Below are 72,089 nucleotides of genomic sequence, written 5' to 3' on the forward strand. Positions count from 1 at the left end.
GCATAGGACAGCCCTCTTCTCAGTCCCATTCTTATGCTGCAGTTGCCATGAAGTGTTACTAGAGGGCAGCAGTATGAACAAAAGAGCACACTGAGGCTTTTCTTCTGCTTGCTGACATGATTCTTGTTCATGGTGGTCTTGCAGGGCCTAAAGAGTGAAGGACTGCGTTGACTGAGGGGATGAGGAATGGCAGGCCTGTATTTGTGGTGAAGGGGGAATAATTAGAAGGTAAACAGCAATATGAAAACGTCAAAGCATATATGTTTGCTGAGTGATTGAGTCTGTGTGTCGCGTGTCTCTTTGAAGGGAGATGTGAGAAAGGAATAGCAGCACCGTAGACTTCAGATGGGAGAGAGCAAGCAAGGATGAATATTACCCTCAAATCCAAATACTTACAGTACCTCAAAGATGACAAGTGCAATATGATGTTCTGCAATTGTAAGGATTTGCCATGTGTGGTACATAAATATGCATGGTTAGTGAGGTTTTTCCCAGAATGTGAGTATCGTTAGGCTGGCAAATGTCAGGCACTCCTTTGGGAGTATGAGGCCAAGAAAAAATTTGGGAAGTTTGCTACAGTCATCTGTAGGATCGAAAGACACTGGGGAATCCTTACAGAGGGAGCCAGGCTGCACAAAATGTGATAACAGTTGGACAGAAATCTTTAGCAGGGACTTTTGTCTACCCCCAATGTGGGACCAGGACCGCAGTACCTCTGTGTCTCTGAAACATATGTTGACCTCTGCACACCACCATCTCAATACCCCTCAAATGTTCCCTCCTGGTACCCCAGCTTTGGTAGTGCATCAACCAGGTTTCAATCATTTGAGTGACCACAAGCACCCTTCCTATGTGCCTTCCATTTACATTCAGTCAGTAACCCAGCTGCTTCGTTCGCTGTTCAATCTCAAGTGACAGTTGGATGCATATCGCAGGGGTATACAGACATTTACCGTACTGTACAGCCCCTCTCAGTACAGCCAGACTACACTTCTTAAAATCATGAAACATGTTTTGCCCAACAGTAAGGCCAGGCCTTTCCCCTGTAGTTCATAGCCAACGTAAGGAGGAAAAAATCAACTGAAGAGCATGCCAAAATTCTCTACAGACACTGCCAATCCTCACACTTCTGCCTATTTGCATGCCGAGGTTATTCACTATCGCCCACCAAACCAATTGCCAACAGTAGCCTCTCCCTGCCTCATTCGTATGCTCCGATGCCACCTTTATTTAGCAAGTGTTAGTGCTCTCGGATTTTGTAGTGCGATTCGCTATAGCCTCTGTTTTCAACAGAAATGTCCTAAAGGTACCTATACCAATCTGCCGGGTGGGGAGGAAGGGGGCTGCTGCTGCTGCCAGTAACATTTTGGGGCACCCGACCTGCAAAAATACAGCCACATGCTCCTTGTTTTACCTTTCAATACCATAACTGCAGAAGAATCGTATGGTGACCCCTGTTGGTAATAGAAACTGTCAAACAGCATCTTGCCTCCCCCCCCATTGCCCCTAACCATTTGGGGTACACCCCATGAGGGAGGATCAGAGCAATAAAAACTAATGGTAGCCCCCCCAAAAAGTACCTGGAAGCCATGCCATTCTGTGCACCTCATCGCCTTCACGTTGCGCCCAAGCACCTTTTAATACTGAACCCCCCATTTTTGACTGCCCCCTCCCAACAGAAATCAGAGAGTATAGGGGGGTGCAGTAAAAAAGTATTTGCACTTTCCCACAATAAGTCAGGATCCTACTCCACCTATTCCTCTGCTCTCTGACCCCACCCATATACCCATCCTCTCTGACCCCACCCACTCTGACTAGGCTGCTCCTGAACCCCTCCTCTCTGACCCCACCCACTCTGACTAGGCTCCTCCTATACCCCTCCTCTCCGACCGAGCTCCTCCTATACCCCTCCTATCTGACCCAGCTCCTCCTATACCCCTCCTCTCTGACCCAGCTCCTCCTACACCCCTCCTCTCTGACCCCACCCACTCTGACTAGGCTGCTCCTGAACCCCTCCTCTCTGACCCCACCCACTCTGACTAGGCTCCTCCTATACCCCTCCTCTCTGACCCAGCTCCTCCTACACCCCTCCTCTCTGACCCCACCCACTCTGACTAGGCTGCTCCTGAACCCCTCCTCTCTGACCCCACCCACTCTGACTAGGCTCCTCCTATACCCCTCCTCTCTGACCCAGCTCCTCCTACACCCCTCCTCTCTGACCCCACCCACTCTGACTAGGCTGCTCCTGAACCCCTCCTCTCTGACCCCACCCACTCTGACTAGGCTCCTCCTATACCCCTCCCCTCTGACCCCACCCACTCACTACTTACCAACCAACCTGCAATCCCTCATTCACTAGGCATGATTCCACTCTTACACAACACACAGACACATTTTACTTACCAATTGGCCCTTTAGGCCCACCTCCAACTTACCTCTGCTCTGCCACCATCAGTCACCTGGTGCCGAACCCAGGATTTGAACCCTGGTTGCCTGGATGGAAGGCAGGCACTTACCCGCTGGACCACACTGGTTTCCATGTAAGTAGCCTATCAAATTGTCCTTATGTCATGGTCATCCTTTTCATGTGCAATGGATGCCGCAGGGAAGGACACCAAGGCCTGTATGTTGCTTATAGTTACTACTGCAATCCTCTAGACCACCAAGGAGCTATAGCTCAAAGGTAAGTCTTGTACCTTTGGTGGGGACAGCACTCACAGGCCAGGGTTCGAATCCTGCCAATGCTGTAGAAGTATCCCAAGGTGGAAATTTTCAAAAAGTGAATATTTTTTTTTTTTTGCAAATTTTTTTTTTTACTTGGTAACAGAGGAGAAAAGTGGACACTCTTTTTGGCATGTGTGTCCCGAAATTTCAATGTTTTCCCTCATGACCTTCTACCAACCGCCCTATCTCTCAAGTAGGTGCAATAGGGACAAGGCCTTATCTTCCTTTATCAATGTCTTCATTCTTTGTCCTTTAAGTTTGGTGAATTGCAGAGTGCAATTGTGGTATTGGGGGTTATAACTGAGCACAAGAATAAGAGGAAGGGGCTACACTTGTTGTAAAATAGGGTGGATGATGGTGATTTTTTATTTTGGTATGAGCCACTTGCTCAAATCAGGGGTTTTGTGTCAGTGAGCTTGGATAGAAATAAAGGTCAAGTATGAGCTCTGGCTAATGAAATGATGGGTCAAGTTTGAGGCAAGCTAGAGTCCATTTATTAGGTGCAATAAGAAGCTACAAAGATTGTTTCCTTTAAGAGACAGACAAGGGCAGAGTCAAGCCTTTGCTCTAATAGGTCTGCATCATGCCTGCTGCAGGATGTGAAGGAATGGACCTCCACAGCAGTGCGCTGTGCCGGGCTGGGCTGTGCAGGGCTGAGCTGGGCTGGGCTGGGCTGGGCTGGGCTGGGCTGGGCTGGGCTGGGCTGGGCTGGGCTGGGCTGGGCCTGCCCTGGCACTGTGAATTTAATCACCCACCTCCTTCCTTTGAGGAACGCTCACGAACGCCCACGAACGCCCTTGTTCTGTATACAGGCTGACAGCAGGCAATTTAGGACCCTGCTAAATGAGGGTGATGTCCCCATGTGCTTCCTTTGAGTGGCAAAATCCTTCGTCTAAGGCAGGTGGGCTTTTTTAAAATTTGGTTGAAGACCATATGTTGGAGGTGGTATCACGGCACAAGCCGCCGACCGTCTCAGAAGAAAGTGTGCATGGGAGGATATTATTTGCATAGGACAGCCCTCTTCTCAGTCCCATTCTTATGCTGCAGTTGCCATGAAGTGTTACTAGAGGGCAGCAGTATGAACAAAAGCGCACACTGAGGCTTTTCTTCTGCTTGCTGACATGATTCTTGTTCATGGTGGTCTTGCAGGGCCTAAAGAGTGAAGGACTGCGTTGACTGAGGGGATGAGGAATGGCAGGCCTGTATTTGTGGTGAAGGGGGAATAATTAGAAGGTAAACAGCAATATGAAAACGTCAAAGCATATATGTTTGCTGAGTGATTGAGTCTGTGTGTCGCGTGTCTCTTTGAAGGGAGATGTGAGAAAGGAATAGCAGCACCGTAGACTTCAGATGGGAGAGAGCAAGCAAGGATGAATATTACCCTCAAATCCAAATACTTACAGTACCTCAAAGATGACAAGTGCAATATGATGTTCTGCAATTGTAAGGATTTGCCATGTGTGGTACATAAATATGCATGGTTAGTGAGGTTTTTCCCAGAATGTGAGTATCGTTAGGCTGGCAAATGTCAGGCACTCCTTTGGGAGTATGAGGCCAAGAAAAAATTTGGGAAGTTTGCTACAGTCATCTGTAGGATCGAAAGACACTGGGGAATCCTTACAGAGGGAGCCAGGCTGCACAAAATGTGATAACAGTTGGACAGAAATCTTTAGCAGGGACTTTTGTCTACCCCCAATGTGGGACCAGGACCGCAGTACCTCTGTGTCTCTGAAACATATGTTGACCTCTGCACACCACCATCTCAATACCCCTCAAATGTTCCCTCCTGGTACCCCAGCTTTGGTAGTGCATCAACCAGGTTTCAATCATTTGAGTGACCACAAGCACCCTTCCTATGTGCCTTCCATTTACATTCAGTCAGTAACCCAGCTGCTTCGTTCGCTGTTCAATCTCAAGTGACAGTTGGATGCACATCGCAGGGGTATACAGACATTTACCGTACTGTACAGCCCCTCTCAGTACAGCCAGACTACACTTCTTAAAATCATGAAACATGTTTTGCCCAACAGTAAGGCCAGGCGTTTCCCCTGTAGTTCATAGCCAACGTAAGGAGGAAAAAATCAACTGAAGAGCATGCCAAAATTCTCTACAGACACTGCCAATCCTCACACTTCTGCCTATTTGCATGCCGAGGTTATTCACTATCGCCCACCAAACCAATTGCCAACAGTAGCCTCTCCCTGCCTCATTCGTATGCTCCGATGCCACCTTTATTTAGCAAGTGTCAGTGCTCTCGGATTTTGTAGTGCGATTCGCTATAGCCTCTGTTTTCAACAGAAATGTCCTAAAGGTACCTATACCAATCTGCCGGGTGGGGAGGAAGGGGGCTGCTGCTGCTGGCAGTAACATTTTGGGGCACCCGACCTGCAAAAATACAGCCACATGCTCCTTGTTTTACCTTTCAATACCATAACTGCAGAAGAATCGTATGGTGACCCCTGTTGGTAATAGAAACTGTCAAACAGCATCTTGCCTCCCCCCCCATTGCCCCTAACCATTTGGGGTACACCCCATGAGGGAGGATCAGAGCAATAAAAACTAATGGTAGCCCCCCCAAAAAGTACCTGGAAGCCATGCCATTCTGTGCACCTCATCGCCTTCACGTTGCGCCCAAGCACCTTTTAATACTGAACCCCCCATATTTGACTGCCCCCTCCCAACAGAAATCAGAGAGTATAGGGGGGTGCAGTAAAAAAGTATTTGCACTTTCCCACAATAAGTCAGGATCCTACTCCACCTATTCCTCTGCTCTCTGACCCCACCCATATACCCCTCCTCTCTGACCCCACCCACTCTGACTAGGCTGCTCCTGAACCCCTCCTCTCTGACCCCACCCACTCTGACTTGGCTCCTCCTATACCCCTCTCTCAAGCTCCTCCTATACCCCTCCTCTCTCACCCAGCTCCTCCTATACCCCTCCTCTCTGACCCCACCACTCTGACTAGGCTCCTCCTATACCCCTCCTATCCGACGAGCTCCTCCTATACCCCTCCTCTCTGACCCAGCTCCTCCTACACCCCTCCTCTCTGACCCCACCCACTCTGACTAGGCTGCTCCTGAACACCTCCTCTCTGACCCCACCCACTCTGACTAGGCTCCTCCTATTCCCCTCCTCTCCGACCGAGCTCCTCCTATACCCCTCCTCTCTCACCCAGCTCCTCCTATACCCCTCCCCTCTGACCCCACCCACTCACTACTTACCAACCAACCTGCAATCCCTCATTCACTAGGCATGATTCCACTCTTACACAACACACAGACACATTTTACTTACCAATTGGCCCTTTAGGCCCACCTCCAACTTACCTCTGCTCTGCCACCATCAGTCACCTGGTGCCGAACCCGGGATTTGAACCCTGGTTGCCTGGATGGAAGGCAGGCACTTACCCACTGGACCACACTGGTTTCCATGTAAGTAGCCTATCAAATTGTCCTTATGTCATGGTCATCCTTTTCATGTGCAATGGATGCCGCAGGGAAGGACACCAAGGCCTGTATGTTGCTTATAATTACTACTGCAATTCTCTAGACCACCAAGGAGCTATAGCTCAAAGGTAAGTCTTGTACCTTTGGTGGGGACAGCCCTCACAGGCCAGGGTTCGAATCCTGCCAATGCTGTAGAAGTATCCCAAGGTGGAAATTTTCAAAAAGTGAATAGTTTTTTTTTTTGCAAATTTTTTTTTTACTTGGTAACAGAGGAGAAAAGTGGACACTCTTTTTGGCATGTGTGTCCCGAAATTTCAAATGTTTTCCCTCATGACCTTCTACCAACCGCCCTATCTCTCAAGTAGGTGCAATAGGGACAAGGCCTTATCTTCCTTTATCAATGTCTTCATTCTTTGTCCTTTAAGTTTGGTGAATTGCAGAGTGCAATTGTGGTATTGGGGGTTATAACTGAGCACAAGAATAAGAGGAAGGGGCTACACTTGTTGTAAAATAGGTTGGATGATGGTGATTTTTTATTTTGGTGTGAGCCACTTGCTCAAATCAGGGGTTTTGTGTCAGTGAGCTTGGATAGAAATAAAGGTCAAGTATGAGCTCTGGCTAATGAAATGATGGGTCAAGTTTGAGGCAAGCTAGAGTCCATTTATTAGGTGCAATAAGAAGCTACAAAGATTGTTTCCTTTAAGAGACAGACAAGGGCAGAGTCAAGCCTTTGCTCTAATAGGTCTGCATCATGCCTGCTGCAGGATGTGAAGGAATGGACCTCCACAGCAGTGCGCTGTGCCGGGCTGGGCTGTGCAGGGCTGAGCTGGGCTGGGCTGGGCTGGGCTGGGCTGGGCTGGGCTGGGCTGGGCCTGCCCTGGCACTGTGAATTTAATCACCCACCTCCTTCCTTTGAGGAACGCTCACGAACGCCCACGAACGCCCTTGTTCTGTATACAGGCTGACAGCAGGCAATTTAGGACCCTGCTAAATGAGGGTGATGTCCCCATGTGCTTCCTTTGAGTGGCAAAATCCTTCGTCTAAGGCAGGTGGGCTTTTTTAAAATTTGGTTGAAGACCATATGTTGGAGGTGGTATCACGGCACAAGCCGCCGACCGTCTCAGAAGAAAGTGTGCATGGGAGGATATTATTTGCATAGGACAGCCCTCTTCTCAGTCCCATTCTTATGCTGCAGTTGCCATGAAGTGTTACTAGAGGGCAGCAGTATGAACAAAAGAGCACACTGAGGCTTTTCTTCTGCTTGCTGACATGATTCTTGTTCATGGTGGTCTTGCAGGGTCTAAAGAGTGAAGGACTGCGTTGACTGAGGGGATGAGGAATGGCAGGCCTGTATTTGTGGTGAAGGGGGAATAATTAGAAGGTAAACAGCAATATGAAAACGTCAAAGCATATATGTTTGCTGAGTGATTGAGTCTGTGTGTCGCGTGTCTCTTTGAAGGGAGATGTGAGAAAGGAATAGCAGCACCGTAGACTTCAGATGGGAGAGAGCAAGCAAGGATGAATATTACCCTCAAATCCAAATACTTACAGTACCTCAAAGATGACAAGTGCAATATGATGTTCTGCAATTGTAAGGATTTGCCATGTGTGGTACATAAATATGCATGGTTAGTGAGGTTTTTCCCAGAATGTGAGTATCGTTAGGCTGGCAAATGTCAGGCACTCCTTTGGGAGTATGGGGCCAAGAAAAAATTTGGGAAGTTTGCTACAGTCATCTGTAGGATCGAAAGACACTGGGGAATCCTTACAGAGGGAGCCAGGCTGCACAAAATGTGATAACAGTTGGACAGAAATCTTTAGCAGGGACTTTTGTCTACCCCCAATGTGGGACCAGGACCGCAGTACCTCTGTGTCTCTGAAACATATGTTGACCTCTGCACACCACCATCTCAATACCCCTCAAATGTTCCCTCCTGGTACCCCAGCTTTGGTAGTGCATCAACCAGGTTTCAATCATTTGAGTGACCACAAGCACCCTTCCTATGTGCCTTCCATTTACATTCAGTCAGTAACCCAGCTGCTTCGTTCGCTGTTCAATCTCAAGTGACAGTTGGATGCATATCGCAGGGGTATACAGACATTTACCGTACTGTACAGCCCCTCTCAGTACAGCCAGACTACACTTCTTAAAATCATGAAACATGTTTTGCCCAACAGTAAGGCCAGGCCTTTCCCCTGTAGTTCATAGCCAACGTAAGGAGGAAAAAATCAACTGAAGAGCATGCCAAAATTCTCTACAGACACTGCCAATCCTCACACTTCTGCCTATTTGCATGCCGAGGTTATTCACTATCGCCCACCAAACCAATTGCCAACAGTAGCCTCTCCCTGCCTCATTCGTATGCTCCGATGCCACCTTTATTTAGCAAGTGTTAGTGCTCTCGGATTTTGTAGTGCGATTCGCTATAGCCTCTGTTTTCAACAGAAATGTCCTAAAGGTACCTATACCAATCTGCCGGGTGGGGAGGAAGGGGGCTGCTGCTGCTGCCAGTAACATTTTGGGGCACCCGACCTGCAAAAATACAGCCACATGCTCCTTGTTTTACCTTTCAATACCATAACTGCAGAAGAATCGTATGGTGACCCCTGTTGGTAATAGAAACTGTCAAACAGCATCTTGCCTCCCCCCCCATTGCCCCTAACCATTTGGGGTACACCCCATGAGGGAGGATCAGAGCAATAAAAACTAATGGTAGCCCCCCCAAAAAGTACCTGGAAGCCATGCCATTCTGTGCACCTCATCGCCTTCACGTTGCGCCCAAGCACCTTTTAATACTGAACCCCCCATTTTTGACTGCCCCCTCCCAACAGAAATCAGAGAGTATAGGGGGGTGCAGTAAAAAAGTATTTGCACTTTCCCACAATAAGTCAGGATCCTACTCCACCTATTCCTCTGCTCTCTGACCCCACCCATATACCCCTCCTCTCTGACCCCACCCACTCTGACTAGGCTGCTCCTGAACCCCTCCTCTCTGACCGAGCTCCTCCTATACCCCTCCTCTCTCACCCAGCTCCTCCCATACCCCTCCTCTCTGACCCCAGCTACTCTGACTAGGCTCCTCCTATACCCCTCCTATCTGACCCAGCTCCTCCTACACCCCTCCTCTCTGACCCCACCCACTCTGACTAGGCTGCTCCTGAACCCCTCCTCTCTGACCCCACCCACTCTGACTAGGCTCCTCCTATACCCCTCCTCTCTGACCCAGCTCCTCCTACACCCCTCCTCTCTGACCCCACCCACTCTGACTAGGCTCCTCCTATACCCCTCCCCTCTGACCCCACCCACTCACTACTTACCAACCAACCTGCAATCCCTCATTCACTAGGCATGATTCCACTCTTACACAACACACAGACACATTTTACTTACCAATTGGCCCTTTAGGCCCACCTCCAACTTACCTCTGCTCTGCCACCATCAGTCACCTGGTGCCGAACCCAGGATTTGAACCCTGGTTGCCTGGATGGAAGGCAGGCACTTACCCGCTGGACCACACTGGTTTCCATGTAAGTAGCCTATCAAATTGTCCTTATGTCATGGTCATCCTTTTCATGTGCAATGGATGCCGCAGGGAAGGACACCAAGGCCTGTATGTTGCTTATAGTTACTACTGCAATCCTCTAGACCACCAAGGAGCTATAGCTCAAAGGTAAGTCTTGTACCTTTGGTGGGGACAGCCCTCACAGGCCAGGGTTCGAATCCTGCCAATGCTGTAGAAGTATCCCAAGGTGGAAATTTTCAAAAAGTGAATATTTTTTTTTTTTTGCAAATTTTTTTTTTTACTTGGTAACAGAGGAGAAAAGTGGACACTCTTTTTGGCATGTGTGTCCCGAAATTTCAATGTTTTCCCTCATGACCTTCTACCAACCGCCCTATCTCTCAAGTAGGTGCAATAGGGACAAGGCCTTATCTTCCTTTATCAATGTCTTCATTCTTTGTCCTTTAAGTTTGGTGAATTGCAGAGTGCAATTGTGGTAATGGGGGTTATAACTGAGCACAAGAATAAGAGGAAGGGGCTACACTTGTTGTAAAATAGGTTGGATGATGGTGATTTTTTATTTTGGTATGAGCCACTTGCTCAAATCAGGGGTTTTGTGTCAGTGAGCTTGGATAGAAATAAAGGTCAAGTATGAGCTCTGGCTAATGAAATGATGGGTCAAGTTTGAGGCAAGCTAGAGTCCATTTATTAGGTGCAATAAGAAGCTACAAAGATTGTTTCCTTTAAGAGACAGACAAGGGCAGAGTCAAGCCTTTGCTCTAATAGGTCTGCATCATGCCTGCTGCAGGATGTGAAGGAATGGACCTCCACAGCAGTGCGCTGTGCCGGGCTGGGCTGTGCAGGGCTGAGCTGGGCTGGGCTGGGCTGGGCTGGGCCTGCCCTGGCACTGTGAATTTAATCACCCACCTCCTTCCTTTGAGGAACGCTCACGAACGCCCACGAACGCCCTTGTTCTGTATACAGGCTGACAGCAGGCAATTTAGGACCCTGCTAAATGAGGGTGATGTCCCCATGTGCTTCCTTTGAGTGGCAAAATCCTTCGTCTAAGGCAGGTGGGCTTTTTTAAAATTTGGTTGAAGACCATATGTTGGAGGTGGTATCACGGCACAAGCCGCCGACCGTCTCAGAAGAAAGTGTGCATGGGAGGATATTATTTGCATAGGACAGCCCTCTTCTCAGTCCCATTCTTATGCTGCAGTTGCCATGAAGTGTTACTAGAGGGCAGCAGTATGAACAAAAGAGCACACTGAGGCTTTTCTTCTGCTTGCTGACATGATTCTTGATCATGGTGGTCTTGCAGGGCCTAAAGAGTGAAGGACTGCGTTGACTGAGGGGATGAGGAATGGCAGGCCTGTATTTGTGGTGAAGGGGGAATAATTAGAAGGTAAACAGCAATATGAAAACGTCAAAGCATATATGTTTGCTGAGTGATTGAGTCTGTGTGTCGCGTGTCTCTTTGAAGGGAGATGTGAGAAAGGAATAGCAGCACCGTAGACTTCAGATAGGAGAGAGCAAGCAAGGATGAATATTACCCTCAAATCCAAATACTTACAGTACCTCAAAGATGACAAGTGCGATATGATGTTCTGCAATTGTAAGGATTTGCCATGTGTGGTACATAAATATGCATGGTTAGTGAGGTTTTTCCCAGAATGTGAGTATCGTTAGGCTGGCAAATGTCAGGCACTCCTTTGGGAGTATGAGGCCAAGAAAAAATTTGGGAAGTTTGCTACAGTCATCTGTAGGATCGAAAGACACTGGGGAATCCTTACAGAGGGAGCCAGGCTGCACAAAATGTGATAACAGTTGGACAGAAATCTTTAGCAGGGACTTTTGTCTACCCCCAATGTGGGACCAGGACCGCAGTACCTCTGTGTCTCTGAAACATATGTTGAACTCTGCACACCACCATCTCAATACCCCTCAAATGTTCCCTCCTGGTACCCCAGCTTTGGTAGTGCATCAACCAGGTTTCAATCATTTGAGTGACCACAAGCACCCTTCCTATGTGCCTTCCATTTACATTCAGTCAGTAACCCAGCTGCTTCGTTCGCTGTTCAATCTCAAGTGACAGTTGGATGCACATCGCAGGGTTATACAGACATTTACCGTACTGTACAGCCCCTCTCAGTACAGCCAGACTACACTTCTTAAAATCATGAAACATGTTTTGCCCAACAGTAAGGCCAGGCCTTTCCCCTGTAGTTCATAGCCAACGTAAGGAGGAAAAAATCAACAGAAGAGCATGCCAAAATTCTCTACAGACACTGCCAATCCTCACACTTCTGCCTATTTGCATGCCGAGGTTATTCACTATGACCCACCAAACCAATTGCCAACAGTAGCCTCTCCCTGCCTCATTCGTATGCTCCGATGCCACCTTTATTTAGCAAGTGTTAGTGCTCTCGGATTTTGTAGTGCGATTCGCTATAGCCTCTGTTTTCAACAGAAATGTCCTAAACGTACCTATACCAATCTGCCGGGTGGGGAGGAAGGGGGCTGCTGCTGCTGGCAGTAACATTTTGGGGCACTCGACCTGCAAAAATACAGCCACATGCTCCTTGTTTTACCTTTCAATACCATAACTGCAGAAGAATCGTATGGTGACCCCTGTTGGTAATAGAAACTGTCAAACAGCATCTTGCCTCCCCCCCGTTGCCCCTAACCATTTGGGGTACACCCCATGAGGGAGGATCAGAGCAATAAAAACTAATGGTAGCCCCCCCAAAAAGTACCTGGAAGCCATGCCATTCTGTGCACCTCATCGCCTTCACGTTGCGCCCAAGCACCTTTTAATACTGAACCCCCCATTTTTGACTGCCCCCTCCCAACAGAAATCAGAGAGTATAGGGGGGTGCAGTAAAAAAGTATTTGCACTTTCCCACAATAAGTCAGGATCCTACTCCACCTATTCCTCTGCTCTCTGACCCCACCCATATACCCCTCCTCTCTGACCCCACCCACTCTGACTAGGCTGCTCCTGAACCCCTCCTCTCTGACCCCACCCACTCTGACTTGGCTCCTCCTATACCCCTCTCTCGAGCTCCTCCTATACCCCTCCTCTCTCACCCAGCTCCTCCTATACCCCTCCTCTCTGACCCCACCACTCTGACTAGGCTCCTCCTATACCCCTCCTATCTGACGAGCTCCTCCTATACCCCTCCTCTCTGACCCAGCTCCTCCTACACCCCTCCTCTCTGACCCCACCCACTCTGACTAGGCTGCTCCTGAACCCCTCCTCTCTGACCCCACCCACTCTGACTTGGCTCCTCCTATACCCCTCTCTCGAGCTCCTCCTATACCCCTCCTCTCTCACCCAGCTCCTCCTATACCCCTCCTCTCTGACCCCACCACTCTGACTAGGCTCCTCCTATACCCCTCCTATCCGACGAGCTCCTCCTATACCCCTCCTCTCTGACCCAGCTCCTCCTACACCCCTCCCCTCTGACCCCACCCACTCACTACTTACCAACCAACCTGCAATCCCTCATTCACTAGGCATGATTCCACTCTTACACAACACACAGACACATTTTACTTACCAATTGGCCCTTTAGGCCCACCTCCAACTTACCTCTGCTCTGCCACCATCAGTCACCTGGTGCCGAACCCGGGATTTGAACCCTGGTTGCCTGGATGGAAGGCAGGCACTTACCCACTGGACCACACTGGTTTCCATGTAAGTAGCCTATCAAATTGTCCTTATGTCATGGTCATCCTTTTCATGTGCAATGGATGCCGCAGGGAAGGACACCAAGGCCTGTATGTTGCTTATAATTACTACTGCAATCCTCTAGACCACCAAGGAGCTATAGCTCAAAGGTAAGTCTTGTACCTTTGGTGGGGACAGCCCTCACAGGCCAGGGTTCGAATCCTGCCAATGCTGTAGAAGTATCCCAAGGTGGAAATTTTCAAAAAGTGAATAGTTTTTTTTTTTGCAAATTTTTTTTTTACTTGGTAACAGAGGAGAAAAGTGGACACTCTTTTTGGCATGTGTGTCCCGAAATTTCAAATGTTTTCCCTCATGACCTTCTACCAACCGCCCTATCTCTCAAGTAGGTGCAATAGGGACAAGGCCTTATCTTCCTTTATCAATGTCTTCATTCTTTGTCCTTTAAGTTTGGTGAATTGCAGAGTGCAATTGTGGTATTGGGGGTTATAACTGAGCACAAGAATAAGAGGAAGGGGCTACACTTGTTGTAAAATAGGTTGGATGATGGTGATTTTTTATTTTGGTGTGAGCCACTTGCTCAAATCAGGGGTTTTGTGTCAGTGAGCTTGGATAGAAATAAAGGTCAAGTATGAGCTCTGGCTAATGAAATGATGGGTCAAGTTTGAGGCAAGCTAGAGTCCATTTATTAGGTGCAATAAGAAGCTACAAAGATTGTTTCCTTTAAGAGACAGACAAGGGCAGAGTCAAGCCTTTGCTCTAATAGGTCTGCATCATGCCTGCTGCAGGATGTGAAGGAATGGACCTCCACAGCAGTGCGCTGTGCCGGGCTGGGCTGTGCAGGGCTGAGCTGGGCTGGGCTGGGCTGGGCTGGGCCTGCCCTGGCACTGTGAATTTAATCACCCACCTCCTTCCTTTGAGGAACGCTCACGAACGCCCACGAACGCCCTTGTTCTGTATACAGGCTGACAGCAGGCAATTTAGGACCCTGCTAAATGAGGGTGATGTCCCCATGTGCTTCCTTTGAGTGGCAAAATCCTTCGTCTAAGGCAGGTGGGCTTTTTTAAAATTTGGTTGAAGACCATATGTTGGAGGTGGTATCCGTACACAAGCCGCCGACCGTCTCAGAAGAAAGTGTGCATGGGAGGATATTATTTGCATAGGACAGCCCTCTTCTCAGTCCCATTCTTATGCTGCAGTTGCCATGAAGTGTTACTAGAGGGCAGCAGTATGAACAAAAGAGCACACTGAGGCTTTTCTTCTGCTTGCTGACATGATTCTTGTTCATGGTGGTCTTGCAGGGCCTAAAGAGTGAAGGACTGCGTTGACTGAGGGGATGAGGAATGGCAGGCCTGTATTTGTGGTGAAGGGGGAATAATTAGAAGGTAAACAGCAATATGAAAACGTCAAAGCATATATGTTTGCTGAGTGATTGAGTCTGTGTGTCGCGTGTCTCTTTGAAGGGAGATGTGAGAAAGGAATAGCAGCACCGTAGACTTCAGATGGGAGAGAGCAAGCAAGGATGAATATTACCCTCAAATCCAAATACTTACAGTACCTCAAAGATGACAAGTGCGATATGATGTTCTGCAATTGTAAGGATTTGCCATGTGTGGTACATAAATATGCATGGTTAGTGAGGTTTTTCCCAGAATGTGAGTATCGTTAGGCTGGCAAATGTCAGGCACTCCTTTGGGAGTATGAGGCCAAGAAAAAATTTGGGAAGTTTGCTACAGTCATCTGTAGGATCGAAAGACACTGGGGAATCCTTACAGAGGGAGCCAGGCTGCACAAAATGTGATAACAGTTGGACAGAAATCTTTAGCAGGGACTTTTGTCTACCCCCAATGTGGGACCAGGACCGCAGTACCTCTGTGTCTCTGAAACATATGTTGACCTCTGCACACCACCATCTCAATACCCCTCAAATGTTCCCTCCTGGTACCCCAGCTTTGGTAGTGCATCAACCAGGTTTCAATCATTTGAGTGACCACAAGCACCCTTCCTATGTGCCTTCCATTTACATTCAGTCAGTAACCCAGCTGCTTCGTTCGCTGTTCAATCTCAAGTGACAGTTGGATGCACATCGCAGGGTTATACAGACATTTACCGTACTGTACAGCCCCTCTCAGTACAGCCAGACTACACTTCTTAAAATCATGAAACATGTTTTGCCCAACAGTAAGGCCAGGCCTTTCCCCTGTAGTTCATAGCCAACGTAAGGAGGAAAAAATCAACAGAAGAGCATGCCAAAATTCTCTACAGACACTGCCAATCCTCACACTTCTGCCTATTTGCATGCCGAGGTTATTCACTATGACCCACCAAACCAATTGCCAACAGTAGCCTCTCCCTGCCTCATTCGTATGCTCCGATGCCACCTTTATTTAGCAAGTGTTAGTGCTCTCGGATTTTGTAGTGCGATTCGCTATAGCCTCTGTTTTCAACAGAAATGTCCTAAACGTACCTATACCAATCTGCCGGGTGGGGAGGAAGGGGGCTGCTGCTGCTGGCAGTAACATTTTGGGGCACTCGACCTGCAAAAATACAGCCACATGCTCCTTGTTTTACCTTTCAATACCATAACTGCAGAAGAATCGTATGGTGACCCCTGTTGGTAATAGAAACTGTCAAACAGCATCTTGCCTCCCCCCCGTTGCCCCTAACCATTTGGGGTACACCCCATGAGGGAGGATCAGAGCAATAAAAACTAATGGTAGCCCCCCCAAAAAGTACCTGGAAGCCATGCCATTCTGTGCACCTCATCGCCTTCACGTTGCGCCCAAGCACCTTTTAATACTGAACCCCCCATTTTTGACTGCCCCCTCCCAACAGAAATCAGAGAGTATAGGGGGGTGCAGTAAAAAAGTATTTGCACTTTCCCACAATAAGTCAGGATCCTACTCCACCTATTCCTCTGCTCTCTGACCCCACCCATATACCCCTCCTCTCTGACCCCACCCACTCTGACTAGGCTGCTCCTGAACCCCTCCTCTCTGACCCCACCCACTCTGACTTGGCTCCTCCTATACCCCTCTCTCGAGCTCCTCCTATACCCCTCCTCTCTGACCCCACCACTCTGACTAGGCTCCTCCTATACCCCTCCTATCCGACGAGCTCCTCCTATACCCCTCCTCTCTGACCCAGCTCCTCCTACACCCCTCCTCTCTGACCCCACCCACTCTGACTAGGCTCCTCCTATTCCCCTCCTCTCCGACCGAGCTCCTCCTATACCCCTCCCCTCTGACCCCACCCACTCACTACTTACCAACCAACCTGCAATCCCTCATTCACTAGGCATGATTCCACTCTTACACAACACACAGACACATTTTACTTACCAATTGGCCCTTTAGGCCCACCTCCAACTTACCTCTGCTCTGCCACCATCAGTCACCTGGTGCCGAACCCGGGATTTGAACCCTGGTTGCCTGGATGGAAGGCAGGCACTTACCCACTGGACCACACTGGTTTCCATGTAAGTAGCCTATCAAATTGTCCTTATGTCATGGTCATCCTTTTCATGTGCAATGGATGCCGCAGGGAAGGACACCAAGGCCTGTATGTTGCTTATAATTACTACTGCAATCCTCTAGACCACCAAGGAGCTATAGCTCAAAGGTAAGTCTTGTACCTTTGGTGGGGACAGCCCTCACAGGCCAGGGTTCGAATCCTGCCAATGCTGTAGAAGTATCCCAAGGTGGAAATTTTCAAAAAGTGAATAGTTTTTTTTTTTGCAAATTTTTTTTTTACTTGGTAACAGAGGAGAAAAGTGGACACTCTTTTTGGCATGTGTGTCCCGAAATTTCAAATGTTTTCCCTCATGACCTTCTACCAACCGCCCTATCTCTCAAGTAGGTGCAATAGGGACAAGGCCTTATCTTCCTTTATCAATGTCTTCATTCTTTGTCCTTTAAGTTTGGTGAATTGCAGAGTGCAATTGTGGTATTGGGGGTTATAACTGAGCACAAGAATAAGAGGAAGGGGCTACACTTGTTGTAAAATAGGTTGGATGATGGTGATTTTTTATTTTGGTGTGAGCCACTTGCTCAAATCAGGGGTTTTGTGTCAGTGAGCTTGGATAGAAATAAAGGTCAAGTATGAGCTCTGGCTAATGAAATGATGGGTCAAGTTTGAGGCAAGCTAGAGTCCATTTATTAGGTGCAATAAGAAGCTACAAAGATTGTTTCCTTTAAGAGACAGACAAGGGCAGAGTCAAGCCTTTGCTCTAATAGGTCTGCATCATGCCTGCTGCAGGATGTGAAGGAATGGACCTCCACAGCAGTGCGCTGTGCCGGGCTGGGCTGTGCAGGGCTGAGCTGGGCTGGGCTGGGCTGGGCTGGGCTGGGCTGGGCCTGCCCTGGCACTGTGAATTTAATCACCCACCTCCTTCCTTTGAGGAACGCTCACGAACGCCCACGAACGCCCTTGTTCTGTATACAGGCTGACAGCAGGCAATTTAGGACCCTGCTAAATGAGGGTGATGTCCCCATGTGCTTCCTTTGAGTGGCAAAATCCTTCGTCTAAGGCAGGTGGGCTTTTTTAAAATTTGGTTGAAGACCATATGTTGGAGGTGGTATCACGGCACAAGCCGCCGACCGTCTCAGAAGAAAGTGTGCATGGGAGGATATTATTTGCATAGGACAGCCCTCTTCTCAGTCCCATTCTTATGCTGCAGTTTCCATGAAGTGTTACTAGAGGGCAGCAGTATGAACAAAAGCGCACACTGAGGCTTTTCTTCTGCTTGCTGACATGATTCTTGTTCATGGTGGTCTTGCAGGGCCTAAAGAGTGAAGGACTGCGTTGACTGAGGGGATGAGGAATGGCAGGCCTGTATTTGTGGTGAAGGGGGAATAATTAGAAGGTAAACAGCAATATGAAAACGTCAAAGCATATATGTTTGCTGAGTGATTGAGTCTGTGTGTCGCGTGTCTCTTTGAAGGGAGATGTGAGAAAGGAATAGCAGCACCGTAGACTTCAGATGGGAGAGAGCAAGCAAGGATGAATATTACCCTCAAATCCAAATACTTACAGTACCTCAAAGATGACAAGTGCAATATGATGTTCTGCAATTGTAAGGATTTGCCATGTGTGGTACATAAATATGCATGGTTAGTGAGGTTTTTCCCAGAATGTGAGTATCGTTAGGCTGGCAAATGTCAGGCACTCCTTTGGGAGTATGAGGCCAAGAAAAAATTTGGGAAGTTTGCTACAGTCATCTGTAGGATCGAAAGACACTGGGGAATCCTTACAGAGGGAGCCAGGCTGCACAAAATGTGATAACAGTTGGACAGAAATCTTTAGCAGGGACTTTTGTCTACCCCCAATGTGGGACCAGGACCGCAGTACCTCTGTGTCTCTGAAACATATGTTGACCTCTGCACACCACCATCTCAATACCCCTCAAATGTTCCCTCCTGGTACCCCAGCTTTGGTAGTGCATCAACCAGGTTTCAATCATTTGAGTGACCACAAGCACCCTTCCTATGTGCCTTCCATTTACATTCAGTCAGTAACCCAGCTGCTTCGTTCGCTGTTCAATCTCAAGTGACAGTTGGATGCACATCGCAGGGGTATACAGACATTTACCGTACTGTACAGCCCCTCTCAGTACAGCCAGACTACACTTCTTAAAATCATGAAACATGTTTTGCCCAACAGTAAGGCCAGGCGTTTCCCCTGTAGTTCATAGCCAACGTAAGGAGGAAAAAATCAACTGAAGAGCATGCCAAAATTCTCTACAGACACTGCCAATCCTCACACTTCTGCCTATTTGCATGCCGAGGTTATTCACTATCGCCCACCAAACCAATTGCCAACAGTAGCCTCTCCCTGCCTCATTCGTATGCTCCGATGCCACCTTTATTTAGCAAGTGTTAGTGCTCTCGGATTTTGTAGTGCGATTCGCTATAGCCTCTGTTTTCAACAGAAATGTCCTAAAGGTACCTATACCAATCTGCCGGGTGGGGAGGAAGGGGGCTGCTGCTGCTGGCAGTAACATTTTGGGGCACCCGACCTGCAAAAATACAGCCACATGCTCCTTGTTTTACCTTTCAATACCATAACTGCAGAAGAATCGTATGGTGACCCCTGTTGGTAATAGAAACTGTCAAACAGCATCTTGCCTCCCCCCCCATTGCCCCTAACCATTTGGGGTACACCCCATGAGGGAGGATCAGAGCAATAAAAACTAATGGTAGCCCCCCCAAAAAGTACCTGGAAGCCATGCCATTCTGTGCACCTCATCGCCTTCACGTTGCGCCCAAGCACCTTTTAATACTGAACCCCCCATTTTTGACTGCCCCCTCCCAACAGAAATCAGAGAGTATAGGGGGGTGCAGTAAAAAAGTATTTGCACTTTCCCACAATAAGTCAGGATCCTACTCCACCTATTCCTCTGCTCTCTGACCCCACCCATATACCCCTCCTCTCTGACCCCACCCACTCTGACTAGGCTGCTCCTGAACCCCTCCTCTCTGACCCCACCCACTCTGACTTGGCTCCTCCTATACCCCTCCTCTCCGACCGAGCTCCTCCTATACCCCTCCTATCTGACCCAGCTCCTCCTATACCCCTCCTCTCTGACCCAGCTCCTCCTACACCCCTCCTCTCTGACCCCACCCACTCTGACTAGGCTGCTCCTGAACCCCTCCTCTCTGACCCCACCTACTCTGACTAGGCTCCTCCTATACCCCTCCTCTCTGACCCCACCCACTCACTACTTACCAACCAACCTGCAATCCCTCATTCACTAGGCATGATTCCACTCTTACACAACACACAGACACATTTTACTTACCAATTGGCCCTTTAGGCCCACCTCCAACTTACCTCTGCTCTGCCACCATCAGTCACCTGGTGCCGAACCCAGGATTTGAACCCTGGTTGCCTGGATGGAAGGCAGGCACTTACCCGCTGGACCACACTGGTTTCCATGTAAGTAGCCTATCAAATTGTCCTTATGTCATGGTCATCCTTTTCATGTGCAATGGATGCCGCAGGGAAGGACACCAAGGCCTGTATGTTGCTTATAGTTACTACTGCAATCCTCTAGACCACCAAGGAGCTATAGCTCAAAGGTAAGTCTTGTACCTTTGGTGGGGACAGCCCTCACAGGCCAGGGTTCGAATCCTGCCAATGCTGTAGAAGTATCCCAAGGTGGAAATTTTCAAAAAGTGAATATTTTTTTTTTTTGCAAATTTTTTTTTTACTTGGTAACAGAGGAGAAAAGTGGACACTCTTTTTGGCATGTGTGTCCCGAAATTTCAATGTTTTCCCTCATGACCTTCTACCAACCGCCCTATCTCTCAAGTAGGTGCAATAGGGACAAGGCCTTATCTTCCTTTATCAATGTCTTCATTCTTTGTCCTTTAAGTTTGGTGAATTGCAGAGTGCAATTGTGGTATTGGGGGTCATAACTGAGCACAAGAATAAGAGGAAGGGGCTACACTTGTTGTAGAATAGGTTGGATGATGGTGATTTTTTATTTTGGTGTGAGCCACTTGCTCAAATCAGGGGTTTTGTGTCAGTGAGCTTGGATAGAAATAAAGGTCAAGTATGAGCTCTGGCTAATGAAATGATGGGTCAAGTTTGAGGCAAGCTAGAGTCCATTTATTAGGTGCAATAAGAAGCTACAAAGATTGTTTCCTTTAAGAGACAGACAAGGGCAGAGTCAAGCCTTTGCTCTAATAGGTCTGCATCATGCCTGCTGCAGGATGTGAAGGAATGGACCTCTACAGCAGTGCGCTGTGCCGGGCTGGGCTGTGCAGGGCTGAGCTGGGCTGGGCTGGGCTGGGCTGGGCTGGGCTGGGCTGGGCTGGGCTGGGCCTGCCCTGGCACTGTGAATTTAATCACCCACCTCCTTCCTTTGAGGAACGCTCACGAACGCCCACGAACGCCCTTGTTCTGTATACAGGCTGACAGCAGGCAATTTAGGACCCTGCTAAATGAGGGTGATGTCCCCATGTGCTTCCTTTGAGTGGCAAAATCCTTCGTCTAAGGCAGGTGGGCTTTTTTAAAATTTGGTTGAAGACCATATGTTGGAGGTGGTATCACGGCACAAGCCGCCGACCGTCTCAGAAGAAAGTGTGCATGGGAGGATATTATTTGCATAGGACAGCCCTCTTCTCAGTCCCATTCTTATGCTGCAGTTGCCATGAAGTGTTACTAGAGGGCAGCAGTATGAACAAAAGCGCACACTGAGGCTTTTCTTCTGCTTGCTGACATGATTCTTGTTCATGGTGGTCTTGGAGGGCCTAAAGAGTGAAGGACTGCGTTGACTGAGGGGATGAGGAATGGCAGGCCTGTATTTGTGGTGAAGGGGGAATAATTAGAAGGTAAACAGCAATATGAAAACGTCAAAGCATATATGTTTGCTGAGTGATTGAGTCTGTGTGTCGCGTGTCTCTTTGAAGGGAGATGTGAGAAAGGAATAGCAGCACCGTAGACTTCAGATGGGAGAGAGCAAGCAAGGATGAATATTACCCTCAAATCCAAATACTTACAGTACCTCAAAGATGACAAGTGCAATATGATGTTCTGCAATTGTAAGGATTTGCCATGTGTGGTACATAAATATGCATGGTTAGTGAGGTTTTTCCCAGAATGTGAGTATCGTTAGGCTGGCAAATGTCAGGCACTCCTTTGGGAGTATGAGGCCAAGAAAAAATTTGGGAAGTTTGCTACAGTCATCTGTAGGATCGAAAGACACTGGGGAATCCTTACAGAGGGAGCCAGGCTGCACAAAATGTGATAACAGTTGGACAGAAATCTTTAGCAGGGACTTTTGTCTACCCCCAATGTGGGACCAGGACCGCAGTACCTCTGTGTCTCTGAAACATATGTTGACCTCTGCACACCACCATCTCAATACCTCTCAAATGTTCCCTCCTGGTACCCCAGCTTTGGTAGTGCATCAACCAGGTTTCAATCATTTGAGTGACCACAAGCACCCTTCCTATGTGCCTTCCATTTACATTCAGTCAGTAACCCAGCTGCTTCGTTCGCTGTTCAATCTCAAGTGACAGTTGGATGCACATCGCAGGGGTATACAGACATTTACCGTACTGTACAGCCCCTCTCAGTACAGCCAGACTACACTTCTTAAAATCATGAAACATGTTTTGCCCAACAGTAAGGCCAGGCCTTTCCCCTGTAGTTCATAGCCAACGTAAGGAGGAAAAAATCAACTGAAGAGCATGCCAAAATTCTCTACAGACACTGCCAATCCTCACACTTCTGCCTATTTGCATGCCGAGGTTATTCACTATCGCCCACCAAACCAATTGCCAACAGTAGCCTCTCCCTGCCTCATTCGTATGCTCCGATGCCACCTTTATTTAGCAAGTGTTAGTGCTCTCGGATTTTGTAGTGCGATTCGCTATAGCCTCTGTTTTCAACAGAAATGTCCTAAAGGTACCTATACCAATCTGCCGGGTGGGGAGGAAGGGGGCTGCTGCTGCTGGCAGTAACATTTTGGGGCACCCGACCTGCAAAAATACAGCCACATGCTCCTTGTTTTACCTTTCAATACCATAACTGCAGAAGAATCGTATGGTGACCCCTGTTGGTAATAGAAACTGTCAAACAGCATCTTGCCTCCCCCCCCATTGCCCCTAACCATTTGGGGTACACCCCATGAGGGAGGATCATAGCAATAAAAACTAATGGTAGCCCCCCCAAAAAGTACCTGGAAGCCATGCCATTCTGTGCACCTCATCGCCTTCACGTTGCGCCCAAGCACCTTTTAATACTGAACCCCCCATTTTTGACTGCCCCCTCCCAACAGAAATCAGAGAGTATAGGGGGGTGCAGTAAAAAAGTATTTGCACTTTCCCACAATAAGTCAGGATCCTACTCCACCTATTCCTCTGCTCTCTGACCCCACCCATATACCCCTCCTCTCTGACCCCACCCACTCTGACTAGGCTGCTCCTGAACCCCTCCTCTCTGACCCCACCCACTCTGACTTGGCTCCTCCTATACCCCTCCTCTCCGACCGAGCTCCTCCTATACCCCTCCTATCTGACCCAGCTCCTCCTATACCCTTCCTCTCTGACCCAGCTCCTCCTACACCCCTCTTCTCTGACCCCACCCACTCTGACTAGGCTGCTCCTGAACCCCTCCTCTCTGACCCCACCCACTCTGACTAGGCTCCTCCTATACCCCTCCTCTCTGACCCAGCTCCTCCTACACCCCTCCCCTCTGACCCCACCCACTCACTACTTACCAACCAACCTGCAATCCCTCATTCACTAGGCATGATTCCACTCTTACACAACACACAGACACATTTTACTTACCAATTGGCCCTTTAGGCCCACCTCCAACTTACCTCTGCTCTGCCACCATCAGTCACCTGGTGCCGAACCCGGGATTTGAACCCTGGTTGCCTGGATGGAAGGCAGGCACTTACCCACTGGACCACACTGGTTTCCATGTAAGTAGCCTATCAAATTGTCCTTATGTCATGGTCATCCTTTTCATGTGCAATGGATGCCGCAGGGAAGGACACCAAGGCCTGTATGTTGCTTATAGTTACTACTGCAATCCTCTAGACCACCAAGGAGCTATAGCTCAAAGGTAAGTCTTGTACCTTTGGTGGGGACAGCCCTCACAGGCCAGGGTTCGAATCCTGCCAATGCTGTAGAAGTATCCCAAGGTGGACATTTTCAAAAAGTGAATCGTTTTTTTTTTGTGCAAATTTTTTTTTTACTTGGTAACAGAGGAGAAAAGTGGACACTCTTTTTGGCATGTGTGTCCCGAAATTTCAAATGTTTTCCCTCATGACCTTCTACCAACCGCCCTATCTCTCAAGTAGGTGCAATAGGGACAAGGCCTTATCTTCCTTTATCAATGTCTTCATTCTTTGTCCTTTAAGTTTGGTGAATTGCAGAGTGCAATTGTGGTATTGGGGGTTATAACTGAGCACAAGAATAAGAGGAAGGGGCTACACTTGTTGTAAAATAGGTTGGATGATGGTGATTTTTTATTTTGGTGTGAGCCACTTGCTCAAATCAGGGGTTTTGTGTCAGTGAGCTTGGATAGAAATAAAGGTCAAGTATGAGCTCTGGCTAATGAAATGATGGGTCAAGTTTGAGGCAAGCTAGAGTCCATTTATTAGGTGCAATAAGAAGCTACAAAGATTGTTTCCTTTAAGAGACAGACAAGGGCAGAGTCAAGCCTTTGCTCTAATAGGTCTGCATCATGCCTGCTGCAGGATGTGAAGGAATGGACCTCCACAGCAGTGCGCTGTGCGGGGCTGGGCTGTGCAGGGCTGAGCTGGGCTGGGCTGGGCTGGGCTGGGCCTGCCCTGGCACTGTGAATTTAATCACCCACCTCCTTCCTTTGAGGAACGCTCACGAACGCCCACGAACGCCCTTGTTCTGTATACAGGCTGACAGCAGGCAATTTAGGACCCTGCTAAATGAGGGTGATGTCCCCATGTGCTTCCTTTGAGTGGCAAAATCCTTCGTCTAAGGCAGGTGGGCTTTTTTAAAATTTGGTTGAAGACCATATGTTGGAGGTGGTATCACGGCACAAGCCGCCGACCGTCTCAGAAGAAAGTGTGCATGGGAGGATATTATTTGCATAGGACAGCCCTCTTCTCAGTCCCATTCTTATGCTGCAGTTGCCATGAAGTATTACTAGAGGGCAGCAGTATGAACAAAAGAGCACACTGAGGCTTTTCTTCTGCTTGCTGACATGATTCTTGTTCATGGTGGTCTTGCAGGGCCTAAAGAGTGAAGGACTGCGTTGACTGAGGGGATGAGGAATGGCAGGCCTGTATTTGTGGTGAAGGGGGAATAATTAGAAGGTAAACAGCAATATGAAAACGTCAAAGCATATATGTTTGCTGAGTGATTGAGTCTGTGTGTCGCGTGTCTCTTTGAAGGGAGATGTGAGAAAGGAATAGCAGCACCGTAGACTTCAGATGGGAGAGAGCAAGCAAGGATGAATATTACCCTCAAATCCAAATACTTACAGTACCTCAAAGATGACAAGTGCGATATGATGTTCTGCAATTGTAAGGATTTGCCATGTGTGGTACATAAATATGCATGGTTAGTGAGGTTTTTCCCAGAATGTGAGTATCGTTAGGCTGGCAAATGTCAGGCACTCCTTTGGGAGTATGAGGCCAAGAAAAAATTTGGGAAGTTTGCTACAGTCATCTGTAGGATCGAAAGACACTGGGGAATCCTTACAGAGGGAGCCAGGCTGCACAAAATGTGATAACAGTTGGACAGAAATCTTTAGCAGGGACTTTTGTCTACCCCCAATGTGGGACCAGGACCGCAGTACCTCTGTGTCTCTGAAACATATGTTGACCTCTGCACACCACCATCTCAATACCCCTCAAATGTTCCCTCCTGGTACCCCAGCTTTGGTAGTGCATCAACCGGGTTTCAATCATTTGAGTGACCACAAGCACCCTTCCTATGTGCCTTCCATTTACATTCAGTCAGTAACCCAGCTGCTTCGTTCGCTGTTCAATCTCAAGTGACAGTTGGATGCACATCGCAGGGGTATACAGGCATTTACCGTACTGTACAGCCCCTCTCAGTACAGCCAGACTACACTTCTTAAAATCATGAAACATGTTTTGCCCAACAGTAAGGCCAGGCCTTTCCTCTGTAGTTCATAGCCAACGTAAGGAGGAAACAATCAACTGAAGAGCATGCCAAAATTCTCTACAGACACTGCCAATCCTCACACTTCTGCCTATTTGCATGCCGAGGTTATTCACTATGACCCACCAAACCAATTGCCAACAGTAGCCTCTCCCTGCCTCATTCGTATGCTCCGATGCCACCTTTATTTAGCAAGTGTTAGTGCTCTCGGATTTTGTAGTGCGATTCGCTATAGCCTCTGTTTTCAACAGAAATGTCCTAAAGGTACCTATACCAATCTGCCGGGTGGGGAGGAAGGGGGCTGCTGCTGCTGGCAGTAACATTTTGGGGCACCGACCTGCAAAAATACAGCCACATGCTCCTTGTTTTACCTTTCAATACCATAACTGCAGAAGAATCGTATGGTGACCCCTGTTGGTAATAGAAACTGTCAAACAGCATCTTGCCTCCCCCCCCGTTGCCCCTAACCATTTGGGGTACACCCCATGAGGGAGGATCAGAGCAATAAAAACTAATGGTAGCCCCCCCAAAAAGTACCTGGAAGCCATGCCATTCTGTGCACCTCATCGCCTTCACGTTGCGCCCAAGCACCTTTTAATACTGAACCCCCCATTTTTGACTGCCCCCTCCCAACAGAAATCAGAGAGTATAGGGGGGTGCAGTAAAAAAGTATTTGCACTTTCCCACAATAAGTCAGGATCCTACTCCACCGCTCTCTGACCCCACCCATATACCCCTCCTCTCTGACCCCACCCACTCTGACTAGGCTGCTCCTGAACCCCTCCTCTCTGACCCCACCCACTCTGACTTGGCTCCTCCTATACCCCTCCTCTCCGACCGAGCTCCTCCTATACCCCTCCTCTCCGACCGAGCTCCTCCTATACCCCTCCTCTCTCACCCAGCTCCTCCTATACCCCTCCTCTCTGACCCCACCCACTCTGACTAGGCTCCTCCTATACCCCTCCTATCTGACCCAGCTCCTCCTATACCCCTCCTCTCTGACCCAGCTCCTCCTACACCCCTCCTCTCTGACCCCACCCACTCTGACTAGGCTGCTCCTGAACCCCTCATCTCTGACCCCACCCACTCTGACTAGGCTGCTCCTGAACCCCTCCCCTCTGACCCCACCCACTCACTACTTACCAACCAACCTGCAATCCCTCATTCACTAGGCATGATTCCACTCTTACACAACACACAGACACATTTTACTTACCAATTGGCCCTTTAGGCCCACCTCCAACTTACCTCTGCTCTGCCACCATCAGTCACCTGGTGCCGAACCCGGGATTTGAACCCTGGTTGCCTGGATGGAAGGCAGGCACTTACCCACTGGACCACACTGGTTTCCATGTAAGTAGCCTATCAAATTGTCCTTATGTCATGGTCATCCTTTTCATGTGCAATGGATGCCGCAGGGAAGGACACCAAGGCCTGTATGTTGCTTATAGTTACTACTGCAATCCTCTAGACCACCAAGGAGCTATAGCTCAAAGGTAAGTCTTGTACCTTTGGTGGGGACAGCCCTCACAGGCCAGGGTTCGAATCCTGCCAATGCTGTAGAAGTATCCCAAGGTGGAAATTTTCAAAAAGTGAATAGTTTTTTTTTTTTGCAAATTTTTTTTTTACTTGGTAACAGAGGAGAAAAGTGGACACTCTTTTTGGCATGTGTGTCCCGAAATTTCAAATGTTTTCCCTCATGACCTTCTACCAACCGCCCTATCTCTCAAGTAGGTGCAATAGGGACAAGGCCTTATCTTCCTTTATCAATGTCTTCATTCTTTGTCCTTTAAGTTTGGTGAATTGCAGAGTGCAATTGTGGTATTGGGGGTTATAACTGAGCACAAGAATAAGAGGAAGGGGCTACACTTGTTGTAAAATAGGTTGGATGATGGTGATTTTTTATTTTGGTGTGAGCCACTTGCTCAAATCAGGGGTTTTGTGTCAGTGAGCTTGGATAGAAATAAAGGTCAAGTATGAGCTCTGGCTAATGAAATGATGGGTCAAGTTTGAGGCAAGCTAGAGTCCATTTATTAGGTGCAATAAGAAGCTACAAAGATTGTTTCCTTTAAGAGACAGACAAGGGCAGAGTCAAGCCTTTGCTCTAATAGGTCTGCATCATGCCTGCTGCAGGATGTGAAGGAATGGACCTCCACAGCAGTGCGCTGTGCCGGGCTGGGCTGTGCAGGGCTGAGCTGGGCTGGGCTGGGCTGGGCTGGGCCTGCCCTGGCACTGTGAATTTAATCACCCACCTCCTTCCTTTGAGGAACGCTCACGAACGCCCACGAACGCCCTTGTTCTGTATACAGGCTGACAGCAGGCAATTTAGGACCCTGCTAAATGAGGGTGATGTCCCCATGTGCTTCCTTTGAGTGGCAAAATCCTTCGTCTAAGGCAGGTGGGCTTTTTTAAAATTTGGTTGAAGACCATATGTTGGAGGTGGTATCACGGCACAAGCCGCCGACCGTCTCAGAAGAAAGTGTGCATGGGAGGATATTATTTGCATAGGACAGCCCTCTTCTCAGTCCCATTCTTATGCTGCAGTTGCCATGAAGTGTTACTAGAGGGCAGCAGTATGAACAAAAGCGCACACTGAGGCTTTTCTTCTGCTTGCTGACATGATTCTTGTTCATGGTGGTCTTGGAGGGCCTAAAGAGTGAAGGACTGCGTTGACTGAGGGGATGAGGAATGGCAGGCCTGTATTTGTGGTGAAGGGGGAATAATTAGAAGGTAAACAGCAATATGAAAACGTCAAAGCATATATGTTTGCTGAGTGATTGAGTCTGTGTGTCGCGTGTCTCTTTGAAGGGAGATGTGAGAAAGGAATAGCAGCACCGTAGACTTCAGATGGGAGAGAGCAAGCAAGGATGAATATTACCCTCAAATCCAAATACTTACAGTACCTCAAAGATGACAAGTGCAATATGATGTTCTGCAATTGTAAGGATTTGCCATGTGTGGTACATAAATATGCATGGTTAGTGAGGTTTTTCCCAGAATGTGAGTATCGTTAGGCTGGCAAATGTCAGGCACTCCTTTGGGAGTATGAGGCCAAGAAAAAATTTGGGAAGTTTGCTACAGTCATCTGTAGGATCGAAAGACACTGGGGAATCCTTACAGAGGGAGCCAGGCTGCACAAAATGTGATAACAGTTGGACAGAAATCTTTAGCAGGGACTTTTGTCTACCCCCAATGTGGGACCAGGACCGCAGTACCTCTGTGTCTCTGAAACATATGTTGACCTCTGCACACCACCATCTCAATACCTCTCAAATGTTCCCTCCTGGTACCCCAGCTTTGGTAGTGCATCAACCAGGTTTCAATCATTTGAGTGACCACAAGCACCCTTCCTATGTGCCTTCCATTTACATTCAGTCAGTAACCCAGCTGCTTCGTTCGCTGTTCAATCTCAAGTGACAGTTGGATGCACATCGCAGGGGTATACAGACATTTACCGTACTGTACAGCCCCTCTCAGTACAGCCAGACTACACTTCTTAAAATCATGAAACATGTTTTGCCCAACAGTAAGGCCAGGCCTTTCCCCTGTAGTTCATAGCCAACGTAAGGAGGAAAAAATCAACTGAAGAGCATGCCAAAATTCTCTACAGACACTGCCAATCCTCACACTTCTGCCTATTTGCATGCCGAGGTTATTCACTATCGCCCACCAAACCAATTGCCAACAGTAGCCTCTCCCTGCCTCATTCGTATGCTCCGATGCCACCTTTATTTAGCAAGTGTTAGTGCTCTCGGATTTTGTAGTGCGATTCGCTATAGCCTCTGTTTTCAACAGAAATGTCCTAAAGGTACCTATACCAATCTGCCGGGTGGGGAGGAAGGGGGCTGCTGCTGCTGGCAGTAACATTTTGGGGCACCCGACCTGCAAAAATACAGCCACATGCTCCTTGTTTTACCTTTCAATACCATAACTGCAGAAGAATCGTATGGTGACCCCTGTTGGTAATAGAAACTGTCAAACAGCATCTTGCCTCCCCCCCCATTGCCCCTAACCATTTGGGGTACACCCCATGAGGGAGGATCATAGCAATAAAAACTAATGGTAGCCCCCCCAAAAAGTACCTGGAAGCCATGCCATTCTGTGCACCTCATCGCCTTCACGTTGCGCCCAAGCACCTTTTAATACTGAACCCCCCATTTTTGACTGCCCCCTCCCAACAGAAATCAGAGAGTATAGGGGGGTGCAGTAAAAAAGTATTTGCACTTTCCCACAATAAGTCAGGATCCTACTCCACCTATTCCTCTGCTCTCTGACCCCACCCATATACCCCTCCTCTCTGACCCCACCCACTCTGACTAGGCTGCTCCTGAACCCCTCCTCTCTGACCCCACCCACTCTGACTTGGCTCCTCCTATACCCCTCCTCTCCGACCGAGCTCCTCCTATACCCCTCCTATCTGACCCAGCTCCTCCTATACCCTTCCTCTCTGACCCAGCTCCTCCTACACCCCTCTTCTCTGACCCCACCCACTCTGACTAGGCTGCTCCTGAACCCCTCCTCTCTGACCCCACCCACTCTGACTAGGCTCCTCCTATACCCCTCCTCTCTGACCCAGCTCCTCCTACACCCCTCCCCTCTGACCCCACCCACTCACTACTTACCAACCAACCTGCAATCCCTCATTCACTAGGCATGATTCCACTCTTACACAACACACAGACACATTTTACTTACCAATTGGCCCTTTAGGCCCACCTCCAACTTACCTCTGCTCTGCCACCATCAGTCACCTGGTGCCGAACCCGGGATTTGAACCCTGGTTGCCTGGATGGAAGGCAGGCACTTACCCACTGGACCACACTGGTTTCCATGTAAGTAGCCTATCAAATTGTCCTTATGTCATGGTCATCCTTTTCATGTGCAATGGATGCCGCAGGGAAGGACACCAAGGCCTGTATGTTGCTTATAGTTACTACTGCAATCCTCTAGACCACCAAGGAGCTATAGCTCAAAGGTAAGTCTTGTACCTTTGGTGGGGACAGCCCTCACAGGCCAGGGTTCGAATCCTGCCAATGCTGTAGAAGTATCCCAAGGTGGACATTTTCAAAAAGTGAATCGTTTTTTTTTTGTGCAAATTTTTTTTTTACTTGGTAACAGAGGAGAAAAGTGGACACTCTTTTTGGCATGTGTGTCCCGAAATTTCAAATGTTTTCCCTCATGACCTTCTACCAACCGCCCTATCTCTCAAGTAGGTGCAATAGGGACAAGGCCTTATCTTCCTTTATCAATGTCTTCATTCTTTGTCCTTTAAGTTTGGTGAATTGCAGAGTGCAATTGTGGTATTGGGGGTTATAACTGAGCACAAGAATAAGAGGAAGGGGCTACACTTGTTGTAAAATAGGTTGGATGATGGTGATTTTTTATTTTGGTGTGAGCCACTTGCTCAAATCAGGGGTTTTGTGTCAGTGAGCTTGGATAGAAATAAAGGTCAAGTATGAGCTCTGGCTAATGAAATGATGGGTCAAGTTTGAGGCAAGCTAGAGTCCATTTATTAGGTGCAATAAGAAGCTACAAAGATTGTTTCCTTTAAGAGACAGACAAGGGCAGAGTCAAGCCTTTGCTCTAATAGGTCTGCATCATGCCTGCTGCAGGATGTGAAGGAATGGACCTCCACAGCAGTGCGCTGTGCGGGGCTGGGCTGTGCAGGGCTGAGCTGGGCTGGGCTGGGCTGGGCTGGGCCTGCCCTGGCACTGTGAATTTAATCACCCACCTCCTTCCTTTGAGGAACGCTCACGAACGCCCACGAACGCCCTTGTTCTGTATACAGGCTGACAGCAGGCAATTTAGGACCCTGCTAAATGAGGGTGATGTCCCCATGTGCTTCCTTTGAGTGGCAAAATCCTTCGTCTAAGGCAGGTGGGCTTTTTTAAAATTTGGTTGAAGACCATATGTTGGAGGTGGTATCACGGCACAAGCCGCCGACCGTCTCAGAAGAAAGTGTGCATGGGAGGATATTATTTGCATAGGACAGCCCTCTTCTCAGTCCCATTCTTATGCTGCAGTTGCCATGAAGTATTACTAGAGGGCAGCAGTATGAACAAAAGAGCACACTGAGGCTTTTCTTCTGCTTGCTGACATGATTCTTGTTCATGGTGGTCTTGCAGGGCCTAAAGAGTGAAGGACTGCGTTGACTGAGGGGATGAGGAATGGCAGGCCTGTATTTGTGGTGAAGGGGGAATAATTAGAAGGTAAACAGCAATATGAAAACGTCAAAGCATATATGTTTGCTGAGTGATTGAGTCTGTGTGTCGCGTGTCTCTTTGAAGGGAGATGTGAGAAAGGAATAGCAGCACCGTAGACTTCAGATGGGAGAGAGCAAGCAAGGATGAATATTACCCTCAAATCCAAATACTTACAGTACCTCAAAGATGACAAGTGCGATATGATGTTCTGCAATTGTAAGGATTTGCCATGTGTGGTACATAAATATGCATGGTTAGTGAGGTTTTTCCCAGAATGTGAGTATCGTTAGGCTGGCAAATGTCAGGCACTCCTTTGGGAGTATGAGGCCAAGAAAAAATTTGGGAAGTTTGCTACAGTCATCTGTAGGATCGAAAGACACTGGGGAATCCTTACAGAGGGAGCCAGGCTGCACAAAATGTGATAACAGTTGGACAGAAATCTTTAGCAGGGACTTTTGTCTACCCCCAATGTGGGACCAGGACCGCAGTACCTCTGTGTCTCTGAAACATATGTTGACCTCTGCACACCACCATCTCAATACCCCTCAAATGTTCCCTCCTGGTACCCCAGCTTTGGTAGTGCATCAACCGGGTTTCAATCATTTGAGTGACCACAAGCACCCTTCCTATGTGCCTTCCATTTACATTCAGTCAGTAACCCAGCTGCTTCGTTCGCTGTTCAATCTCAAGTGACAGTTGGATGCACATCGCAGGGGTATACAGGCATTTACCGTACTGTACAGCCCCTCTCAGTACAGCCAGACTACACTTCTTAAAATCATGAAACATGTTTTGCCCAACAGTAAGGCCAGGCCTTTCCTCTGTAGTTCATAGCCAACGTAAGGAGGAAACAATCAACTGAAGAGCATGCCAAAATTCTCTACAGACACTGCCAATCCTCACACTTCTGCCTATTTGCATGCCGAGGTTATTCACTATGACCCACCAAACCAATTGCCAACAGTAGCCTCTCCCTGCCTCATTCGTATGCTCCGATGCCACCTTTATTTAGCAAGTGTTAGTGCTCTCGGATTTTGTAGTGCGATTCGCTATAGCCTCTGTTTTCAACAGAAATGTCCTAAAGGTACCTATACCAATCTGCCGGGTGGGGAGGAAGGGGGCTGCTGCTGCTGGCAGTAACATTTTGGGGCACCGACCTGCAAAAATACAGCCACATGCTCCTTGTTTTACCTTTCAATACCATAACTGCAGAAGAATCGTATGGTGACCCCTGTTGGTAATAGAAACTGTCAAACAGCATCTTGCCTCCCCCCCCGTTGCCCCTAACCATTTGGGGTACACCCCATGAGGGAGGATCAGAGCAATAAAAACTAATGGTAGCCCCCCCAAAAAGTACCTGGAAGCCATGCCATTCTGTGCACCTCATCGCCTTCACGTTGCGCCCAAGCACCTTTTAATACTGAACCCCCCATTTTTGACTGCCCCCTCCCAACAGAAATCAGAGAGTATAGGGGGGTGCAGTAAAAAAGTATTTGCACTTTCCCACAATAAGTCAGGATCCTACTCCACCGCTCTCTGACCCCACCCATATACCCCTCCTCTCTGACCCCACCCACTCTGACTAGGCTGCTCCTGAACCCCTCCTCTCTGACCCCACCCACTCTGACTTGGCTCCTCCTATACCCCTCCTCTCTGACCGAGCTCCTCCTATACCCCTCCTCTCCGACCGAGCTCCTCCTATACCCCTCCTCTCTCACCCAGCTCCTCCTATACCCCTCCTCTCTGACCCCACCCACTCTGACTAGGCTCCTCCTATACCCCTCCTATCCGACCCAGCTCCTCCTATACCCCTCCTCTCTGACCCAGCTCCTCCTACACCCCTCCTCTCTGACCCCACCCACTCTGACTAGGCTGCTCCTGAACCCCTCATCTCTGACCCCACCCACTCTGACTAGGCTGCTCCTGAACCCCTCCCCTCTGACCCCACCCACTCACTACTTACCAACCAACCTGCAATCCCTCATTCACTAGGCATGATTCCACTCTTACACAACACACAGACACATTTTACTTACCAATTGGCCCTTTAGGCCCACCTCCAACTTACCTCTGCTCTGCCACCATCAGTCACCTGGTGCCGAACCCGGGATTTGAACCCTGGTTGCCTGGATGGAAGGCAGGCACTTACCCACTGGACCACACTGGTTTCCATGTAAGTAGCCTATCAAATTGTCCTTATGTCATGGTCATCCTTTTCATGTGCAATGGATGCCGCAGGGAAGGACACCAAGGCCTGTATGTTGCTTATAGTTACTACTGCAATCCTCTAGACCACCAAGGAGCTATAGCTCAAAGGTAAGTCTTGTACCTTTGGTGGGGACAGCCCTCACAGGCCAGGGTTCGAATCCTGCCAATGCTGTAGAAGTATCCCAAGGTGGAAATTTTCAAAAAGTGAATAGTTTTTTTTTTTTGCAAATTTTTTTTTTACTTGGTAACAGAGGAGAAAAGTGGACACTCTTTTTGGCATGTGTGTCCTGAAATTTCAAATGTTTTCCCTCATGACCTTCTACCAACCGCCCTATCTCTCAAGTAGGTGCAATAGGGACAAGGCCTTATCTTCCTTTATCAATGTCTTCATTCTTTGTCCTTTAAGTTTGGTGAATTGCAGAGTGCAATTGTGGTATTGGGGGTTATAACTGAGCACAAGAATAAGAGGAAGGGGCTACACTTGTTGTAAAATAGGTTGGATGATGGTGATTTTTTATTTTGGTGTGAGCCACTTGCTCAAATCAGGGGTTTTGTGTCAGTGAGCTTGGATAGAAATAAAGGTCAAGTATGAGCTCTGGCTAATGAAATGATGGGTCAAGTTTGAGGCAAGCTAGAGTCCATTTATTAGGTGCAATAAGAAGCTACAAAGATTGTTTCCTTTAAGAGACAGACAAGGGCAGAGTCAAGCCTTTGCTCTAATAGGTCTGCATCATGCCTGCTGCAGGATGTGAAGGAATGGACCTCCACAGCAGTGCGCTGTGCCGGGCTGGGCTGTGCAGGGCTGAGCTGGGCTGGGCTGGGCTGGGCTGGGCCTGCCCTGGCACTGTGAATTTAATCACCCACCTCCTTCCTTTGAGGAACGCTCACGAACGCCCACGAACGCCCTTGTTCTGTATACAGGCTGACAGCAGGCAATTTAGGACCCTGCTAAATGAGGGTGATGTCCCCATGTGCTTCCTTTGAGTGGCAAAATCCTTCGTCTAAGGCAGGTGGGCTTTTTTAAAATTTGGTTGAAGACCATATGTTGGAGGTGGTATCACGGCACAAGCCGCCGACCGTCTCAGAAGAAAGTGTGCATGGGAGGATATTATTTGCATAGGACAGCCCTCTTCTCAGTCCCATTCTTATGCTGCAGTTGCCATGAAGTGTTACTAGAGGGCAGCAGTATGAACAAAAGAGCACACTGAGGCTTTTCTTCTGCTTGCTGACATGATTCTTGTTCATGGTGGTCTTGCAGGGCCTAAAGAGTGAAGGACTGCGTTGACTGAGGGGATGAGGAATGGCAGGCCTGTATTTGTGGTGAAGGGGGAATAATTAGAAGGTAAACAGCAATATGAAAACGTCAAAGCATATATGTTTGCTGAGTGATTGAGTCTGTGTGTCGCGTGTCTCTTTGAAGGGAGATGTGAGAAAGGAATAGCAGCACCGTAGACTTCAGATGGGAGAGAGCAAGCAAGGATGAATATTACCCTCAAATCCAAATACTTACAGTACCTCAAAGATGACAAGTGCGATATGATGTTCTGCAATTGTAAGGATTTGCCATGTGTGGTACATAAATATGCATGGTTAGTGAGGTTTTTCCCAGAATGTGAGTATCGTTAGGCTGGCAAATGTCAGGCACTCCTTTGGGAGTATGAGGCCAAGAAAAAATTTGGGAAGTTTGCTACAGTCATCTGTAGGATCGAAAGACACTGGGGAATCCTTACAGAGGGAGCCAGGCTGCACAAAATGTGATAACAGTTGGACAGAAATCTTTAGCAGGGACTTTTGTCTACCCCCAATGTGGGACCAGGACCGCAGTACCTCTGTGTCTCTGAAACATATGTTGACCTCTGCACACCACCATCTCAATACCCCTCAAATGTTCCCTCCTGGTACCCCAGCTTTGGTAGTGCATCAACCGGGTTTCAATCATTTGAGTGACCACAAGCACCCTTCCTATGTGCCTTCCATTTACATTCAGTCAGTAACCCAGCTGCTTCGTTCGCTGTTCAATCTCAAGTGACAGTTGGATGCACATCGCAGGGGTATACAGGCATTTACCGTACTGTACAGCCCCTCTCAGTACAGCCAGACTACACTTCTTAAAATCATGAAACATGTTTTGCCCAACAGTAAGGCCAGGCCTTTCCTCTGTAGTTCATAGCCAACGTAAGGAGGAAACAATCAACTGAAGAGCATGCCAAAATTCTCTACAGACACTGCCAATCCTCACACTTCTGCCTATTTGCATGCCGAGGTTATTCACTATGACCCACCAAACCAATTGCCAACAGTAGCCTCTCCCTGCCTCATTCGTATGCTCCGATGCCACCTTTATTTAGCAAGTGTTAGTGCTCTCGGATTTTGTAGTGCGATTCGCTATAGCCTCTGTTTTCAACAGAAATGTCCTAAAGGTACCTATACCAATCTGCCGGGTGGGGAGGAAGGGGGCTGCTGCTGCTGGCAGTAACATTTTGGGGCACCGACCTGCAAAAATACAGCCACATGCTCCTTGTTTTACCTTTCAATACCATAACTGCAGAAGAATCGTATGGTGACCCCTGTTGGTAATAGAAACTGTCAAACAGCATCTTGCCTCCCCCCCCGTTGCCCCTAACCATTTGGGGTACACCCCATGAGGGAGGATCAGAGCAATAAAAACTAATGGTAGCCCCCCCAAAAAGTACCTGGAAGCCATGCCATTCTGTGCACCTCATCGCCTTCACGTTGCGCCCAAGCACCTTTTAATACTGAACCCCCCATTTTTGACTGCCCCCTCCCAACAGAAATCAGAGAGTATAGGGGGGTGCAGTAAAAAAGTATTTGCACTTTCCCACAATAAGTCAGGATCCTACTCCACCGCTCTCTGACCCCACCCATATACCCCTCCTCTCTGACCCCACCCACTCTGACTAGGCTGCTCCTGAACCCCTCCTCTCTGACCCCACCCACTCTGACTTGGCTCCTCCTATACCCCTCCTCTCCGACCGAGCTCCTCCTATACCCCTCCTCTCTCACCCAGCTTCTCCTATACCCCTCCTCTCTGACCCCACCCACTCTGACTAGGCTCCTCCTATACCCCTCCTATCCGACCCAGCTCCTCCTATACCCCTCCTCTCTGACCCAGCTCCTCCTACACCCCTCCTCTCTGACCCCACCCACTCTGACTAGGCTGCTCCTGAACCCCTCATCTCTGACCCCACCCACTCTGACTAGGCTGCTCCTGAACCCCTCCCCTCTGACCCCACCCACTCACTACTTACCAACCAACCTGCAATCCCTCATTCACTAGGCATGATTCCACTCTTACACAACACACAGACACATTTTACTTACCAATTGGCCCTTTAGGCCCACCTCCAACTTACCTCTGCTCTGCCACCATCAGTCACCTGGTGCCGAACCCGGGATTTGAACCCTGGTTGCCTGGATGGAAGGCAGGCACTTACCCACTGGACCACACTGGTTTCCATGTAAGTAGCCTATCAAATTGTCCTTATGTCATGGTCATCCTTTTCATGTGCAATGGATGCCGCAGGGAAGGACACCAAGGCCTGTATGTTGCTTATAGTTACTACTGCAATCCTCTAGACCACCAAGGAGCTATAGCTCAAAGGTAAGTCTTGTACCTTTGGTGGGGACAGCCCTCACAGGCCAGGGTTCGAATCCTGCCAATGCTGTAGAAGTATCCCAAGGTGGAAATTTTCAAAAAGTGAATAGTTTTTTTTTTTTGCAAATTTTTTTTTTACTTGGTAACTGAGGAGAAAAGTGGACACTCTTTTTGGCATGTGTGTCCCGAAATTTCAAATGTTTTCCCTCATGACCTTCTACCAACCGCCCTATCTCTCAAGTAGGTGCAATAGGGACAAGGCCTTATCTTCCTTTATCAATGTCTTCATTCTTTGTCCTTTAAGTTTGGTGAATTGCAGAGTGCAATTGTGGTATTGGGGGTTATAACTGAGCACAAGAATAAGAGGAAGGGGCTACACTTGTTGTAAAATAGGTTGGATGATGGTGATTTTTTATTTTGGTGTGAGCCACTTGCTCAAATCAGGGGTTTTGTGTCAGTGAGCTTGGATAGAAATAAAGGTCAAGTATGAGCTCTGGCTAATGAAATGATGGGTCAAGTTTGAGGCAAGCTAGAGTCCATTTATTAGGTGCAATAAGAAGCTACAAAGATTGTTTCCTTTAAGAGACAGACAAGGGCAGAGTCAAGCCTTTGCTCTAATAGGTCTGCATCATGCCTGCTGCAGGATGTGAAGGAATGGACCTCCACAGCAGTGCGCTGTGCCGGGCTGGGCTGTGCAGGGCTGAGCTGGGCCTGCCCTGGCACTGTGAATTTAATCACCCACCTCCTTCCTTTGAGGAACGCTCACGAACGCCCACGAACGCCCTTGTTCTGTATACAGGCTGACAGCAGGCAATTTCGGACCCTGCTAAATGAGGGTGATGTCCCCATGTGCTTCCTTTGAGTGGCAAAATCCTTCGTCTAAGGCAGGTGGGCTTTTTTAAAATTTGGTTGAAGACCATATGTTGGAGGTGGTATCACGGCACAAGCCGCCGACCGTCTCAGAAGAAAGTGTGCATGGGAGGATATTATTTGCATAGGACAGCCCTCTTCTCAGTCCCATTCTTATGCTGCAGTTGCCATGAAGTGTTACTAGAGGGCAGCAGTATGAACAAAAGAGCACACTGAGGCTTTTCTTCTGCTTGCTGACATGATTCTTGTTCATGGTGGTCTTGCAGGGCCTAAAGAGTGAAGGACTGCGTTGACTGAGGGGATGAGGAATGGCAGGCCTGTATTTGTGGTGAAGGGGGAATAATTAGAAGGTAAACAGCAATATGAAAACGTCAAAGCATATATGTTTGCTGAGTGATTGAGTCTGTGTGTCGCGTGTCTCTTTGAAGGGAGATGTGAGAAAGGAATAGCAGCACCGTAGACTTCAGATGGGAGAGAGCAAGCAAGGATGAATATTACCCTCAAATCCAAATACTTACAGTACCTCAAAGATGACAAGTGCGATATGATGTTCTGCAATTGTAAGGATTTGCCATGTGTGGTACATAAATATGCATGGTTAGTGAGGTTTTTCCCAGAATGTGAGTATCGTTAGGCTGGCAAATGTCAGGCACTCCTTTGGGAGTATGAGGCCAAGAAAAAATTTGGGAAGTTTGCTACAGTCATCTGTAGGATCGAAAGACACTGGGGAATCCTTACAGAGGGAGCCAGGCTGCACAAAATGTGATAACAGTTGGACAGAAATCTTTAGCAGGGACTTTTGTCTACCCCCAATGTGGGACCAGGACCGCAGTACCTCTGTGTCTCTGAAACATATGTTGACCTCTGCACACCACCATCTCAATACCCCTCAAATGTTCCCTCCTGGTACCCCAGCTTTGGTAGTGCATCAACCGGGTTTCAATCATTTGAGTGACCACAAGCACCCTTCCTATGTGCCTTCCATTTACATTCAGTCAGTAACCCAGCTGCTTCGTTCGCTGTTCAATCTCAAGTGACAGTTGGATGCACATCGCAGGGGTATACAGGCATTTACCGTACTGTACAGCCCCTCTCAGTACAGCCAGACTACACTTCTTAAAATCATGAAACATGTTTTGCCCAACAGTAAGGCCAGGCCTTTCCTCTGTAGTTCATAGCCAACGTAAGGAGGAAACAATCAACTGAAGAGCATGCCAAAATTCTCTACAGACACTGCCAATCCTCACACTTCTGCCTATTTGCATGCCGAGGTTATTCACTATGACCCACCAAACCAATTGCCAACAGTAGCCTCTCCCTGCCTCATTCGTATGCTCCGATGCCACCTTTATTTAGCAAGTGTTAGTGCTCTCGGATTTTGTAGTGCGATTCGCTATAGCCTCTGTTTTCAACAGAAATGTCCTAAAGGTACCTATACCAATCTGCCGGGTGGGGAGGAAGGGGGCTGCTGCTGCTGGCAGTAACATTTTGGGGCACCGACCTGCAAAAATACAGCCACATGCTCCTTGTTTTACCTTTCAATACCATAACTGCAGAAGAATCGTATGGTGACCCCTGTTGGTAATAGAAACTGTCAAACAGCATCTTGCCTCCCCCCCGTTGCCCCTAACCATTTGGGGTACACCCCATGAGGGAGGATCAGAGCAATAAAAACTAATGGTAGCCCCCCAAAAAGTACCTGGAAGCCATGCCATTCTGTGCACCTCATCGCCTTCACGTTGCGCCCAAGCACCTTTTAATACTGAACCCCCCATTTTTGACTGCCCCCTCCCAACAGAAATCAGAGAGTATAGGGGGGTGCAGTAAAAAAGTATTTGCACTTTCCCACAATAAGTCAGGATCCTACTCCACCTATTCCTCTGCTCTCTAGTTTTTTTTTTTGCAAATTTTTTTTTTACTTGGTAACAGAGGAGAAAAGTGGACACTCTTTTTGGCATGTGTGTCCCGAAATTTCAAATGTTTTCCCTCATGACCTTCTACCAACCGCCCTATCTCTCAAGTAGGTGCAATAGGGACAAGGCCTTATCTTCCTTTATCAATGTCTTCATTCTTTGTCCTTTAAGTTTGGTGAATTGCAGAGTGCAATTGTGGTATTGGGGGTTATAACTGAGCACAAGAATAAGAGGAAGGGGCTACACTTGTTGTAAAATAGGTTGGATGATGGTGATTTTTTATTTTGGTGTGAGCCACTTGCTCAAATCAGGGGTTTTGTGTCAGTGAGCTTGGATAGAAATAAAGGTCAAGTATGAGCTCTGGCTAATGAAATGATGGGTCAAGTTTGAGGCAAGCTAGAGTCCATTTATTAGGTGCAATAAGAAGCTACAAAGATTGTTTCCTTTAAGAGACAGACAAGGGCAGAGTCAAGCCTTTGCTCTAATAGGTCTGCATCATGCCTGCTGCAGGATGTGAAGGAATGGACCTCCACAGCAGTGCGCTGTGCCGGGCTGGGCTGTGCAGGGCTGAGCTGGGCTGGGCTGGGCTGGGCTGGGCTGGGCTGGGCTGGGCTGGGCTGGGCTGGGCTGGGCTGGGCCTGCCCTGGCACTGTGAATTTAATCACCCACCTCCTTCCTTTGAGGAACGCTCACGAACGCCCACGAACGCCCTTGTTCTGTATACAGGCTGACAGCAGGCAATTTAGGACCCTGCTAAATGAGGGTGATGTCCCCATGTGCTTCCTTTGAGTGGCAAAATCCTTCGTCTAAGGCAGGTGGGCTTTTTTAAAATTTGGTTGAAGACCATATGTTGGAGGTGGTATCACGGCACAAGCCGCCGACCGTCTCAGAAGAAAGTGTGCATGGGAGGATATTATTTGCATAGGACAGCCCTCTTCTCAGTCCCATTCTTATGCTGCAGTTTCCATGAAGTGTTACTAGAGGGCAGCAGTATGAACAAAAGCGCACACTGAGGCTTTTCTTCTGCTTGCTGACATGATTCTTGTTCATGGTGGTCTTGCAGGGCCTAAAGAGTGAAGGACTGCGTTGACTGAGGGGATGAGGAATGGCAGGCCTGTATTTGTGGTGAAGGGGGAATAATTAGAAGGTAAACAGCAATATGAAAACGTCAAAGCATATATGTTTGCTGAGTGATTGAGTCTGTGTGTCGCGTGTCTCTTTGAAGGGAGATGTGAGAAAGGAATAGCAGCACCGTAGACTTCAGATGGGAGAGAGCAAGCAAGGATGAATATTACCCTCAAATCCAAATACTTACAGTACCTCAAAGATGACAAGTGCAATATGATGTTCTGCAATTGTAAGGATTTGCCATGTGTGGTACATAAATATGCATGGTTAGTGAGGTTTTTCCCAGAATGTGAGTATCGTTAGGCTGGCAAATGTCAGGCACTCCTTTGGGAGTATGAGGCCAAGAAAAAATTTGGGAAGTTTGCTACAGTCATCTGTAGGATCGAAAGACACTGGGGAATCCTTACAGAGGGAGCCAGGCTGCACAAAATGTGATAACAGTTGGACAGAAATCTTTAGCAGGGACTTTTGTCTACCCCCAATGTGGGACCAGGACCGCAGTACCTCTGTGTCTCTGAAACATATGTTGACCTCTGCACACCACCATCTCAATACCCCTCAAATGTTCCCTCCTGGTACCCCAGCTTTGGTAGTGCATCAACCAGGTTTCAATCATTTGAGTGACCACAAGCACCCTTCCTATGTGCCTTCCATTTACATTCAGTCAGTAACCCAGCTGCTTCGTTCGCTGTTCAATCTCAAGTGACAGTTGGATGCATATCGCAGGGGTATACAGACATTTACCGTACTGTACAGCCCCTCTCAGTACAGCCAGACTACACTTCTTAAAATCATGAAACATGTTTTGCCCAACAGTAAGGCCAGGCCTTTCCCCTGTAGTTCATAGCCAACGTAAGGAGGAAAAAATCAACTGAAGAGCATGCCAAAATTCTCTACAGACACTGCCAATCCTCACACTTCTGCCTATTTGCATGCCGAGGTTATTCACTATCGCCCACCAAACCAATTGCCAACAGTAGCCTCTCCCTGCCTCATTCGTATGCTCCGATGCCACCTTTATTTAGCAAGTGTTAGTGCTCTCGGATTTTGTAGTGCGATTCGCTATAGCCTCTGTTTTCAACAGAAATGTCCTAAAGGTACCTATACCAATCTGCCGGGTGGGGAGGAAGGGGGCTGCTGCTGCTGGCACTAACATTTTGGGGCACCCGACCTGCAAAAATACAGCCACATGCTCCTTGTTTTACCTTTCAATACCATAACTGCAGAAGAATCGTATGGTGACCCCTGTTGGTAATAGAAACTGTCAAACAGCATCTTGCCTCCCCCCCCATTGCCCCTAACCATTTGGGGTACACCCCATGAGGGAGGATCAGAGCAATAAAAACTAATGGTAGCCCCCCCAAAAAGTACCTGGAAGCCATGCCATTCTGTGCACCTCATCGCCTTCACGTTGCGCCCAAGCACCTTTTAATACTGAACCCCCCATTTTTGACTGCCCCCTCCCAACAGAAATCAGAGAGTATAGGGGGGTGCAGTAAAAAAGTATTTGCACTTTCCCACAATAAGTCAGGATCCTACTCCACCGCTCTCTGACCCCACCCATATACCCCTCCTCTCTGACCCCACCCACTCTGACTAGGCTGCTCCTGAACCCCTCCTCTCTGACCCCACCCACTCGGCTCCTCCTATACCCCTCCTCTCCGACCGAGCTCCTCCTATACCCCTCCTCTCTCACCCAGCTCCTCCTATACCCCTCCTCTCTGACCCCACCCACTCTGACTAGGCTCCTCATATACCCCTCCTATCTGACCCAGCTCCTCCTACACCCCTCCTCTCTGACCCCACCCACTCTGACTAGGCTGCTCCTGAACCCCTCCTCTCTGACCCCACCCACTCTGACTAGGCTCCTCCTATACCCCTCCTCTCTGACCCAGCTCCTCCTACACCCCTCCTCTCTGACCCCACCCACTCTGACTAGGCTCCTCCTATACCCCTCCCCTCTGACCCCACCCACTCACTACTTACCAACCAACCTGCAATCCCTCATTCACTAGGCATGATTCCACTCTTACACAACACACAGACACATTTTACTTACCAATTGGCCCTTTAGGCCCACCTCCAACTTACCTCTGCTCTGCCACCATCAGTCACCTGGTGCCGAACCCAGGATTTGAACCCTGGTTGCCTGGATGGAAGGCAGGCACTTACCCGCTGGACCACACTGGTTTCCATGTAAGTAGCCTATCAAATTGTCCTTATGTCATGGTCATCCTTTTCATGTGCAATGGATGCCGCAGGGAAGGACACCAAGGCCTGTATGTTGCTTATAGTTACTACTGCAATCCTCTAGACCACCAAGGAGCTATAGCTCAAAGGTAAGTCTTGTACCTTTTTTGGGGACAGCCCTCACAGGCCAGGGTTCGAATCCTGCCAATGCTGTAGAAGTATCCCAAGGTGGAAATTTTCAAAAAGTGAATATTTTTTTTTTTTTGCAAATTTTTTTTTTTACTTGGTAACAGAGGAGAAAAGTGGACACTCTTTTTGGCATGTGTGTCCCGAAATTTCAATGTTTTCCCTCATGACCTTCTACCAACCGCCCTATCTCTCAAGTAGGTGCAATAGGGACAAGGCCTTATCTTCCTTTATCAATGTCTTCATTCTTTGTCCTTTAAGTTTGGTGAATTGCAGAGTGCAATTGTGGTATTGGGGGTTATAACTGAGCACAAGAATAAGAGGAAGGGGCTACACTTGTTGTAAAATAGGTTGGATGATGGTGATTTTTTATTTTGGTATGAGCCACTTGCTCAAATCAGGGGTTTTGTGTCAGTGAGCTTGGATAGAAATAAAGGTCAAGTATGAGCTCTGGCTAATGAAATGATGGGTCAAGTTTGAGGCAAGCTAGAGTCCATTTATTAGGTGCAATAAGAAGCTACAAAGATTGTTTCCTTTAAGAGACAGACAAGGGCAGAGTCAAGCCTTTGCTCTAATAGGTCTGCATCATGCCTGCTGCAGGATGTGAAGGAATGGACCTCCACAGCAGTGCGCTGTGCCGGGCTGGGCTGTGCAGGGCTGAGCTGAGCTGGGCTGGGCTGGGCTGGGCTGGGCTGGGCTGGGCTGGGCTGGGCTGGGCTGGGCTGGGCTGGGCTGGGCCTGCCCTGGCACTGTGAATTTAATCACCCACCTCCTTCCTTTGAGGAACGCTCACGAACGCCCACGAACGCCCTTGTTCTGTATACAGGCTGACAGCAGGCAATTTAGGACCCTGCTAAATGAGGGTGATGTCCCCATGTGCTTCCTTTGAGTGGCAAAATCCTTCGTCTAAGGCAGGTGGGCTTTTTTAAAATTTGGTTGAAGACCATATGTTGGAGGTGGTATCACGGCACAAGCCGCCGACCGTCTCAGAAGAAAGTGTGCATGGGAGGATATTATTTGCATAGGACAGCCCTCTTCTCAGTCCCATTCTTATGCTGCAGTTGCCATGAAGTGTTACTAGAGGGCAGCAGTATGAACAAAAGCGCACACTGAGGCTTTTCTTCTGCTTGCTGACATGATTCTTGTTCATGGTGGTCTTGGAGGGCCTAAAGAGTGAAGGACTGCGTTGACTGAGGGGATGAGGAATGGCAGGCCTGTATTTGTGGTGAAGGGGGAATAATTAGAAGGTAAACAGCAATATGAAAACGTCAAAGCATATATGTTTGCTGAGTGATTGAGTCTGTGTGTCGCGTGTCTCTTTGAAGGGAGATGTGAGAAAGGAATAGCAGCACCGTAGACTTCAGATGGGAGAGAGCAAGCAAGGATGAATATTACCCTCAAATCCAAATACTTACAGTACCTCAAAGATGACAAGTGCAATATGATGTTCTGCAATTGTAAGGATTTGCCATGTGTGGTACATAAATATGCATGGTTAGTGAGGTTTTTCCCAGAATGTGAGTATCGTTAGGCTGGCAAATGTCAGGCACTCCTTTGGGAGTATGAGGCCAAGAAAAAATTTGGGAAGTTTGCTACAGTCATCTGTAGGATCGAAAGACACTGGGGAATCCTTACAGAGGGAGCCAGGCTGCACAAAATGTGATAACAGTTGGACAGAAATCTTTAGCAGGGACTTTTGTCTACCCCCAATGTGGGACCAGGACCGCAGTACCTCTGTGTCTCTGAAACATATGTTGACCTCTGCACACCACCATCTCAATACCTCTCAAATGTTCCCTCCTGGTACCCCAGCTTTGGTAGTGCATCAACCAGGTTTCAATCATTTGAGTGACCACAAGCACCCTTCCTATGTGCCTTCCATTTACATTCAGTCAGTAACCCAGCTGCTTCGTTCGCTGTTCAATCTCAAGTGACAGTTGGATGCACATCGCAGGGGTATACAGACATTTACCGTACTGTACAGCCCCTCTCAGTACAGCCAGACTACACTTCTTAAAATCATGAAACATGTTTTGCCCAACAGTAAGGCCAGGCCTTTCCCCTGTAGTTCATAGCCAACGTAAGGAGGAAAAAATCAACTGAAGAGCATGCCAAAATTCTCTACAGACACTGCCAATCCTCACACTTCTGCCTATTTGCATGCCGAGGTTATTCACTATCGCCCACCAAACCAATTGCCAACAGTAGCCTCTCCCTGCCTCATTCGTATGCTCCGATGCCACCTTTATTTAGCAAGTGTTAGTGCTCTCGGATTTTGTAGTGCGATTCGCTATAGCCTCTGTTTTCAACAGAAATGTCCTAAAGGTACCTATACCAATCTGCCGGGTGGGGAGGAAGGGGGCTGCTGCTGCTGGCAGTAACATTTTGGGGCACCCGACCTGCAAAAATACAGCCACATGCTCCTTGTTTTACCTTTCAATACCATAACTGCAGAAGAATCGTATGGTGACCCCTGTTGGTAATAGAAACTGTCAAACAGCATCTTGCCTCCCCCCCCATTGCCCCTAACCATTTGGGGTACACCCCATGAGGGAGGATCAGAGCAATAAAAACTAATGGTAGCCCCCCCAAAAAGTACCTGGAAGCCATGCCATTCTGTGCACCTCATCGCCTTCACGTTGCGCCCAAGCACCTTTTAATACTGAACCCCCCATTTTTGACTGCCCCCTCCCAACAGAAATCAGAGAGTATAGGGGGGTGCAGTAAAAAAGTATTTGCACTTTCCCACAATAAGTCAGGATCCTACTCCACCTATTCCTCTGCTCTCTGACCCCACCCATATACCCCTCCTCTCTGACCCCACCCACTCTGACTAGGCTGCTCCTGAACCCCTCCTCTCTGACCCCACCCACTCTGACTTGGCTCCTCCTATACCCCTCCTCTCCGACCGAGCTCCTCCTATACCCCTCCTATCTGACCCAGCTCCTCCTATACCCTTCCTCTCTGACCCAGCTCCTCCTACACCCCTCCTCTCTGACCCCACCCACTCTGACTAGGCTGCTCCTGAACCCCTCCTCTCTGACCCCACCCACTCTGACTAGGCTCCTCCTATACCCCTCCCCTCTGACCCCACCCACTCACTACTTACCAACCAACCTGCAATCCCTCATTCACTAGGCATGATTCCACTCTTACACAACACACAGACACATTTTACTTACCAATTGGCCCTTTAGGCCCACCTCCAACTTACCTCTGCTCTGCCACCATCAGTCACCTGGTGCCGAACCCGGGATTTGAACCCTGGTTGCCTGGATGGAAGGCAGGCACTTACCCACTGGACCACACTGGTTTCCATGTAAGTAGCCTATCAAATTGTCCTTATGTCATGGTCATCCTTTTCATGTGCAATGGATGCCGCAGGGAAGGACACCAAGGCCTGTATGTTGCTTATAGTTACTACTGCAATCCTCTAGACCACCAAGGAGCTATAGCTCAAAGGTAAGTCTTGTACCTTTGGTGGGGACAGCCATCACAGGCCAGGGTTCGAATCCTGCCAATGCTGTAGAAGTATCCCAAGGTGGACATTTTCAAAAAGTGAATAGTTTTTTTTTTGTGCAAATTTTTTTTTTACTTGGTAACAGAGGAGAAAAGTGGACACTCTTTTTGGCATGTGTGTCCCGAAATTTCAAATGTTTTCCCTCATGACCTTCTACCAACCGCCCTATCTCTCAAGTAGGTGCAATAGGGACAAGGCCTTATCTTCCTTTATCAATGTCTTCATTCTTTGTCCTTTAAGTTTGGTGAATTGCAGAGTGCAATTGTGGTATTGGGGGTTATAACTGAGCACAAGAATAAGAGGAAGGGGCTACACTTGTTGTAAAATAGGTTGGATGATGGTGATTTTTTATTTTGGTGTGAGCCACTTGCTCAAATCAGGGGTTTTGTGTCAGTGAGCTTGGATAGAAATAAAGGTCAAGTATGAGCTCTGGCTAATGAAATGATGGGTCAAGTTTGAGGCAAGCTAGAGTCCATTTATTAGGTGCAATAAGAAGCTACAAAGATTGTTTCCTTTAAGAGACAGACAAGGGCAGAGTCAAGCCTTTGCTCTAATAGGTCTGCATCATGCCTGCTGCAGGATGTGAAGGAATGGACCTCCACAGCAGTGCGCTGTGCCGGGCTGGGCTGTGCAGGGCTGAGCTGGGCTGGGCTGGGCTGGGCCTGCCCTGGCACTGTGAATTTAATCACCCACCTCCTTCCTTTGAGGAACGCTCACGAACGCCCACGAACGCCCTTGTTCTGTATACAGGCTGACAGCAGGCAATTTAGGACCCTGCTAAATGAGGGTGATGTCCCCATGTGCTTCCTTTGAGTGGCAAAATCCTTCGTCTAAGGCAGGTGGGCTTTTTTAAAATTTGGTTGAAGACCATATGTTGGAGGTGGTATCACGGCACAAGCCGCCGACCGTCTCAGAAGAAAGTGTGCATGGGAGGATATTATTTGCATAGGACAGCCCTCTTCTCAGTCCCATTCTTATGCTGCAGTTGCCATGAAGTGTTACTAGAGGGCAGCAGTATGAACAAAAGAGCACACTGAGGCTTTTCTTCTGCTTGCTGACATGATTCTTGTTCATGGTGGTCTTGCAGGGCCTAAAGAGTGAAGGACTGCGTTGACTGAGGGGATGAGGAATGGCAGGCCTGTATTTGTGGTGAAGGGGGAATAATTAGAAGGTAAACAGCAATATGAAAACGTCAAAGCATATATGTTTGCTGAGTGATTGAGTCTGTGTGTCGCGTGTCTCTTTGAAGGGAGATGTGAGAAAGGAATAGCAGCACCGTAGACTTCAGATGGGAGAGAGCAAGCAAGGATGAATATTACCCTCAAATCCAAATACTTACAGTACCTCAAAGATGACAAGTGCGATATGATGTTCTGCAATTGTAAGGATTTGCCATGTGTGGTACATAAATATGCATGGTTAGTGAGGTTTTTCCCAGAATGTGAGTATTGTTAGGCTGGCAAATGTCAGGCACTCCTTTGGGAGTATGAGGCCAAGAAAAAATTTGGGAAGTTTGCTACAGTCATCTGTAGGATCGAAAGACACTGGGGAATCCTTACAGAGGGAGCCAGGCTGCACAAAATGTGATAACAGTTGGACAGAAATCTTTAGCAGGGACTTTTGTCTACCCCCAATGTGGGACCAGGACCGCAGTACCTCTGTGTCTCTGAAACATATGTTGACCTCTGCACACCACCATCTCAATACCCCTCAAATGTTCCCTCCTGGTACCCCAGCTTTGGTAGTGCATCAACCGGGTTTCAATCATTTGAGTGACCACAAGCACCCTTCCTATGTGCCTTCCATTTACATTCAGTCAGTAACCCAGCTGCTTCGTTCGCTGTTCAATCTCAAGTGACAGTTGGATGCACATCGCAGGGGTATACAGGCATTTACCGTACTGTACAGCCCCTCTCAGTACAGCCAGACTACACTTCTTAAAATCATGAAACATGTTTTGCCCAACAGTAAGGCCAGGCCTTTCCTCTGTAGTTCATAGCCAACGTAAGGAGGAAACAATCAACTGAAGAGCATGCCAAAATTCTCTACAGACACTGCCAATCCTCACACTTCTGCCTATTTGCATGCCGAGGTTATTCACTATGACCCACCAAACCAATTGCCAACAGTAGCCTCTCCCTGCCTCATTCGTATGCTCCGATGCCACCTTTATTTAGCAAGTGTTAGTGCTCTCGGATTTTGTAGTGCGATTCGCTATAGCCTCTGTTTTCAACAGAAATGTCCTAAAGGTACCTATACCAATCTGCCGGGTGGGGAGGAAGGGGGCTGCTGCTGCTGGCAGTAACATTTTGGGGCACCGACCTGCAAAAATACAGCCACATGCTCCTTGTTTTACCTTTCAATACCATAACTGCAGAAGAATCGTATGGTGACCCCTGTTGGTAATAGAAACTGTCAAACAGCATCTTGCCTCCCCCCCCGTTGCCCCTAACCATTTGGGGTACACCCCATGAGGGAGGATCAGAGCAATAAAAACTAATGGTAGCCCCCCCAAAAAGTACCTGGAAGCCATGCCATTCTGTGCACCTCATCGCCTTCACGTTGCGCCCAAGCACCTTTTAATACTGAACCCCCCATTTTTGACTGCCCCCTCCCAACAGAAATCAGAGAGTATAGGGGGGTGCAGTAAAAAAGTATTTGCACTTTCCCACAATAAGTCAGGATCCTACTCCACCGCTCTCTGACCCCACCCATATACCCCTCCTCTCTGACCCCACCCACTCTGACTAGGCTGCTCCTGAACCCCTCCTCTCTGACCCCACCCACTCTGACTTGGCTCCTCCTATACCCCTCCTCTCCGACCGAGCTCCTCCTATACCCCTCCTCTCTCACCCAGCTCCTCCTATACCCCTCCTCTCTGACCCCACCCACTCTGACTAGGCTCCTCCTATACCCCTCCTATCCGACCCAGCTCCTCCTATACCCCTCCTCTCTGACCCAGCTCCTCCTACACCCCTCCTCTCTGACCCCACCCACTCTGACTAGGCTGCTCCTGAACCCCTCATCTCTGACCCCACCCACTCTGACTAGGCTGCTCCTGAACCCCTCCCCTCTGACCCCACCCACTCACTACTTACCAACCAACCTGCAATCCCTCATTCACTAGGCATGATTCCACTCTTACACAACACACAGACACATTTTACTTACCAATTGGCCCTTTAGGCCCACCTCCAACTTACCTCTGCTCTGCCACCATCAGTCACCTGGTGCCGAACCCGGGATTTGAACCCTGGTTGCCTGGATGGAAGGCAGGCACTTACCCACTGGACCACACTGGTTTCCATGTAAGTAGCCTATCAAATTGTCCTTATGTCATGGTCATCCTTTTCATGTGCAATGGATGCCGCAGGGAAGGACACCAAGGCCTGTATGTTGCTTATAGTTACTACTGCAATCCTCTAGACCACCAAGGAGCTATAGCTCAAAGGTAAGTCTTGTACCTTTGGTGGGGACAGCCCTCACAGGCCAGGGTTCGAATCCTGCCAATGCTGTAGAAGTATCCCAAGGTGGAAATTTTCAAAAAGTGAATAGTTTTTTTTTTTTGCAAATTTTTTTTTTACTTGGTAACAGAGGAGAAAAGTGGACACTCTTTTTGGCATGTGTGTCCCGAAATTTCAAATGTTTTCCCTCATGACCTTCTACCAACCGCCCTATCTCTCAAGTAGGTGCAATAGGGACAAGGCCTTATCTTCCTTTATCAATGTCTTCATTCTTTGTCCTTTAAGTTTGGTGAATTGCAGAGTGCAATTGTGGTATTGGGGGTTATAACTGAGCACAAGAATAAGAGGAAGGGGCTACACTTGTTGTAAAATAGGTTGGATGATGGTGATTTTTTATTTTGGTGTGAGCCACTTGCTCAAATCAGGGGTTTTGTGTCAGTGAGCTTGGATAGAAATAAAGGTCAAGTATGAGCTCTGGCTAATGAAATGATGGGTCAAGTTTGAGGCAAGCTAGAGTCCATTTATTAGGTGCAATAAGAAGCTACAAAGATTGTTTCCTTTAAGAGACAGACAAGGGCAGAGTCAAGCCTTTGCTCTAATAGGTCTGCATCATGCCTGCTGCAGGATGTGAAGGAATGGACCTCCACAGCAGTGCGCTGTGCCGGGCTGGGCTGTGCAGGGCTGAGCTGGGCTGGGCTGGGCTGGGCTGGGCCTGCCCTGGCACTGTGAATTTAATCACCCACCTCCTTCCTTTGAGGAACGCTCACGAACGCCCACGAACGCCCTTGTTCTGTATACAGGCTGACAGCAGGCAATTTAGGACCCTGCTAAATGAGGGTGATGTCCCCATGTGCTTCCTTTGAGTGGCAAAATCCTTCGTCTAAGGCAGGTGGGCTTTTTTAAAATTTGGTTGAAGACCATATGTTGGAGGTGGTATCACGGCACAAGCCGCCGACCGTCTCAGAAGAAAGTGTGCATGGGAGGATATTATTTGCATAGGACAGCCCTCTTCTCAGTCCCATTCTTATGCTGCAGTTGCCATGAAGTGTTACTAGAGGGCAGCAGTATGAACAAAAGAGCACACTGAGGCTTTTCTTATGCTTGCTGACATGATTCTTGTTCATGGTGGTCTTGCAGGGCCTAAAGAGTGAAGGACTGCGTTGACTGAGGGGATGAGGAATGGCAGGCCTGTATTTGTGGTGAAGGGGGAATAATTAGAAGGTAAACAGCAATATGAAAACGTCAAAGCATATATGTTTGCTGAGTGATTGAGTCTGTGTGTCGCGTGTCTCTTTGAAGGGAGATGTGAGAAAGGAATAGCAGCACCGTAGACTTCAGATGGGAGAGAGCAAGCAAGGATGAATATTACCCTCAAATCCAAATACTTACAGTACCTCAAAGATGACAAGTGCGATATGATGTTCTGCAATTGTAAGGATTTGCCATGTGTGGTACATAAATATGCATGGTTAGTGAGGTTTTTCCCAGAATGTGAGTATCGTTAGGCTGGCAAATGTCAGGCACTCCTTTGGGAGTATGAGGCCAAGAAAAAATTTGGGAAGTTTGCTACAGTCATCTGTAGGATCGAAAGACACTGGGGAATCCTTACAGAGGGAGCCAGGCTGCACAAAATGTGATAACAGTTGGACAGAAATCTTTAGCAGGGACTTTTGTCTACCCCCAATGTGGGACCAGGACCGCAGTACCTCTGTGTCTCTGAAACATATGTTGACCTCTGCACACCACCATCTCAATACCCCTCAAATGTTCCCTCCTGGTACCCCAGCTTTGGTAGTGCATCAACCGGGTTTCAATCATTTGAGTGACCACAAGCACCCTTCCTATGTGCCTTCCATTTACATTCAGTCAGTAACCCAGCTGCTTCGTTCGCTGTTCAATCTCAAGTGACAGTTGGATGCACATCGCAGGGGTATACAGACATTTACCGTACTGTACAGCCCCTCTCAGTACAGCCAGACTACACTTCTTAAAATCATGAAACATGTTTTGCCCAACAGTAAGGCCAGGCCTTTCCCCTGTAGTTCATAGCCAACGTAAGGAGGAAAAAATCAACTGAAGAGCATGCCAAAATTCTCTACAGACACTGCCAATCCTCACACTTCTGCCTATTTGCATGCCGAGGTTATTCACTATCGCCCACCAAACCAATTGCCAACAGTAGCCTCTCCCTGCCTCATTCGTATGCTCCGATGCCACCTTTATTTAGCAAGTGTTAGTGCTCTCGGATTTTGTAGTGCGATTCGCTATAGCCTCTGTTTTCAACAGAAATGTCCTAAAGGTACCTATACCAATCTGCCGGGTGGGGAGGAAGGGGGCTGCTGCTGCTGGCAGTAACATTTTGGGGCACCCGACCTGCAAAAATACAGCCACATGCTCCTTGTTTTACCTTTCAATACCATAACTGCAGAAGAATCGTATGGTGACCCCTGTTGGTAATAGAAACTGTCAAACAGCATCTTGCCTCCCCCCCCATTGCCCCTAACCATTTGGGGTACACCCCATGAGGGAGGATCAGAGCAATAAAAACTAATGGTAGCCCCCCCAAAAAGTACCTGGAAGCCATGCCATTCTGTGCACCTCATCGCCTTCACGTTGCGCCCAAGCACCTTTTAATACTGAACCCCCCATTTTTGACTGCCCCCTCCCAACAGAAATCAGAGAGTATAGGGGGGTGCAGTAAAAAAGTATTTGCACTTTCCCACAATAAGTCAGGATCCTACTCCACCTATTCCTCTGCTCTCTGACCCCACCCATATACCCCTCCTCTCTGACCCCACCCACTCTGACTAGGCTGCTCCTGAACCCCTCCTCTCTGACCCCACCCACTCTGACTTGGCTCCTCCTATACCCCTCCTCTCCGACCGAGCTCCTCCTATACCCCTCCTATCTGACCCAGCTCCTCCTATACCCTTCCTCTCTGACCCAGCTCCTCCTACAACACTCCTCTCTGACCCCACCCACTCTGACTAGGCTGCTCCTGAACCCCTCCTCTCTGACCCCACCCACTCTGACTAGGCTCCTCCTATACCCCTCCTCTCTGACCCAGCTCCTCCTACACCCCTCCCCTCTGACCCCACCCACTCACTACTTACCAACCAACCTGCAATCCCTCATTCACTAGGCATGATTCCACTCTTACACAACACACAGACACATTTTACTTACCAATTGGCCCTTTAGGCCCACCTCCAACTTACCTCTGCTCTGCCACCATCAGTCACCTGGTGCCGAACCCGGGATTTGAACCCTGGTTGCCTGGATGGAAGGCAGGCACTTACCCACTGGACCACACTGGTTTCCATGTAAGTAGCCTATCAAATTGTCCTTATGTCATGGTCATCCTTTTCATGTGCAATGGATGCCGCAGGGAAGGACACCAAGGCCTGTATGTTGCTTATAGTTACTACTGCAATCCTCTAGACCACCAAGGAGCTATAGCTCAAAGGTAAGTCTTGTACCTTTGGTGGGGACAGCCATCACAGGCCAGGGTTCGAATCCTGCCAATGCTGTAGAAGTATCCCAAGGTGGACATTTTCAAAAAGTGAATAGTTTTTTTTTTGTGCAAATTTTTTTTTAACTTGGTAACAGAGGAGAAAAGTGGACACTCTTTTTGGCATGTGTGTCCCGAAATTTCAAATGTTTTCCCTCATGACCTTCTACCAACCGCCCTATCTCTCAAGTAGGTGCAATAGGGACAAGGCCTTATCTTCCTTTATCAATGTCTTCATTCTTTGTCCTTTAAGTTTGGTGAATTGCAGAGTGCAATTGTGGTATTGGGGGTTATAACTGAGCACAAGAATAAGAGGAAGGGGCTACACTTGTTGTAAAATAGGTTGGATGATGGTGATTTTTTATTTTGGTGTGAGCCACTTGCTCAAATCAGGGGTTTTGTGTCAGTGAGCTTGGATAGAAATAAAGGTCAAGTATGAGCTCTGGCTAATGAAATGATGGGTCAAGTTTGAGGCAAGCTAGAGTCCATTTATTAGGTGCAATAAGAAGCTACAAAGATTGTTTCCTTTAAGAGACAGACAAGGGCAGAGTCAAGCCTTTGCTCTAATAGGTCTGCATCATGCCTGCTGCAGGATGTGAAGGAATGGACCTCCACAGCAGTGCGCTGTGCCGGGCTGGGCTGTGCAGGGCTGAGCTGGGCTGGGCTGGGCTGGGCCTGCCCTGGCACTGTGAATTTAATCACCCACCTCCTTCCTTTGAGGAACGCTCACGAACGCCCACGAACGCCCTTGTTCTGTATACAGGCTGACAGCAGGCAATTTAGGACCCTGCTAAATGAGGGTGATGTCCCCATGTGCTTCCTTTGAGTGGCAAAATCCTTCGTCTAAGGCAGGTGGGCTTTTTTAAAATTTGGTTGAAGACCATATGTTGGAGGTGGTATCACGGCACAAGCCGCCGACCGTCTCAGAAGAAAGTGTGCATGGGAGGATATTATTTGCATAGGACAGCCCTCTTCTCAGTCCCATTCTTATGCTGCAGTTGCCATGAAGTGTTACTAGAGGGCAGCAGTATGAACAAAAGAGCACACTGAGGCTTTTCTTCTGCTTGCTGACATGATTCTTGTTCATGGTGGTCTTGCAGGGCCTAAAGAGTGAAGGACTGCGTTGACTGAGGGGATGAGGAATGGCAGGCCTGTATTTGTGGTGAAGGGGGAATAATTAGAAGGTAAACAGCAATATGAAAACGTCAAAGCATATATGTTTGCTGAGTGATTGAGTCTGTGTGTCGCGTGTCTCTTTGAAGGGAGATGTGAGAAAGGAATAGCAGCACCGTAGACTTCAGATGGGAGAGAGCAAGCAAGGATGAATATTACCCTCAAATCCAAATACTTACAGTACCTCAAAGATGACAAGTGCGATATGATGTTCTGCAATTGTAAGGATTTGCCATGTGTGGTACATAAATATGCATGGTTAGTGAGGTTTTTCCCAGAATGTGAGTATCGTTAGGCTGGCAAATGTCAGGCACTCCTTTGGGAGTATGAGGCCAAGAAAAAATTTGGGAAGTTTGCTACAGTCATCTGTAGGATCGAAAGACACTGGGGAATCCTTACAGAGGGAGCCAGGCTGCACAAAATGTGATAACAGTTGGACAGAAATCTTTAGCAGGGACTTTTGTCTACCCCCAATGTGGGACCAGGACCGCAGTACCTCTGTGTCTCTGAAACATATGTTGACCTCTGCACACCACCATCTCAATACCCCTCAAATGTTCCCTCCTGGTACCCCAGCTTTGGTAGTGCATCAACCGGGTTTCAATCATTTGAGTGACCACAAGCACCCTTCCTATGTGCCTTCCATTTACATTCAGTCAGTAACCCAGCTGCTTCGTTCGCTGTTCAATCTCAAGTGACAGTTGGATGCACATCGCAGGGGTATACAGGCATTTACCGTACTGTACAGCCCCTCTCAGTACAGCCAGACTACACTTCTTAAAATCATGAAACATGTTTTGCCCAACAGTAAGGCCAGGCCTTTCCTCTGTAGTTCATAGCCAACGTAAGGAGGAAACAATCAACTGAAGAGCATGCCAAAATTCTCTACAGACACTGCCAATCCTCACACTTCTGCCTATTTGCATGCCGAGGTTATTCACTATGACCCACCAAACCAATTGCCAACAGTAGCCTCTCCCTGCCTCATTCGTATGCTCCGATGCCACCTTTATTTAGCAAGTGTTAGTGCTCTCGGATTTTGTAGTGCGATTCGCTATAGCCTCTGTTTTCAACAGAAATGTCCTAAAGGTACCTATACCAATCTGCCGGGTGGGGAGGAAGGGGGCTGCTGCTGCTGGCAGTAACATTTTGGGGCACCGACCTGCAAAAATACAGCCACATGCTCCTTGTTTTACCTTTCAATACCATAACTGCAGAAGAATCGTATGGTGACCCCTGTTGGTAATAGAAACTGTCAAACAGCATCTTGCCTCCCCCCCCGTTGCCCCTAACCATTTGGGGTACACCCCATGAGGGAGGATCAGAGCAATAAAAACTAATGGTAGCCCCCCCAAAAAGTACCTGGAAGCCATGCCATTCTGTGCACCTCATCGCCTTCACGTTGCGCCCAAGCACCTTTTAATACTGAACCCCCCATTTTTTACTGCCCCCTCCCAACAGAAATCAGAGAGTATAGGGGGGTGCAGTAAAAAAGTATTTGCACTTTCCCACAATAAGTCAGGATCCTACTCCACCGCTCTCTGACCCCACCCATATACCCCTCCTCTCTGACCCCACCCACTCTGACTAGGCTGCTCCTGAACCCCTCCTCTCTGACCCCACCCACTCTGACTTGGCTCCTCCTATACCCCTCCTCTCCGACCGAGCTCCTCCTATACCCCTCCTCTCTCACCCAGCTCCTCCTATACCCCTCCTCTCTGACCCCACCCACTCTGACTAGGCTCCTCCTATACCCCTCCTATCCGACCCAGCTCCTCCTATACCCCTCCTCTCTGACCCAGCTCCTCCTACACCCCTCCTCTCTGACCCCACCCACTCTGACTAGGCTGCTCCTGAACCCCTCATCTCTGACCCCACCCACTCTGACTAGGCTGCTCCTGAACCCCTCCCCTCTGACCCCACCCACTCACTACTTACCAACCAACCTGCAATCCCTCATTCACTAGGCATGATTCCACTCTTACACAACACACAGACACATTTTACTTACCAATTGGCCCTTTAGGCCCACCTCCAACTTACCTCTGCTCTGCCACCATCAGTCACCTGGTGCCGAAACCGGGATTTGAACCCTGGTTGCCTGGATGGAAGGCAGGCACTTACCCACTGGACCACACTGGTTTCCATGTAAGTAGCCTATCAAATTGTCCTTATGTCATGGTCATCCTTTTCATGTGCAATGGATGCCGCAGGGAAGGACACCAAGGCCTGTATGTTGCTTATAGTTACTACTGCAATCCTCTAGACCACCAAGGAGCTATAGCTCAAAGGTAAGTCTTGTACCTTTGGTGGGGACAGCCCTCACAGGCCAGGGTTCGAATCCTGCCAATGCTGTAGAAGTATCCCAAGGTGGAAATTTTCAAAAAGTGAATAGTTTTTTTTTTTTGCAAATTTTTTTTTTACTTGGTAACAGAGGAGAAAAGTGGACACTCTTTTTGGCATGTGTGTCCCGAAATTTCAAATGTTTTCCCTCATGACCTTCTACCAACCGCCCTATCTCTCAAGTAGGTGCAATAGGGACAAGGCCTTATCTTCCTTTATCAATGTCTTCATTCTTTGTCCTTTAAGTTTGGTGAATTGCAGAGTGCAATTGTGGTATTGGGGGTTATAACTGAGCACAAGAATAAGAGGAAGGGGCTACACTTGTTGTAAAATAGGTTGGATGATGGTGATTTTTTATTTTGGTGTGAGCCACTTGCTCAAATCAGGGGTTTTGTGTCAGTGAGCTTGGATAGAAATAAAGGTCAAGTATGAGCTCTGGCTAATGAAATGATGGGTCAAGTTTGAGGCAAGCTAGAGTCCATTTATTAGGTGCAATAAGAAGCTACAAAGATTGTTTCCTTTAAGAGACAGACAAGGGCAGAGTCAAGCCTTTGCTCTAATAGGTCTGCATCATGCCTGCTGCAGGATGTGAAGGAATGGACCTCCACAGCAGTGCGCTGTGCCGGGCTGGGCTGTGCAGGGCTGAGCTGGGCTGGGCTGGGCTGGGCTGGGCCTGCCCTGGCACTGTGAATTTAATCACCCACCTCCTTCCTTTGAGGAACGCTCACGAACGCCCACGAACGCCCTTGTTCTGTATACAGGCTGACAGCAGGCAATTTAGGACCCTGCTAAATGAGGGTGATGTCCCCATGTGCTTCCTTTGAGTGGCAAAATCCTTCGTCTAAGGCAGGTGGGCTTTTTTAAAATTTGGTTGAAGACCATATGTTGGAGGTGGTATCACGGCACAAGCCGCCGACCGTCTCAGAAGAAAGTGTGCATGGGAGGATATTATTTGCATAGGACAGCCCTCTTCTCAGTCCCATTCTTATGCTGCAGTTGCCATGAAGTGTTACTAGAGGGCAGCAGTATGAACAAAAGAGCACACTGAGGCTTTTCTTATGCTTGCTGACATGATTCTTGTTCATGGTGGTCTTGCAGGGCCTAAAGAGTGAAGGACTGCGTTGACTGAGGGGATGAGGAATGGCAGGCCTGTATTTGTGGTGAAGGGGGAATAATTAGAAGGTAAACAGCAATATGAAAACGTCAAAGCATATATGTTTGCTGAGTGATTGAGTCTGTGTGTCGCGTGTCTCTTTGAAGGGAGATGTGAGAAAGGAATAGCAGCACCGTAGACTTCAGATGGGAGAGAGCAAGCAAGGATGAATATTACCCTCAAATCCAAATACTTACAGTACCTCAAAGATGACAAGTGCGATATGATGTTCTGCAATTGTAAGGATTTGCCATGTGTGGTACATAAATATGCATGGTTAGTGAGGTTTTTCCCAGAATGTGAGTATCGTTAGGCTGGCAAATGTCAGGCACTCCTTTGGGAGTATGAGGCCAAGAAAAAATTTGGGAAGTTTGCTACAGTCATCTGTAGGATCGAAAGACACTGGGGAATCCTTACAGAGGGAGCCAGGCTGCACAAAATGTGATAACAGTTGGACAGAAATCTTTAGCAGGGACTTTTGTCTACCCCCAATGTGGGACCAGGACCGCAGTACCTCTGTGTCTCTGAAACATATGTTGACCTCTGCACACCACCATCTCAATACCCCTCAAATGTTCCCTCCTGGTACCCCAGCTTTGGTAGTGCATCAACCGGGTTTCAATCATTTGAGTGACCACAAGCACCCTTCCTATGTGCCTTCCATTTACATTCAGTCAGTAACCCAGCTGCTTCGTTCGCTGTTCAATCTCAAGTGACAGTTGGATGCACATCGCAGGGGTATACAGGCATTTACCGTACTGTACAGCCCCTCTCAGTACAGCCAGACTACACTTCTTAAAATCATGAAACATGTTTTGCCCAACAGTAAGGCCAGGCCTTTCCTCTGTAGTTCATAGCCAACGTAAGGAGGAAACAATCAACTGAAGAGCATGCCAAAATTCTCTACAGACACTGCCAATCCTCACACTTCTGCCTATTTGCATGCCGAGGTTATTCACTATGACCCACCAAACCAATTGCCAACAGTAGCCTCTCCCTGCCTCATTCGTATGCTCCGATGCCACCTTTATTTAGCAAGTGTTAGTGCTCTCGGATTTTGTAGTGCGATTCGCTATAGCCTCTGTTTTCAACAGAAATGTCCTAAAGGTACCTATACCAATCTGCCGGGTGGGGAGGAAGGGGGCTGCTGCTGCTGGCAGTAACATTTTGGGGCACCGACCTGCAAAAATACAGCCACATGCTCCTTGTTTTACCTTTCAATACCATAACTGCAGAAGAATCGTATGGTGACCCCTGTTGGTAATAGAAACTGTCAAACAGCATCTTGCCTCCCCCCCCGTTGCCCCTAACCATTTGGGGTACACCCCATGAGGGAGGATCAGAGCAATAAAAACTAATGGTAGCCCCCCCAAAAAGTACCTGGAAGCCATGCCATTCTGTGCACCTCATCGCCTTCACGTTGCGCCCAAGCACCTTTTAATACTGAACCCCCCATTTTTGACTGCCCCCTCCCAACAGAAATCAGAGAGTATAGGGGGGTGCAGTAAAAAAGTATTTGCACTTTCCCACAATAAGTCAGGATCCTACTCCACCGCTCTCTGACCCCACCCATATACCCCTCCTCTCTGACCCCACCCACTCTGACTAGGCTGCTCCTGAACCCCTCCTATCCGACCCAGCTCCTCCTATACCCCTCCTCTCTCACCCAGCTCCTCCTATACCCCTCCTCTCTGACCCCACCCACTCTGACTAGGCTCCTCCTATACCCCTCCTATCCGACCCAGCTCCTCCTATACCCCTCCTCTCTGACCCAGCTCCTCCTACACCCCTCCTCTCTGACCCCACCCACTCTGACTAGGCTGCTCCTGAACCCCTCATCTCTGACCCCACCCACTCTGACTAGGCTGCTCCTGAACCCCTCCCCTCTGACCCCACCCACTCACTACTTACCAACCAACCTGCAATCCCTCATTCACTAGGCATGATTCCACTCTTACACAACACACAGACACATTTTACTTACCAATTGGCCCTTTAGGCCCACCTCCAACTTACCTCTGCTCTGCCACCATCAGTCACCTGGTGCCGAAACCGGGATTTGAACCCTGGTTGCCTGGATGGAAGGCAGGCACTTACCCACTGGACCACACTGGTTTCCATGTAAGTAGCCTATCAAATTGTCCTTATGTCATGGTCATCCTTTTCATGTGCAATGGATGCCGCAGGGAAGGACACCAAGGCCTGTATGTTGCTTATAGTTACTACTGCAATCCTCTAGACCACCAAGGAGCTATAGCTCAAAGGTAAGTCTTGTACCTTTGGTGGGGACAGCCCTCACAGGCCAGGGTTCGAATCCTGCCAATGCTGTAGAAGTATCCCAAGGTGGAAATTTTCAAAAAGTGAATAGTTTTTTTTTTTTGCAAATTTTTTTTTTACTTGGTAACAGAGGAGAAAAGTGGACACTCTTTTTGGCATGTGTGTCCCGAAATTTCAAATGTTTTCCCTCATGACCTTCTACCAACCGCCCTATCTCTCAAGTAGGTGCAATAGGGACAAGGCCTTATCTTCCTTTATCAATGTCTTCATTCTTTGTCCTTTAAGTTTGGTGAATTGCAGAGTGCAATTGTGGTATTGGGGGTTATAACTGAGCACAAGAATAAGAGGAAGGGGCTACACTTGTTGTAAAATAGGTTGGATGATGGTGATTTTTTATTTTGGTGTGAGCCACTTGCTCAAATCAGGGGTTTTGTGTCAGTGAGCTTGGATAGAAATAAAGGTCAAGTATGAGCTCTGGCTAATGAAATGATGGGTCAAGTTTGAGGCAAGCTAGAGTCCATTTATTAGGTGCAATAAGAAGCTACAAAGATTGTTTCCTTTAAGAGACAGACAAGGGCAGAGTCAAGCCTTTGCTCTAATAGGTCTGCATCATGCCTGCTGCAGGATGTGAAGGAATGGACCTCCACAGCAGTGCGCTGTGCCGGGCTGGGCTGTGCAGGGCTGAGCTGGGCTGGGCTGGGCTGGGCTGGGCCTGCCCTGGCACTGTGAATTTAATCACCCACCTCCTTCCTTTGAGGAACGCTCACGAACGCCCACGAACGCCCTTGTTCTGTATACAGGCTGACAGCAGGCAATTTAGGACCCTGCTAAATGAGGGTGATGTCCCCATGTGCTTCCTTTGAGTGGCAAAATCCTTCGTCTAAGGCAGGTGGGCTTTTTTAAAATTTGGTTGAAGACCATATGTTGGAGGTGGTATCACGGCACAAGCCGCCGACCGTCTCAGAAGAAAGTGTGCATGGGAGGATATTATTTGCATAGGACAGCCCTCTTCTCAGTCCCATTCTTATGCTGCAGTTGCCATGAAGTGTTACTAGAGGGCAGCAGTATGAACAAAAGAGCACACTGAGGCTTTTCTTCTGCTTGCTGACATGATTCTTGTTCATGGTGGTCTTGCAGGGCCTAAAGAGTGAAGGACTGCGTTGACTGAGGGGATGAGGAATGGCAGGCCTGTATTTGTGGTGAAGGGGGAATAATTAGAAGGTAAACAGCAATATGAAAACGTCAAAGCATATATGTTTGCTGAGTGATTGAGTCTGTGTGTCGCGTGTCTCTTTGAAGGGAGATGTGAGAAAGGAATAGCAGCACCGTAGACTTCAGATGGGAGAGAGCAAGCAAGGATGAATATTACCCTCAAATCCAAATACTTACAGTACCTCAAAGATGACAAGTGCGATATGATGTTCTGCAATTGTAAGGATTTGCCATGTGTGGTACATAAATATGCATGGTTAGTGAGGTTTTTCCCAGAATGTGAGTATCGTTAGGCTGGCAAATGTCAGGCACTCCTTTGGGAGTATGAGGCCAAGAAAAAATTTGGGAAGTTTGCTACAGTCATCTGTAGGATCGAAAGACACTGGGGAATCCTTACAGAGGGAGCCAGGCTGCACAAAATGTGATAACAGTTGGACAGAAATCTTTAGCAGGGACTTTTGTCTACCCCCAATGTGGGACCAGGACCGCAGTACCTCTGTGTCTCTGAAACATATGTTGACCTCTGCACACCACCATCTCAATACCCCTCAAATGTTCCCTCCTGGTACCCCAGCTTTGGTAGTGCATCAACCGGGTTTCAATCATTTGAGTGACCACAAGCACCCTTCCTATGTGCCTTCCATTTACATTCAGTCAGTAACCCAGCTGCTTCGTTCGCTGTTCAATCTCAAGTGACAGTTGGATGCACATCGCAGGGGTATACAGGCATTTACCGTACTGTACAGCCCCTCTCAGTACAGCCAGACTACACTTCTTAAAATCATGAAACATGTTTTGCCCAACAGTAAGGCCAGGCCTTTCCTCTGTAGTTCATAGCCAACGTAAGGAGGAAACAATCAACTGAAGAGCATGCCAAAATTCTCTACAGACACTGCCAATCCTCACACTTCTGCCTATTTGCATGCCGAGGTTATTCACTATGACCCACCAAACCAATTGCCAACAGTAGCCTCTCCCTGCCTCATTCGTATGCTCCGATGCCACCTTTATTTAGCAAGTGTTAGTGCTCTCGGATTTTGTAGTGCGATTCGCTATAGCCTCTGTTTTCAACAGAAATGTCCTAAAGGTACCTATACCAATCTGCCGGGTGGGGAGGAAGGGGGCTGCTGCTGCTGGCAGTAACATTTTGGGGCACCGACCTGCAAAAATACAGCCACATGCTCCTTGTTTTACCTTTCAATACCATAACTGCAGAAGAATCGTATGGTGACCCCTGTTGGTAATAGAAACTGTCAAACAGCATCTTGCCTCCCCCCCCGTTGCCCCTAACCATTTGGGGTACACCCCATGAGGGAGGATCAGAGCAATAAAAACTAATGGTAGCCCCCCCAAAAAGTACCTGGAAGCCATGCCATTCTGTGCACCTCATCGCCTTCACGTTGCGCCCAAGCACCTTTTAATACTGAACCCCCCATTTTTGACTGCCCCCTCCCAACAGAAATCAGAGAGTATAGGGGGGTGCAGTAAAAAAGTATTTGCACTTTCCCACAATAAGTCAGGATCCTACTCCACCGCTCTCTGACCCCACCCATATACCCCTCCTCTCTGACCCCACCCACTCTGACTAGGCTGCTCCTGAACCCCTCCTCTCTGACCCCACCCACTCTGACTTGGCTCCTCCTATACCCCTCCTCTCCGACCGAGCTCCTCCTATACCCCTCCTCTCTCACCCAGCTCCTCCTATACCCCTCCTCTCTGACCCCACCCACTCTGACTAGGCTCCTCCTATACCCCTCCTATCCGACCCAGCTCCTCCTATACCCCTCCTCTCTGACCCAGCTCCTCCTACACCCCTCCTCTCTGACCCCACCCACTCTGACTAGGCTGCTCCTGAACCCCTCATCTCTGACCCCACCCACTCTGACTAGGCTGCTCCTGAACCCCTCCCCTCTGACCCCACCCACTCACTACTTACCAACCAACCTGCAATCCCTCATTCACTAGGCATGATTCCACTCTTACACAACACACAGACACATTTTACTTACCAATTGGCCCTTTAGGCCCACCTCCAACTTACCTCTGCTCTGCCACCATCAGTCACCTGGTGCCGAACCCGGGATTTGAACCCTGGTTGCCTGGATGGAAGGCAGGCACTTACCCACTGGACCACACTGGTTTCCATGTAAGTAGCCTATCAAATTGTCCTTATGTCATGGTCATCCTTTTCATGTGCAATGGATGCCGCAGGGAAGGACACCAAGGCCTGTATGTTGCTTATAGTTACTACTGCAATCCTCTAGACCACCAAGGAGCTATAGCTCAAAGGTAAGTCTTGTACCTTTGGTGGGGACAGCCCTCACAGGCCAGGGTTCGAATCCTGCCAATGCTGTAGAAGTATCCCAAGGTGGAAATTTTCAAAAAGTGAATAGTTTTTTTTTTTTGCAAATTTTTTTTTTACTTGGTAACAGAGGAGAAAAGTGGACACTCTTTTTGGCATGTGTGTCCCGAAATTTCAAATGTTTTCCCTCATGACCTTCTACCAACCGCCCTATCTCTCAAGTAGGTGCAATAGGGACAAGGCCTTATCTTCCTTTATCAATGTCTTCATTCTTTGTCCTTTAAGTTTGGTGAATTGCAGAGTGCAATTGTGGTATTGGGGGTTATAACTGAGCACAAGAATAAGAGGAAGGGGCTACACTTGTTGTAAAATAGGTTGGATGATGGTGATTTTTTATTTTGGTGTGAGCCACTTGCTCAAATCAGGGGTTTTGTGTCAGTGAGCTTGGATAGAAATAAAGGTCAAGTATGAGCTCTGGCTAATGAAATGATGGGTCAAGTTTGAGGCAAGCTAGAGTCCATTTATTAGGTGCAATAAGAAGCTACAAAGATTGTTTCCTTTAAGAGACAGACAAGGGCAGAGTCAAGCCTTTGCTCTAATAGGTCTGCATCATGCCTGCTGCAGGATGTGAAGGAATGGACCTCCACAGCAGTGCGCTGTGCCGGGCTGGGCTGTGCAGGGCTGAGCTGGGCTGGGCTGGGCTGGGCTGGGCCTGCCCTGGCACTGTGAATTTAATCACCCACCTCCTTCCTTTGAGGAACGCTCACGAACGCCCACGAACGCCCTTGTTCTGTATACAGGCTGACAGCAGGCAATTTAGGACCCTGCTAAATGAGGGTGATGTCCCCATGTGCTTCCTTTGAGTGGCAAAATCCTTCGTCTAAGGCAGGTGGGCTTTTTTAAAATTTGGTTGAAGACCATATGTTGGAGGTGGTATCACGGCACAAGCCGCCGACCGTCTCAGAAGAAAGTGTGCATGGGAGGATATTATTTGCATAGGACAGCCCTCTTCTCAGTCCCATTCTTATGCTGCAGTTGCCATGAAGTGTTACTAGAGGGCAGCAGTATGAACAAAAGAGCACACTGAGGCTTTTCTTATGCTTGCTGACATGATTCTTGTTCATGGTGGTCTTGCAGGGCCTAAAGAGTGAAGGACTGCGTTGACTGAGGGGATGAGGAATGGCAGGCCTGTATTTGTGGTGAAGGGGGAATAATTAGAAGGTAAACAGCAATATGAAAACGTCAAAGCATATATGTTTGCTGAGTGATTGAGTCTGTGTGTCGCGTGTCTCTTTGAAGGGAGATGTGAGAAAGGAATAGCAGCACCGTAGACTTCAGATGGGAGAGAGCAAGCAAGGATGAATATTACCCTCAAATCCAAATACTTACAGTACCTCAAAGATGACAAGTGCGATATGATGTTCTGCAATTGTAAGGATTTGCCATGTGTGGTACATAAATATGCATGGTTAGTGAGGTTTTTCCCAGAATGTGAGTATCGTTAGGCTGGCAAATGTCAGGCACTCCTTTGGGAGTATGAGGCCAAGAAAAAATTTGGGAAGTTTGCTACAGTCATCTGTAGGATCGAAAGACACTGGGGAATCCTTACAGAGGGAGCCAGGCTGCACAAAATGTGATAACAGTTGGACAGAAATCTTTAGCAGGGACTTTTGTCTACCCCCAATGTGGGACCAGGACCGCAGTACCTCTGTGTCTCTGAAACATATGTTGACCTCTGCACACCACCATCTCAATACCCCTCAAATGTTCCCTCCTGGTACCCCAGCTTTGGTAGTGCATCAACCGGGTTTCAATCATTTGAGTGACCACAAGCACCCTTCCTATGTGCCTTCCATTTACATTCAGTCAGTAACCCAGCTGCTTCGTTCGCTGTTCAATCTCAAGTGACAGTTGGATGCACATCGCAGGGGTATACAGACATTTACCGTACTGTACAGCCCCTCTCAGTACAGCCAGACTACACTTCTTAAAATCATGAAACATGTTTTGCCCAACAGTAAGGCCAGGCCTTTCCCCTGTAGTTCATAGCCAACGTAAGGAGGAAAAAATCAACTGAAGAGCATGCCAAAATTCTCTACAGACACTGCCAATCCTCACACTTCTGCCTATTTGCATGCCGAGGTTATTCACTATCGCCCACCAAACCAATTGCCAACAGTAGCCTCTCCCTGCCTCATTCGTATGCTCCGATGCCACCTTTATTTAGCAAGTGTTAGTGCTCTCGGATTTTGTAGTGCGATTCGCTATAGCCTCTGTTTTCAACAGAAATGTCCTAAAGGTACCTATACCAATCTGCCGGGTGGGGAGGAAGGGGGCTGCTGCTGCTGGCAGTAACATTTTGGGGCACCCGACCTGCAAAAATACAGCCACATGCTCCTTGTTTTACCTTTCAATACCATAACTGCAGAAGAATCGTATGGTGACCCCTGTTGGTAATAGAAACTGTCAAACAGCATCTTGCCTCCCCCCCCATTGCCCCTAACCATTTGGGGTACACCCCATGAGGGAGGATCAGAGCAATAAAAACTAATGGTAGCCCCCCCAAAAAGTACCTGGAAGCCATGCCATTCTGTGCACCTCATCGCCTTCACGTTGCGCCCAAGCACCTTTTAATACTGAACCCCCCATTTTTGACTGCCCCCTCCCAACAGAAATCAGAGAGTATAGGGGGGTGCAGTAAAAAAGTATTTGCACTTTCCCACAATAAGTCAGGATCCTACTCCACCTATTCCTCTGCTCTCTGACCCCACCCATATACCCCTCCTCTCTGACCCCACCCACTCTGACTAGGCTGCTCCTGAACCCCTCCTCTCTGACCCCACCCACTCTGACTTGGCTCCTCCTATACCCCTCCTCTCCGACCGAGCTCCTCCTATACCCCTCCTATCTGACCCAGCTCCTCCTATACCCTTCCTCTCTGACCCAGCTCCTCCTACAACACTCCTCTCTGACCCCACCCACTCTGACTAGGCTGCTCCTGAACCCCTCCTCTCTGACCCCACCCACTCTGACTAGGCTCCTCCTATACCCCTCCTCTCTGACCCAGCTCCTCCTACACCCCTCCCCTCTGACCCCACCCACTCACTACTTACCAACCAACCTGCAATCCCTCATTCACTAGGCATGATTCCACTCTTACACAACACACAGACACATTTTACTTACCAATTGGCCCTTTAGGCCCACCTCCAACTTACCTCTGCTCTGCCACCATCAGTCACCTGGTGCCGAACCCGGGATTTGAACCCTGGTTGCCTGGATGGAAGGCAGGCACTTACCCACTGGACCACACTGGTTTCCATGTAAGTAGCCTATCAAATTGTCCTTATGTCATGGTCATCCTTTTCATGTGCAATGGATGCCGCAGGGAAGGACACCAAGGCCTGTATGTTGCTTATAGTTACTACTGCAATCCTCTAGACCACCAAGGAGCTATAGCTCAAAGGTAAGTCTTGTACCTTTGGTGGGGACAGCCATCACAGGCCAGGGTTCGAATCCTGCCAATGCTGTAGAAGTATCCCAAGGTGGACATTTTCAAAAAGTGAATAGTTTTTTTTTTGTGCAAATTTTTTTTTAACTTGGTAACAGAGGAGAAAAGTGGACACTCTTTTTGGCATGTGTGTCCCGAAATTTCAAATGTTTTCCCTCATGACCTTCTACCAACCGCCCTATCTCTCAAGTAGGTGCAATAGGGACAAGGCCTTATCTTCCTTTATCAATGTCTTCATTCTTTGTCCTTTAAGTTTGGTGAATTGCAGAGTGCAATTGTGGTATTGGGGGTTATAACTGAGCACAAGAATAAGAGGAAGGGGCTACACTTGTTGTAAAATAGGTTGGATGATGGTGATTTTTTATTTTGGTGTGAGCCACTTGCTCAAATCAGGGGTTTTGTGTCAGTGAGCTTGGATAGAAATAAAGGTCAAGTATGAGCTCTGGCTAATGAAATGATGGGTCAAGTTTGAGGCAAGCTAGAGTCCATTTATTAGGTGCAATAAGAAGCTACAAAGATTGTTTCCTTTAAGAGACAGACAAGGGCAGAGTCAAGCCTTTGCTCTAATAGGTCTGCATCATGCCTGCTGCAGGATGTGAAGGAATGGACCTCCACAGCAGTGCGCTGTGCCGGGCTGGGCTGTGCAGGGCTGAGCTGGGCTGGGCTGGGCTGGGCCTGCCCTGGCACTGTGAATTTAATCACCCACCTCCTTCCTTTGAGGAACGCTCACGAACGCCCACGAACGCCCTTGTTCTGTATACAGGCTGACAGCAGGCAATTTAGGACCCTGCTAAATGAGGGTGATGTCCCCATGTGCTTCCTTTGAGTGGCAAAATCCTTCGTCTAAGGCAGGTGGGCTTTTTTAAAATTTGGTTGAAGACCATATGTTGGAGGTGGTATCACGGCACAAGCCGCCGACCGTCTCAGAAGAAAGTGTGCATGGGAGGATATTATTTGCATAGGACAGCCCTCTTCTCAGTCCCATTCTTATGCTGCAGTTGCCATGAAGTGTTACTAGAGGGCAGCAGTATGAACAAAAGAGCACACTGAGGCTTTTCTTCTGCTTGCTGACATGATTCTTGTTCATGGTGGTCTTGCAGGGCCTAAAGAGTGAAGGACTGCGTTGACTGAGGGGATGAGGAATGGCAGGCCTGTATTTGTGGTGAAGGGGGAATAATTAGAAGGTAAACAGCAATATGAAAACGTCAAAGCATATATGTTTGCTGAGTGATTGAGTCTGTGTGTCGCGTGTCTCTTTGAAGGGAGATGTGAGAAAGGAATAGCAGCACCGTAGACTTCAGATGGGAGAGAGCAAGCAAGGATGAATATTACCCTCAAATCCAAATACTTACAGTACCTCAAAGATGACAAGTGCGATATGATGTTCTGCAATTGTAAGGATTTGCCATGTGTGGTACATAAATATGCATGGTTAGTGAGGTTTTTCCCAGAATGTGAGTATCGTTAGGCTGGCAAATGTCAGGCACTCCTTTGGGAGTATGAGGCCAAGAAAAAATTTGGGAAGTTTGCTACAGTCATCTGTAGGATCGAAAGACACTGGGGAATCCTTACAGAGGGAGCCAGGCTGCACAAAATGTGATAACAGTTGGACAGAAATCTTTAGCAGGGACTTTTGTCTACCCCCAATGTGGGACCAGGACCGCAGTACCTCTGTGTCTCTGAAACATATGTTGACCTCTGCACACCACCATCTCAATACCCCTCAAATGTTCCCTCCTGGTACCCCAGCTTTGGTAGTGCATCAACCGGGTTTCAATCATTTGAGTGACCACAAGCACCCTTCCTATGTGCCTTCCATTTACATTCAGTCAGTAACCCAGCTGCTTCGTTCGCTGTTCAATCTCAAGTGACAGTTGGATGCACATCGCAGGGGTATACAGGCATTTACCGTACTGTACAGCCCCTCTCAGTACAGCCAGACTACACTTCTTAAAATCATGAAACATGTTTTGCCCAACAGTAAGGCCAGGCCTTTCCTCTGTAGTTCATAGCCAACGTAAGGAGGAAACAATCAACTGAAGAGCATGCCAAAATTCTCTACAGACACTGCCAATCCTCACACTTCTGCCTATTTGCATGCCGAGGTTATTCACTATGACCCACCAAACCAATTGCCAACAGTAGCCTCTCCCTGCCTCATTCGTATGCTCCGATGCCACCTTTATTTAGCAAGTGTTAGTGCTCTCGGATTTTGTAGTGCGATTCGCTATAGCCTCTGTTTTCAACAGAAATGTCCTAAAGGTACCTATACCAATCTGCCGGGTGGGGAGGAAGGGGGCTGCTGCTGCTGGCAGTAACATTTTGGGGCACCGACCTGCAAAAATACAGCCACATGCTCCTTGTTTTACCTTTCAATACCATAACTGCAGAAGAATCGTATGGTGACCCCTGTTGGTAATAGAAACTGTCAAACAGCATCTTGCCTCCCCCCCCGTTGCCCCTAACCATTTGGGGTACACCCCATGAGGGAGGATCAGAGCAATAAAAACTAATGGTAGCCCCCCCAAAAAGTACCTGGAAGCCATGCCATTCTGTGCACCTCATCGCCTTCACGTTGCGCCCAAGCACCTTTTAATACTGAACCCCCCATTTTTGACTGCCCCCTCCCAACAGAAATCAGAGAGTATAGGGGGGTGCAGTAAAAAAGTATTTGCACTTTCCCACAATAAGTCAGGATCCTACTCCACCGCTCTCTGACCCCACCCATATACCCCTCCTCTCTGACCCCACCCACTCTGACTAGGCTGCTCCTGAACCCCTCCTCTCTGACCCCACCCACTCTGACTTGGCTCCTCCTATACCCCTCCTCTCCGACCGAGCTCCTCCTATACCCCTCCTCTCTCACCCAGCTCCTCCTATACCCCTCCTCTCTGACCCCACCCACTCTGACTAGGCTCCTCCTATACCCCTCCTATCCGACCCAGCTCCTCCTATACCCCTCCTCTCTGACCCAGCTCCTCCTACACCCCTCCTCTCTGACCCCACCCACTCTGACTAGGCTGCTCCTGAACCCCTCATCTCTGACCCCACCCACTCTGACTAGGCTGCTCCTGAACCCCTCCCCTCTGACCCCACCCACTCACTACTTACCAACCAACCTGCAATCCCTCATTCACTAGGCATGATTCCACTCTTACACAACACACAGACACATTTTACTTACCAATTGGCCCTTTAGGCCCACCTCCAACTTACCTCTGCTCTGCCACCATCAGTCACCTGGTGCCGAAACCGGGATTTGAACCCTGGTTGCCTGGATGGAAGGCAGGCACTTACCCACTGGACCACACTGGTTTC

This window comes from Lissotriton vulgaris, chromosome 1_1 (genome assembly GCF_964263255.1).
Source record: "Lissotriton vulgaris chromosome 1_1, aLisVul1.2, whole genome shotgun sequence".
NCBI lineage: Eukaryota > Metazoa > Chordata > Amphibia > Caudata > Salamandridae > Lissotriton > Lissotriton vulgaris.